Genomic DNA, 72,089 nt, shown 5'->3' on the forward strand with positions numbered 1-72,089 from the left:
GATGTATCTCCGTTCTCCATGGTATTCGGACGACAACTTCGGCTGCCACTTCCAGTTCCTCTGACTGTTCCTTCCCCAGCGGCACAGTTATTTATTATTTATTTATTTATAGATTTTTCTATACCGGGGTACGTAAATAACATCACCTCGGTTTACATTCAAACAGTAATTCAGCATTGCGCTTTACAATATAACATGGTAACTGAACGAATACAATATAGTATATAACTTTGTATTAATAGAATATAAGCAATATATGAGAGATTGTGGCAGTTAGGAAGAGTAGTTGAGGATTCAGATCATTGATAGTAGGCTTTTTTAAATAGCCAGGTTTTAAGGTTTTGTTTAAATTTTTTGTGACAGAGTTCCTGGCGTAATTCAGAGGGCATGGTGTTCCATATTGTTGATCCAGCAATGATGAAAGATCGTTCTTTTGTACTAGAAAGTTTAGTCAGATTGGGTGCTGGGATATTTAGTTTGGCTAAATTCTGGAATCTCGTTGGGCGGGAAGACGTTTTGAATTGTAGTTGATCTGTGAACCAGTGCATTTCTCTGTTTTGAATGGCTTTGTGTATCAGCGACATAGATTTATAAATTATCCTGTAAGCCACGGGTAGCCAGTGCAAAGACTGAAGAGCTGGAGTGATGTGATCATGGCGGCTTGTGTCGGTGATAATGCGGGCAGCTGCATTTTGCAGCATTTGCAAAGGTTGAATGGTGGCCCACACCATTCGCCAGGTGTGGAATCAAGTCAAAGAACGCCTTACCCAGGCCGCTGAACACTCCAAGCGTACTTCTGATGCCCACAGGTATCCCGTTCCACTCTTCCATCCTGGTCAGAAGGTGTGGTTAAGTACCCAACACATAAGGTTGAGACTTCCTTCTCATTGCCTGGCTCCCAAGTGCATCGGTCCATTTACGATGCTTCGAAGAGTAGGAGCAGTGACGTATCAGCTACAGCTACCATGTGCCTTGGGCATCCATAACACGTTCCATGTCTCTCCTTTGAAGCCTTTGATCCTCTCCTGGCCCTCTCATAGAGATCCTTCACCTCCACGGATCTCTACTGAACCATACTCATCTCTTCAGGTAAGAGAGGTCCTCGGCATCCGTTGGCGTCGAGGTAATACCTCCTAGCCTGGGAGGGTTATGGGGCCGAGGAGAATTCATGGGAACCCTCCCACAACATTCTCGACAAAGAACTTCTTAAAGCCTTCCATAGAACTCATCCTGACAAGCCACAGCCGCGTAGAGGGAGGCCTAGGAAGAGGGGGGGTACTATTACGTGCCCCATCTGCGTCCGGCCCACGCACAGGCCTGCTCACCTTGCTAGCTTCTCTGCAGGTCACGGGGTCAGCCTCCCCAGTGGCAGCCGTGAGCTCCTCTAGGCCTCGGCGTCCCGCGGCGGCGGTCGCCGGGCCTTCTACTGCGTACCAGGCCTCTCGCCGGAGTTCGGCGTCCCCAGTGCACGTGGACCGCCAGGCCTCTTGTAGGGCCAGGGGCGGGTCCTAGCTCCACGGCGCGCCCTGATTGATGGAAGGATATTGTTGCGTTCATGCCTGTTCTCGCCCTCGCTTCACCCTCTCTACCTTAGTGGCAACTCCCTTTGGGTCTGACGGACAGATGCTGTTGCAGCTTCTCCTCGCCGTACTTCCTGGAATCCCTGGGCTGGCCTGACGCTGCGGATCTGCCATGTTTCTGATGACATAAAGGCGCGCGTGCGCTCCTGAGTTTGTACTGGCAAAGGCGCGAACCTCGTGGGCGTCCCCCCGTAGTGACATCATGCGCTTCCACTTTAAAAGGTCTTTGCTTGCAACTATGAATCGAGTTAGCAAGGGAAATTCTTTCTCTACTGCTCTGCTTCCACCACCTTACCAGGGATACCCGCTCCTTAGGGGCCCCGCTCTCTCTTCTTGATTTCAGATTGCTATGACGTGATCCGGTACTCGCTCCTCGACGTCCCTGAATGCTCAGAAGACTCCTGACTACCTGGAAGCAATTGCAGATGAGAACACAGTGAGTTCTATTTCAGGTAGGAACCAGTACTCGCTCCACGAGGGCCTATGTTCCTAATCTCCAAGACTCTCTTCTGTCTAAGACGTTATTGCAGGTACAGAGATCGTGAGTCATTATTGTGGATTGCAGATAGGAACTGGTACTCGCTCCACGAGGGCCCATGTTCCTAAATCCCTTCTCAACTCTCTTCTATTTCAGAAGCTATTATATACCTATATCTTATGCATTACTATTATAGACTGCAGATAGGAACCGGTACTCGCTCCACGAGGGCCTATGTTCCTAAAACCCTCCAAAGACTCTCTTCTCTTCCATAAGCCATCTCATACACAGATAGTGTGAGTTCTCATTTCAGACTGCTTATAGGAACCAGCACTTGCCTACGGCTCCTGTTCCTGAATATACTGAAGACTCTGTTGCAGAGAAGCCACTACAGATCTCTACAATTGTGAGTGTATCATCTACTACTGGTTATGTAACCAGCATACCCTGTCTACTCACTACCTATAGTCTCTCTCTACAGCTCAGCAACCCAGAGTCCGCAATTCCAGTATCTGAGGGACTTCAGCCCTGCCAGGCACATCAGCTCACTACTGCCACCTCTGGTGGTTCTACTTCCTGTCTAAATACAGAACTATCTGTGTTTGTCTCCATACTCCAGCCTAACTGGTGGTCCCTCTCAGGATATCCTCCTGGGGGCGCTGTCATCTGCCATCGGCCCAGGGATTCACCAATTTACCTCAAGTGTTCATTCCTTACACTACTAGAGCGGTAATATACGACTGCCACTCTGTGGGAAACCAACCCACTACAGATCATTAACTCCGCCTACGGAGTATTACAATTGTTAGCTCTTCCCCTTGGCAGGGTGATCCATAATCGATTGCTAACTCCCTGGCGGACTTATAACAGATTGCTATCCATAGCAGCAGGGACTGATAACAGATTGTTAACTCCTCTCTCTCCAGGAGGAGATCCATATCAGACTGCTAACTCCTCCCCCTACAGGAGGAGCTCGATAATAGATAGCTAACTCCGAGCAGCAGAATTATAATAGATTGCCAACTCCTCCTCTCTGAAGAAGCAGATCTACAACAGATTGCTAACTCTGCAGTCTAATCCACAACAGCGTGCTAACTCCTCCCATCTTGAGGAGTAGATCATACCAGATTACTAACTCCTCCCTTCTTGAGGAGTCAAGCCTAACAGATATAAGGAAGTCCCTGCCTGCACTTCCTTGCCTTGGCAATCGGGTCGGCACTGTAAGTGTACTAGTTAGCCTCTGTGTTCACAGTCTTGTTCCAGTCTTGTTTCAGCGTCTTTCTGTCCATCCTCCTAGGTAGTACCCTCGGACTGTCTCTCTGGTACTGACCTCGGCCTGTTCCTTGACCTTCCGCTGCCTTCATCCTGACCTCTGCCTACCTTGTGACCTCGTCTGACCTCCGGAACCTGACCTCTGCCTCATTGACTACTCCTCAGACTGATCCTCGGATTCTGACCTCGGCTACCATTGACCACGTCTTCTGATTCTGGCTCTGTCCCTTGCCTTGTCATCACCTACGCTGTTTGGGCCTTCCTTGCCTCTCCAGGCCAACAGCGTGAAGTCCGATCGCACTCCCTTGCTGATCGTGGGCACGCCTCTCTACTACCTCTCCAGGAGACCCTGCGAGGCCCACCTAAGTCCAAGCGGCCCGGGTCCCTACGGGCTCCATCCGGGGGGACCTCGGGCCTCCAGTGATGAAGCATCCTAGCCTTTGTCTCCTCCTGTGCTCTGCCCCCTGGGGGCAGCTGCTTCCTGGTCCCTACCAGGGAGCCGTTCTCCACTGCTCTAGGACAAGGGTCCACCTCCAAGCGCAACACTTTCTGTGCTCTTCCTTTGGAACTTGGAGAGAAGAGAAGGGAAATGAATGTAATGGTCACCTATATGTTTCTCTGAAGTTTTTGCATTTCTTATATTTATTTATTTAACGTCTCTTATATACCGATAGCCGTTCGCACATCGTATCTGTTCACAAAGAACAAAAAACTTATGGGCAGCGCCCTTACAAATAACAGATGACAATACCAATAACCGGGGAAGGAGGCAATGCAACTTAATAGGTCAATAAATAGGGAGAAACTATAAATATAACATGCATAAAACTATATACAAAGCATCAGTCGTCGTCAAAAACGTCAAGGCATAAATCGGTGGTCGTGGGCATTCTTGGTCGAGGTCGTGGAGCATACTTAATCGTAGGTTGCTGAATAATTATGAATTGGATGGTGTCAGGGGATAGGCTTGCTGGAAAAGCCAGGTTTTCAATTTTTTTTTGAACTTGGGGGTGTAGGACTCCATGCGTATGTCATAGGGCAATGAGTTCCATATTGAGGGTCCGGCAAGGGAGAAGGCTCTGCTTATGGTGGAGGATAGTTTGAGAGATTTGATGGGTTGTGTGCGTAAGGTTCCTTGCAGGGCAGGGCGGGTGGGTCTGTTGGAGGTACGTGGGAGGAGGGGGGGGGTTGATCCAACTGAGATTGGAGTGTAGCAGACTTTTGTGTATGAGGGAGAGTACTTTATAAAGTATTCTTGAGCGAATTGGGAGCCAGTGTAATTGGATGAGGGTGGGAGTAATATGGTCTCTTTTTTTGGACTTTGACAGTATCCGGGCGGCGGCGTTTTGTAGCAGCTGTAACGGCTTGATGTGGGGATGCCAAGGAGGAGTGCATTACAGTAGTCTATTTTTGACAGTATAATAGACTGGAGCACAGTACGAAAATCCGAGAAGTGTAGAAGGGGTCTAAGTTTTTTTATCGTTTGCAGTTTAAAGTAGCATTCCTTCAAGACAGATTTGATGAATGGTTTTAAAGTAAGATGACTATCAATAAGGACACCTAAATTGCGAATGTGCGTGGGGAAAATCGTGGATGAGTATGTGGGGGGGATGGCAGGGAATGGTTGCCTATTGGAGATGATAAGTAGTTCAGTTTTGTTGGGATTTAGTGCGAGGTGCATATCGGTGAGTAGTTGGTTGATTGAGGAGAGACAGGATTCCCAATTTCGTAGCGCAGTCTGGAGGGAGTCAGAGAAGGGGAATATGATTTGCACATCGTCAGCATAAATGAAGTGCTTGATGTGGAGTTTGGTGAGGAGGGTGGTAAGGGGTAACATGTAGATATTAAAAAGGGTGGAGGAGAGGGAAGAACCTTGGGGTACACCTTGAGGGAGACTGATCGGGTCAGATTCATTGTTATCCACTAAGACGGTATAAAATCGGTTCTGGAGATACGATTGTATCCAGGCCAGTGCATTGCCAGTGATTCCAATACTCCTGAGGATGTTGAGGAGGGTATCATGATTAACTGTGTCGAACGCAGCAGATATGTCAAGCATGGCAATCAGATACGAGCAACCTGCGTCTGTTCCACTGATGAGTGTGTCGTGGAGGGAGAGTAATAATGTTTCAGTACTTAAATGCTTCCTGAAACCATGTTGGGTGGACGGGAGAATATTGTTTTGTTCAAGATGATCGGAAAGGCGAGCATTCACTAATTTTTCAAGGACCTTAGCTAGGAGAGGTAAGTTGGAAACGGGTCTGTAATTTGATAAGGTGGAGGGGTCCAGATTGGGTTTTTTAAGTAGCGGTTTCACTACCGCTCGCTTGAGAAAGTTGGGAACAGTGCCATGCTCGAGGGAGCAGTTAAGAATGTTTGATAGGGGTTTGGCGATCACTTTAGGTATAGATAGAAGGAGTTTAGAGGGGATAGTTTCAGAAGGATGGGATGAGGGTTTCATTTTTTTTAGGATGTTCTCTACTTCCAGGGAGGAAGAGGGGTCAAAAAAGGATAGGGAGACTGCAGAGTTGAAAGTAGGAATAGGAAGGTTGAAAATATTATGAGAGAACTGTGCTGTAATGGAGGCGACTTTATTTTCAAAGAAATGTGCTAAATCATTGGAGCGATTTTTAGATGAAATAGCTGGTTGTTGTATGGGGGAGGGAGAGGTAAGGTCAGCAACCAAGGAGAAGAGGGCCTTAGGGTTATATTGGAGGCCATGTATTTTTTTGGCATAGTATTCACGTTTGGTTTGTAAGATAGAGTTTCTATATTCGTGCATGTGTTGGTAATAAATAGTTTTGGTTATAAAGGATTAAGGGACCTATTTATGTAAATGTTATCGCCTACTTACTAACAACATGCATTAGTGCGCATTAGCCCATTTCTGTAAATAGCCCCTTAAATGATGAAATGTTAATTTGACTTTTTTCTCATCCCCTTGCCCCACACCCACCCAACCCTCTCCAAATAGCAGGTGCAAATGTACATGGGTGCTTTTAGTATGTGTACATTCTCAGCAAATTTCAAAGGGAAACTCCTACTACTATCTAAATAGTGCTACAAGATGCACATAGTGCTGTACAGACACAGTCCCTGTTTTACGGAGCTTACATTCTAGTCAAGAATGCACACAAAACAGATAAGAGGCTTTTGCTTTAAAAATCCACAAGAGGATTGCTGGAAAGAACAGAGCAAGGCGGCTTGCTGGGAATAGTTAACTGAGGACAGCTGCAGCAAATCAGATCTCCACCTTCTCAAAACTGATTTTCAAATCTTTATTTGAGCGGGGTACCAATAGGGGAGGGGTGTAATATAGCGCTCATGCATTTGAAAGTGAAATGTACATGCGCAGCTTCATTCCCCTGACCTAAGCACATCCACATGAAGGCTGTTTTATACTGCAGCTAGGGGCACTGGGCACTGTGAAACCCTTTTATAATTCGCCTTGGGGGGGGGGATTTTCAGCCATACCAAGTTAACTGGCAAATGGCTTTGAAAATTGCTCTTGATATCGCATTAGTTCATCGACAAAGTTGTTTCATTGAAAGAACTTAAAACCGATATAAGGAAATGTACCTTTGATTCGTTATTCACAAAAGGCTTACTTCTCAAGAACAGGCTAGTGGATAGCCTAACCTAATTTAGATTTATATGGCATGGAGACTCTGCAGATGTTACAAAATTCAATCGCGCAGCCAACAGTGACAGTCCTGGCCTAGGCCTGCCTTCCTATCCCCTGGGCCACAAGCCCAACAACAGCACACCACCACTAGCATCACATCATTATCCAGGTCACAGTTTTATTTACAGGAAGCAAAACCACAATGTGTGCACCCAAGCAAAACCAGTGTGCACCCAAGCAGTAAACCTTCATAGTGGACAGGCTGTCATGGGACCGGCTGAGGCTTCTCTGCTGCCCACTGCCATGCACATGGATCACCCTTCCTGATCCCGAGACCCACCCCATACTCTTGATTTCCCCCCTCTGACATGTCCAGCTCTCTACATTCATTTTCCTGTGCAGGGCTCGAGCCGCACTGAGCGGGGGACAGGGAGAAACCTTCAGGGGAAGGAGCCGGGGGATGATGGGAGCCCGGCACCTTGTTGGGGGCAATTCCTGTGTACCATGGCTCACCGCCTTTCGCTACTCCTTTTGTGCAAGCGCTGTTAAAGAGTGTTTTGTGTAACAGAGACAGATCTTTAATAAGCAATATAAGTTACACTACAGCTCTTTACCAGCAAAGTGTTTTCCTACAACTCATTAGTGCTAAGTAACTGCAGTCTCCTCGGCCACTGAAGCAATCATGGCTTACTTCAGAGGTCTGTCAAGAGTGCCTAGAATAAAGTATCAGGAAACAGAGAGCGAAAGCCTGTGCTGCCTGGGTCTCTTTTTTTCCATGACCCGGGAGGGCTCTGTGTTCTGATCTGTAGCACTTTCTTTGTACTCAGTATCTTTCCTCTCAGTCATGCTGATCTTTTGCTGGCTCGGATACTGTTGATTGCATGTTTTTCTAACAGAAGAAACATCCAAAGTGACAGTGGCTGCCTGCCTGCCTGCCTGCCAGTCTGTGTACAGGGATGGAATGGCACACTGTGTGCCCGAGCAAACGTTTCAAGTCAAAATGTTCTGTTTTTGTTCAACCAAAAGTAGAGAAGTGAAGCGGGGGGGTGTTTAAAGGTCCCTGTACCCGTCGCACTTATTTATTTATTTATTTAGCATTTTTATATACCGACTTTCCAATAACAGAATTACTGATCAATTCGGTTTACATTTTAACAGAACAATAACTTGACAAGTAAATGTCTTACAAAGAACAGGTCGATATAACTTGGATAAGTAAATATGGGGTTAACCAGTAAAGATACATTGCCTAATGTAGGTATAAGTAAAAGATACAGTGCCTAATGTAGGTTAAATAAACAGTTGCTAATTATAAGACTAGGTTATGATCTTCGACTTGTGAGAGAACTGACCCGAGCTCCCTGAAATCCTACTTCAGAGTAACTGCATTACTGGCACTAAGGAGGAACAGATCTTTAAAAAAAAAACAAAAAACGTTTAATTCAAAATCTACAGATTTGCCATAAAATTTGAAAAAACTTAAAGTAGATATTTAAAATCCTTGGACTGAAATGGAGGAATTTGTATACCTATTTTTTCCAATGAAACTGCTTCCCAAGGCTTTGAGTTAAGCCCCCTAAATCAGCCAGATTCGGGTAAGTGGTTCTTTAGCTGCCAGAAAGTATGCCTGTACTTTCACAATGCATGTATATAAGGGGGGAGGTGGGGGTGCACAATTCAGAGCCATGTTTGCAAATGACACTCGTCCATCTCACTCTTTAAAAGTGTAGACGCGTAATAGGTGTGCGACTAATGCGCGCACTTTGTGCCACCATTCAACACCATGTAAGGGTACGCGTGTACTTTTAGCCAAAGAACCAGCCGATCTTCAAAGACAGCGCACGCAGGTACCTGCCATTTCTAAAAGCGGCCGGATTTGTGCAGGCTGAAAAGTCCCGTGTACGTTGCCAGATAGCCTCCTTATTGATAATGCCCCCTGCTGAAACCACCTTCTCGACAATGGCTGCCTGATTAATAAGACCATCTATGGGATGCAGCAAATTATTTATCAGCACTCACTGGGTGCTCTTTACGTGAGATCCATCAAATAAGAACACTGGTCCATAGAAAAGAGAAACGTTTGGTAGAATTATGAACGCGACAGAAAGTTTGCCCGCTATTACTGCTGTGATACATTCTGGTCGCTCATGAGACGTAGACGTTGCTACAACTGATAGCCCTCTGTGAAGCTCAGCAGAGAGCATTATTAATATAAGGGTCATGATCTGTGCTGATGGTTTCAGTGTTCTGAGCTGTACGCAGATCATCACTGCCGCCTCTGCTGTCCCCTCTGGGGGGCTGCACCATCTGTGATGGACGTCGTGACTCCATTAACACTTCAACAGCATCACCTAGGTTCAATCTTGCTTTTCGGAGCTGTGCCAAACTAAGCATCAAAAAGGTATGCAAGATTGCATGTAAAAAAAAAAATAAATAAATCAGTAAAAATATTAAATAAACAGTACAATAATCGCAGTCACCATCATGCTTATAAATGTGAATAGGTATCTTTCACATTCACTGTTCTACACCCTCTTTAAAAGCTTGATTAGAAAGCCACGTTTTCAATGATTTTCTAATGCGTTTAAGATTTGTCTCCAATCTTAATTCTTGAGGCATCGTATTCCAGAGCTTGGGCCCAGCTAAGGATATGGCTCTTTCTGATTTTTAATATATTTTGCTAGTTTAATATATTTTGCTAGTTTTTAGATAATTTTAGTTTACCTTCATCTTTGATGAAGTTTTTATAATAATCTTAAGCAACACATATCAGTGAAAGTTAGGGAAGGTTATGCCAAACTTATGGTGCTTAGAAGGCTAAAACCCCTATTAACCCAAGCGAACTTTAGAACCGTTCTTCAAGCACTTATATTCGCGAGCACAGACTATTGTAACACACTCTTCCTTGGATTACCATATACAACACTAAGACCACTACAAATCCTACAGAACTCTGCAGCCAGAATTCTAACTGGAAAAAGCAGAAGAGATCACATCACTCAAACACTCGCTGAATTACACTGGCTGCCAATTGAACAAAGAGTGCAATTTAAAACACTATGCACAATCCACAAACTAATCTATGAGGAAAATACTGACTGGCTAAACACTGCACTACGACTACATGTCCCCCAGAGAAATCTAAGATCAGCCAATAAAGCTCTACTAACCATTCCCTCTGTAAAGACAGCAAAACTGACACAAGTAAGAGAGAGAGCTCTATCCCTAGCCGGTCCAATATTATGGAAAACACTACCACTCGAAATAAGATTAATGAAAGATCTAAAACTCTTTAAAAAAAAGTTTAAAAACATGGCTCTTCAAAAAAGCTTTTCACAATGAGAGTGGGGAGTAAGGAATACTAGCGGACAAGAAAGAGAACTCCACACACTGTTAAAAGTCAACAAATAGCAGTTATCCCTCCTTTATTATTTTTTCTCATACCTAAAGATTAATTTAAGAGTACAGTATTCTCATATGGATATCCTATTATTCATATAAATGGAATTTCCAATCCACAATCCAAATAGCGTATATTATTTGATTCATGTAACCGAAACTTTATTGGCACCTACTAGCTAATTTATAATCCTAACCAGACTTATTTATGTGCCTATCTGTAAACCGTTGTGATGAGATATATATATATATAAATAAATAAATTTAATAAAAAAACTATTTGTATTGTAAGGATTGTCTTAACGTATTTTTATGTATGAATGCTGTAGAGATTGTAAATCGATGTGAAGGTCCTGGTTCCAAACACCGGTATAGAAAAGTCTCTAAATAAAATAAATAAATAAATGTAAACTGTTAGAAGATGAAGAAGGAAGCCTATGGTGTTTACTGGACTGAATAATCCTTTATGACTACAGCAAACTTCAGCAGGTTAAGCAGCAATGTATAGCAACAGGACAGCAAAGAGGCACAGGAGCTTCAAGGGCAATGTTGTGGAAATTTCCAGCAATGGCAGAGTCCATGGGAGAAGAGGGTTTGGTAAGTGATTGCCATGGTCCATCCCAAAAGGGGAGGGGAGGGGGTGGGGTGTCTGTGTCCAAAAGGGAAAAGCACAGGACTGCTCCTATGGCCAAGTCCTAAAAGAAATGAAGAAAGAGTGCATGGGAGTAACTTGCTGGTGTGGCGATTGCTACCCTTAGCCAATAAGCCTGGATACTTTTGATGCAACTCCAACTTTTGCTCTCTGCTTCAACGGCAGGGGAAAGGGGGAACCGGATTTCGACTTTTACGGTCTGTGGAACTGATGAGCATGGGGGTAACCTGCACAGTGAAGCGGTTACTACCCTTAATAGAAGCATAGGATTACTAACCAATAGGCCTTGATGCTTTTGATGCAACTGCAACATTGTCCTCTGCTTCAAAGGAGGGGGTGGGGGGGTGAAAGGAAAGAGGAATTTGGATTCAGGGATAACCAACACGAGCCATGACCTTTTTTGCAGTCTCGGGTTCTGATGTGCAGACATTAAGAAAATAAAAACCAGGACCACTTCTACTGTCAAGTCCCTAAGCAAAGCACATCAAGCAGCACTGACTGATACATGGGGGTGACCTGCACAGCGCGGCAGATACTACCATGGGAAGCTTGAAGGGTAGACTGGATGGACCATCTGTCCTTTTCTGCCATAATTTCTATGTCTCTATGTTTCCATGTTATACATATGTCTCCACGAGGCACTGGGGAAAGTCAACATCCTGGAGGAGTTCAGATAGATAGCAAGGGAGCTGGCATGCGCTCTGGAGAGGTTTCACCTTCATTTTTCCAGTGGGAAGTCCACTTGTTTCCCATATTTCTATGTTGAGATCATTGAAGAGTTTCTCCTTTGTTCTCATAGAGAGAAAAAAAGCACAGCATTCTGCAAATCCTTTTGTGAGAAAGCATCTCTAGTGAAGGGCTACAAATCCACAGCTGTTAGCTATATTCTGTTTGTGTGAAGGAAAGGTTGGTGCAGATTCTGTGGGTGCATCTCAAAGAGAAGGGAGTGGAGCCATTGCTGAGGGACTGCAGTGCTTACCAGGTACAGAGCCTGCACTAATTTTGGGAAAGTCTTGGAGGGAAGTGTTGGTATTTGAGGTAGTTGTGGTTGGATCCTTGAGCCGGTGGCAGATGACCACGCCCCCGGGGGAAGATCCCGAGAGGGACCACTGGTCAGGCTCAGAGTATGGAGACAGACACACACTAGTTCTTTTATTAAACAGTATATTGAACCGCCAGAGGTGGCATTAGTGAGCTGGACGTGCCCGGCAGGGCTGTAGTCCCTCAGGTACTGGAACAGCGATCCTGAATAACTGAGCTGTAGAGAAACTGAATATAGTGAGTAGGCAGGGTATGCAGACCTCAGGAACAGAACCTTGATGGTAACACTCACACAATAGTCTCTAGAAGTAGTCCAGGTGTTGGAATGAGTTAGGCCCTCGAGGAGCGAGTACCTGGTTCCAGGGAAAGCTCTGAGAGAGAGAGAGAATAATTCATTGGTGTGGTAGGCAGCGATGACTTCCAGGCAGAATAAGTATTCAGCAACCAATCCAGGAACATGGGCCCTCGAGGAACGAGTGCCAGTTCCTGACTGTGACCTGAAAAACAAAGAGAGAGCGAGGCCCCCGAGGAGCCCCCTGGTAAGTCCGAGGAGGCAGAGCAGCTTAGGTAGTGTAACCCCTTGTACCATAACCTTTGCTAACTCGATTAGTTAGCGATTTCTAAGACCTTATATATCCGGTACTGCTGACGTCATCTCAGGGGAACGCCCCTGAGGTTCGCGCCACTGCTGGTACATCAGTCGGGGCCGCGCCGCGTGCGCACCCTTAGGCCCTTGTGAAACATGGCGGATTGCAGCGTCGAGCCACTCCGGAGACGCCAGAGGAAGACGGCAGAATAATGCCACGGCAGCCAAGCTTCCACTTGAGCAAGTGGGAATCACCAAGGAGGTGAGGAGGGCGGAGTGGAGACGTCGAGCAGCGACGGTCGCAACAGGAAGACAAGCTAGAAGGGACACTTGAGATCTACCCTACTGCTCTGTTTTGTGTAATTTTGTGTAACATTAATAAAAATGGCTAGTCCATTGGCTTACTGACAATGCTGATTGCCATGCAGAGGCCCTGGATTTGATTGATTTCCAGGTCTCGCACCTGCTTCTAGGGCAGGTAGGGGTTGTGAATGTTGCCAAGGCAGAATTTATAGCCCAGATAGAGGTGGAGTCTCAGCCATTGCTCAATGGTGACACCTGGTGGCCAATCTCAGGGTCCAAGTTGCAGTATTCCAAAGGGAGCCATGGTTTGTGCCATTTGGCTGAGGACTTTTATTGCCATGGCTGGAGGTAAATAGTTTGAGAGGGGGATATAAAAATAAGACGAAAAAATGTGCAGTTATTTCTTCATGACTGCTGAAGACACCATAGCCCTACAGAGCTTTTGTTTACTTTAATAAAATTTGATATATTGCCTTTCAATAATTACCAAAGCAGTTTTCAATATATAATCAACATAGATCATCTCATTAAAAACACACAGATAAGTTAAAAAATGAATAATAAAACACTAAAACTAAATCATGCCGGGTTTGGTTAAAAATCGACCCTCCATAAAAAGCTTGGTTAAAGATCCATTCCTAAAAGTACTGCATGACACTGCCACACCATGAGGAGGGGGTGCACAGTACCTCAGGAAGAAGCAGAACACTAGAAATTCCCGAGAGGGAGAAATGCAGGCTGCACCTAAACTAGATTTCAGATTTTAGCCCTGGTCTCTAAATAAATCAGTTTGGTGAGGGCTGCATTTCAGTTCTGGGCAGGACCGGATTTAAGATTTTGGCACCCTAGGTGGAACTGAAGGATGAGGGCAGGGGTATTTCCATGGATCTTAGAGAAAAGGGGGGTTTTACCCCTGGAGATTACACAGCAGGGGAGGGGTTGCTGGGCGACAGTGCTATAGTGGTGCCTTTTTGAAGTGGCATTGGTGCCCGGTTCTAAAGCAAGGGGGAGAAGGCTAGTTTTCAGCCCTCAAAATTTAGCACCCTAAGCAGTTGCCAATAACATTAGTAAGAGAAAACAGAAAAAGACCCAAGAGGTCCATCCAGTCTGCCCAGCAAGTTGCCTAGGGTAGCAACTGCTGCTCCATGCAGGTTAACCCAGGTTACCCCTTTTCTTCATTCCCATCCTTTGGCCACAAGGGATCCCCTGTGCTTGTCCCATGCCGTTTTGAACAGCACTATCATGCTTGTCTTTACCACCTCTTCCGGGAGGACATTCCAGGCATCCTGTACCTTTTCTGCAAAGAAGTATTTCCTGGCGTTGTTCCTGAGTCTTCCCCCTTGGAGCTTCATATTACAGTATGTCTCTAGTTCTAAAGCTTTCTTTCCATTGGAAAAGGTTTGATTCTTGTGCGTCATTTATACTCTTCAGGAATTTAAAAGTCTGTATCATATCTCCCCTGTCCCTCCTCTGTTTCTAAGGTATGCCTATTTAGGTCCTTCAGCCTCATCTCATAAGTCTTCCGGAGTCCGGTTCCAATTACACTGGAAGCCCTGCACCCCTCCCCCATCCAAATAAATAAATAAATAAATAAAAAAAAGAATGAGGAAACTGCCGAGTCAATAAAAATATACTACTTTTGGGTCATATTTTGATCCAAAGGATAGAAAGAATAGAAAATATCATTAATGGCAAATGTTAACCCAGATAAAGGGTCTTACCCACAACTTGTTTGTTACCCTTCACTCGGGCCGATACAGTAAAATCGCCGGAGAGCGGGCAAGCGTCCGCTCTCCTGTGCGCGCGATACAGTATTTAAATTTATTTAAATTAGGTCCGGCGGTAAAAAGAGGCGCTAGGGACACTAGCGTGCCCCTAGAGCCTCTTTTTTGATAGAAGCGGTGGCTGTCAGCGGGTTTGACAGCCGACGCTCAATTTTGCCGGTGTCTGTTCTCGAGCCCACTGACAGCCACGGGTTTGGAAACCGGACGCCGGCAAAATTGAGCGTCCGGTTTTCGATCCGCCAGCCACGGGCCCATTTTAAAATGTATTTTTTTTTTTTTTTACTTTTTAAACTTTCGGGACCTCCGACTTAATATCGTCATGATATTAAGTCAGAGGGTGCACAGAAAAGCAGTAAAAAACACTTTTTCTCCAGTGCCTGGAGAAATTAGCACCTACCTTTGGGTAGGCGCTAATTTCTGAAAGTAAAATATGCGGCTTGGCTGCACATTTTGCTTTCTGAATCGCGCGGGAATACCTAATAGGGCCATCAACATGCATTTGCATGTTGCGGGTGCTATTAGGTTCAGGGGGGTTGGACACGCGTTTTGGACACGCTATTACCCCTTACTGAATAAGGGGTAAAGCTAGCGCATCCAAAACACGCGTCCAAATGCCGGCTAACAGTGCGCTCCATCACTGTACTGTATCGGCCTGACTTTTAGGTATCTAAGTGCACTAACACAAAAAACAACTACACTACTTTCGTCAATAATGGTGTAAATGGAGAACAGACATAGGAGCAGCTGTGGACAGCTGCATCGTATCAAATTCAGGGATATGCTGCTGTGCATGTCATTCATTTACAACCACTCAGACCGGATACTGCTCTGCAGCCACAGAAAATATTCCCTCTTTCAAAGATTTATTCTCATGAGAATATGGTTTCCCTTCTCCAAAAAGCCGAGCATGAAGGAAGAGATGGGAAGGTAGAGTAAGTTTCCGAGTCTTGGAGAAGGGATTATTGTTTTAGTGTTACAGCCCTGTCGGTCTACAGGTACGCTATGGGCTGAGTGGTTGACCTGACTCCCCACCCGCTGACATCCATCCCAGGGCAATATCCTGAACAAAACAGCTGCATGGGGCATGACGAGGTCCCAGAAAAGGAAATGAGCCTGGCAGACACCTAGGTAAAAGGAGTTATTCCATGTGAATTTTGCATTCCTTGGCTGAAAGCCTTACTTTACACATATACCACTGCCTAAAAGTTTTTAAAGCTGTACCAGACAATACAGGCACGATTTTACCAGCTGGATTCATTACCTCAGAATGGATGTGCCTGTTTCTAGTCTCCCTCTACTGGCTTGCCTTTTTTTTTTTTTTTACTTTATTTTTACTGACTTTAAACATGTTTGGCATCAGAATTCTTTCCAGTTATTAAGGAACAAAGGGTGCCATAGACAAAGGAAAAGATTTTACAATTAATATAACAAACCATCAGTTCTAGTATAAGCCCTTGCATAGGCAGTTGGCTCTCTTCTCAAACACATTTTATTCTTATGGTTTTACTTTATTTGAGTGTTTCCATGTGAGAATCACTAGATCTTAACGGTGCACAGGTTTAACACTCACAGGCAAAGGATGAGTTATAAAGGCAGGCACACATACAGGTAAACATTCCGAATGTAAGGGTGCACTTCAAAGAGACATATAAGATGCATTGGTAATCGTTATGGGGGGGGGGGGAAGAATGAGAGTATGGGGTAATGTGCAGGACATAGTTGGTTAGGGGTAATTGGTTATACCAGTCAGAGCTGCAAAAAGTGTACCCCTGCTCTTGTTATCCCCTCAGCTTCCCGAGTTTTCCTCTGTCTTTTCACTGCTGGTCGGCTTGCTTTCTATTTAGCTGTGTCAGGATGGGGGTTGGCACTGGTTTCTGACAGACTAGAGCCGCACTGCACCTTGCTTCAGCATTCAGAGCCTCTGGGTGCTTCTTTCTAGGCAGGAATGAAACGTTTTACAAAAACAATAAAAGGAGGGGGGGGTAGTTGTCTGTAAGGTAAGACAGTACTAACATAAAGATGTCATCAAATGAATTTAATTCCCCCCATGGACGGAGATTTCAATCGCATTCTACGCTTCTGTTCAGCTGGCATGCAGAGTCTTGTGCCTCAGCATCCAAGGAAAGGTCATTTCATTTGCCTTTTAATTGTGCAGGCAGCTCTAAATAGGCAGTGGATGTGTGTCCTGCTCCAAGTGAAAGAGTGGGCCAGATTCTAGGACCTTTGTGAATAAACTCAAAGACAGCGGTGATATCACAAATCAACAAAGTGGCCTGCTCCCTGTTAAGACTGGAAAATAGACTTAGACTAAGAAGTTCCAAGCAGAACTAATGGAGCTTTCCATGATGCATGCATTTGCAGGTATACGTGGATCCCCAAACATATCCTTGTCTGGATCCCCTTGCACCCCCCCTGACATGTCCTGACAATTCGGTATGGAGAGGACCCCAAATGGCCTTTTTCCTTTCAAAAAGTAGGCAAAACATGGGGAGTAGCTTAATTTAATTGCACACTGTGACGTTGTTGAGTCTTACATTACACAAATGATGCTAACCGGAGGCAGGGACAGTTCGGCAATACTTTTAAGTTGCCATTTCCAGTTTCGCTCTTTAAAAATCACAGAACATCTTTCTGTTGCCTAATTGAATAAAGTTATGTGGTTACTAGTTAGTTCACTTGGATGCACAAAAATCTAAGCCACGAGCCACCCAAAACCTCATCTCTCTCATCTCCAGCAGGCTGGTGATGGCTTGCCATCAGCTATATGACAATATTAATATGCTAATTTATTTATTTAAAATATTTATTTCACGTTTTTATTGCCAAACTCTAAGTGAAGTACAACCTCCAAAACAGAAAACATAAAATCATAACATCAAATATATGAAAACTAAAATTAGAAACAGAAAGCCAATTACGACCAACTCTCAATAATACTGCCTCAATAACTAACATATATACCTAACAAAATATAAATAATATTACAGCAAATATTCAAATAAAATATAATAAAGCTCAAAATTCCAAACCAAACAAAGTGGACATCATATCAGTCAATAAAAAATTTCCCCAGGTTAACAGATCCCCAAAAGTTTATACAAACTGCCTTAAAGCAGTCGACAGTCTATAAATGGCTGGCATTACCTGACATACAACAGATATGTATTTGATTTTCTTTCTGCTACTGTGATACTGAATGTAGATCGTGACTTCAGTTTCTAGTTCAGCTACTCGGTTCGTAAATGCCTTGCGTAATGAACCAGTTCAAACAATTATGGAATTGATCCTTTTAATTCCAATGGATCCGATGCTATTTAAACGATGGCAATATAGTCAGAACTGCTCCTTTGTGTTACTCACAACCTATCTAAATAACCACTTTGTAAATTTTGTATTTTTTATGGATAAAGTTTATTTTGTTTATAAAAAGAACTTTACAGTTTTTTACAGCCTTGAAAAAAAACAGGCACTACGATTGTAATCCAAGCTGCAACTTGCGTGCACATTTTGCCATCACCATCCTTAGCCCATTCTCCACTAACCTGATGAAGGGAGCAGAGCTCTCCATAAACTACAAATGTAAAAAGGTCTCACCGGTAACTCGTTTGTAGACCTTTATTTCTGTTCCCTAACTGGACGCTGTTTGGAAAAGACTAATCCTGCGGTTTGGGCATTAGGGACAGGCATAAGCTGCCTGCTTTCGGCAGCCCCCACATTAATGGAGAAGAGAAAGCAGAGAGCAGGAAAGGAATTCCAGCGAATCAGAAGGAACATTTCAGCAGCCAATCAGGAGCAGCCTTGCCTGGCGCAACCAATCGGGAAGCAGCAGCCGGCCGGGTTTTGAGATGAAGCGGCTTGCAAGTGCGAGTTGTACTCCTGCTAGGAAACGTTTATTATTGTGCTTATCTGTGGCTGAGCGCACACGGCGCTTTCTATGGCTCAGGAGGGATCCCTGGCTGCAGCTTCTGCTCCAAAGTCAAGTAATAAAAAAAAAAAAAAGGAACGGGACAAAGAAGCCCAAAGAAAAGTAAGTACATTGATGCATTTAGCTTCCATGCTCCCGCTGCTAAGAAATCTTGGAGCTACCATTCCATGCTATCCATACTCAGAGCCAGCCGTAAAAAAAAGTTTCCCCGACTTTTTTAAGCTATTGCTAACCGACCGGAATCCTCCTAATCACAGGAAGCATCCTTCTCTTAGGTCAAGGAAAGCGGGGGCTTTAACTTTGTAGATGGGAGACATATTTTAGTATTTTAATCACGCTGTTTCTTTGACAACACATGGAAAATCGTCATGCCAATAAACTTATCAGAATGCGAACCTGTTTCAGAGATCTGTAAAGCGACTAGCTCAGCAGAACCAGTTTAACTAACACTCTGCAGGCAACTGAGATTCGGTGGTGTTAAAGACCGCAGACCCTAAGTGGAATTTTCGTCATTCAGACTCCAAAAGGTTACACGAAACTTTGCACAGGATACTCCTGTTTCTAAAGTGGGCTTTTACAAACAGATCTGGTCATTAAATTCTGGCTTTTGCCAGGAAAAATTGTATTTAATAAAAAAAAAAAAAAAGGGGGGGGGGTTGTCGGTTTTCAAGCTGTAGGAATATTTTTTTAATACATATATATTTAAATTTGTATTGGATTAATTCTGAGATTGATGAAACCTTATTTTCAAGGTGATTCCATCACCTTCCCCTCCCCCCAGTACTAAAAGGAGCTACATCACAGCTCATCTGCATGCAATGCCAGTAAGGAAACCACTGCAGGTTTAAAAAAAAAAAACAACACAATCGCCTATGTGTATTTTATATGAAGCAATGATTATAAATCCTGAGCTGCATGCATATATACCAGCAGGGTTCAGAAAGGCTGTGGGGGACAGTGCTAGCAATGGAAAATGTATATTCAACCAACTATATATTGTGGGATATCAAGACGGATAGAAATGTAATACTAATATATATTAAAAAAAAAATAATAAGAGGCTGCCATCATGCACCTTGTAACTTAATAGCAGCTCTGTAAGCAGGTTGGATCATGTAACACTTCCTCACAGTCGGAACGGTTTTTATATTTTGCCTTCCCCTCTCATCATCCCTATTCGTGTGAAAAGAGAATCTGTTTTCCCCTCAGGCGGGTTCAGTCTTGCGCTGCTCGGACCCCCTACAGCTGTGATCTTCGGCTGGCGGCGCGGTCGGCAGCCGGGGTCACGCGCAAAGACCCCGAAGGCTTCGCAGTGCAGCCCCAGATGAGACTTTTTGGGAAGAGGAAGATGCTAGGTGGAGGCGGTGCATGACCTAAAGGGAGCTCTGACTTTAGTTCTGCCTATTAAAGTTTGCTTCACTTCCTTGAAACATTTCCTCCACATTTTCATCATCTTCTAAAGGGTTAATACGAAGAGAGGTGCTGTGGATGTCCGGGATCCAGAGTGAAAGCTCCTTCCCCTGCGCTGATGTGATTAATCCTCTCTCTAGCTTTGCAGAACTTTGTCTGAGCCTGTTCTCCATCCTTTAATCCTTTACCGTTGCAGAGTACATCCCTCTCCTCTTAGACAGCTGCGGTTAATCTTACTTTTTTCTCCTCTGCTGGATTCGTTTTAGTTTTTCTGTTCCCTTCCCTTGATTTATACAACAGGATTTCATTTTCTATGGTTTTTCCTTGTCCTTTTCTGCCTGCTACAGTTTGATTCTACATTTTTGTATAGTTTAATTTTTCTCCACAATCTATTTTTTTTTTATCCATTTGAATGTCTTCTTTTTTACTGGTTTTTTTTTCCTTCAAGTTTTGTCCTTTTGTATTTAGATATATATTGCTTGGATCCTCCGATTAGCATTGTGAATTAATGGCTTTCTGTGTTTGCGTCATTTTGAAGAGGAGTTTTATTAAAACTGTTATCAGTGACTCAAATACAGTCAGAGCTTTCATGTTAAACCTCATACAATTTAGACAGTGTTTGCACACCTGATTTAAAATAGCTGTACTGTCATGTCTTTAAATTCATGAGGCTGTTAAACAAATTCATGGTGTGGCCCCATTTTCATTCTGATTTCTATTTAATTGTTCAGATGATGTTAAATGCTTGTAAGCATCCATCCATTATAACTCCAAATGAAGTGGAGGATTGCTCTGCTGATTCTTATCAGAACCCCAGGCAAGCATCCCACTCAAGGAAACATAGTAAGACTATGGGGAATAGCCGAATAATAAATAAAGAGCTGGAATGGGGGGGGGAAAGGGGATCAGAGATCATAACATAAAAATAAGATGCATTCCTTTTTATTCCTTCCCAAGCTAGTAAGACTATAAGAAGTAAAACAAGACAAAAATGTGACTAGACCTGGAAATAAGATCAAGAGAAAGCATTAACCCCAAGAAGGAGGCAAGTTGGTATTTTGCAGATAGCATCCTTACTTGATATTTTGCAGTCTCCTGTCCAATCATATCATTTACATTTTGTATCTAGACTTCTTCTTAGGCCTTAGTAATGCTTTACTACTGTGCTTAATTATTTACAGAGGAGGAGAATGACTCTAGCTGTTAAATTTAGTAGCTATATCTAGCAATGACATAAGCATTAGAACTGTTTGTTGGCAGAGACAGCAGGTACAGGAGGACATAAGCCCCCTACAATGAAAGTGGAAAAGAATTTTCCTTAGTATGTAAATCTCTGGGCTGTCATAACATAGAATTAGTGTAACACTGACCAGACCTAGAGAAGCAGAATTTTGGGCACATCATTTTCTTTTCACAGGAAACCATCTGTTAACCAAATTTGAAAGATACAATGATATATTAACTTTTTGTGTCTTCTGCGAGTGTGTCTGAAAGGTCACAACAGAGTCCCCCAAAAAAGGCATGGAAAATACAAAACTGATGTTTTCTCGCTTCAAAGATACGGGCAAGATCAGCATGCAAGTTAATGTTTTAAAAATCTTAAGAATTGTATCTTTCCCATCATAAAGGTCTCTCTTCTAGAAAATTTGTAGATGAGCAAAAAAAAAAAAAAATGTTTAATGGGTCAGAGTTGAATAATCTCTGAGATGGTCCAAACATCTTTCTCGCAACTTGGGAATAAAATGCACAGACATTTGTGGCCATCTTACCAGGCTCAAGAATTTAGAGGTTGACGTGAAGGGGTGCACTCTTGTCTAGCCAAGGACATCCAGTTCAGTTTACAAAGTATCCTGACATGTAAAGTGCTCTTTGAGCAACACACAGAAGACATTCCATCTACAAACTGACCTGCAAAGTAACCTAAAAAAAACAGCTTCAAGAAAAAGAAAAGAAGAAACTTGCTATTAACAGTGAATTTAATGCTGCAATTGAAAGCACTGCTCAAACATTACCAGCCCTGGCTTAAAAAATGTGAGATGCACATTTTATAGGGCCTAGAGTGAATCCCCCAGTTTCTCCACGCACAGATGAGAATCATTCCCTATATCATTGTTATAATAAGAAATTTTGTACAGTGGCAAACCACATGCACAATTTAGCCAATTGTAGATATAACACCTTTGAAAATAGGGAATTGCAAATGTTTTACAGAAACCTACAATACACATCTCTTTTCTTTTATGCTAGTTAGAAACAACCAACTGCAAAAAAAAAAAAAACTGCTACAGGGCAGACTTACGAGGCTTCCCAGTCAAAAAATTCAGAATCATCTTTGTTATACTCCTAAAGTATACTGAAAGCATGTAAGATCCTGCAGACTGATGCACGGACAGCTAGTCCCTAGCAATACAGGCTTGACCAAGACTAAAAAAGTAACCTTTAATTCTGAAAGCCTGTGTGAACAGGTTGTTAGCAAATTCTGAAATCGGCAGAAACATGCTTTATTGGAAAGTCTTGTTTAGCAGGTCTTTAAGTCTGTCAAGGAGCCCAGTTTGCAAAAGGGGACACAGATATTACTTTCACAATTGACTGCGCTGTGCATTTATCTTGTCCATTTGTGCTAAACCGTGTACTATGAACAAGGGCAAGAGCTGGAGCTATAGTACTTGATATCAGTGCCAGATTACAGTTAAATCAGTACCCCCCTCCCCCCCTTTAGGTGTTGCATTGCAAAGGTCACCTGCCTGCAGCAAATCACCACAGCACTTAGAGATTTAGCACTCCATCAGTGGATGGAGCAGCAGGATAATAACATTGGTGTCACTGCACAGAATATAAGTGAAAAATACAGAACCTGGACACCAATTAAAGGAACTTCCCAAGTACACCTTGACATGTTGCCTATACATATTACATTTATTTATTTAGACATTTTATATACAGTCATTCTCTATGAAGATCATGATGGTTTACAAGGTGACATTCATAATTATAACTCAACCAACAAACATAGACTGGTTACAGAGGAGTTCTTTTTTTTACTAATTATTAATAATCCCCCTTCATTTCATTTGGATCTTGGAAAGTGATATATATCATAGTTATCATTTGATATTTGGTTTAATAGCACATTATCTTTGTCTTTCAGCCAGGTTTCAGTTAGGTAACAAATTGAGGGATTTAAGTCCTCTAGCAGGTCATTAGTTAGTTAGAGGGATTTTTTTTTTTTTTTATAGAGATTGAGCATTCAATAGGAGCAGAGTAAACATAAAGCAGGAAGAGACTTTCTTATGAACTCCAGAAGGAAGCTCTTTTTGGCACAATGCATGTACTAAGGTGAGCACTGGCAGCAAACTGGAGAGATTGAGATCGCGTTTGACATACCCTGGCTTATGAGTGAGGTTCATTCTCATTGTGATCTTCGCACAACAAACCCATTTGGGGGCACTATGCTGAATATGAGACCTTGCTCATCCCAGGCCCCTCCAGAGAAAATATCTAAAAAAGGTTTCTCCTTCTGTTGCACTTTTTAAATATATCGTTTTCTGCAGGGATCAAGTTTGACTGTGAAAAACCGAGACAGATAAGCTTTACTCTGTCCTAAATCCTTGTGGCACCAGCAGGCAGTCTGCAGGAATAGCTACTGTATGATGCAAGTGATGATTTGTTTAATGGCTGTGGCACTGCAGCAAAATCTATGGTCAAGCTGATCTGCAAAGTGGAAGCCTTTTTTCTTAACGCAGTCAGATGCCTGCCAAGGAGAGCTTCAAACACGGAGGCAGCAGAAGAAACTTGGGCCAAACTCTCACAATTTTTATCAAGCCTTGACTCCTGCAGCTAAGTGTGGTGCTGGGCGCGTTTCATCAGCTGCAAACACTTAATGGCACTCCAGCATGGCTGATATGCAAAGCCAGCAGACTTGTAAAGCTTCTAGATAGTGTATACGATTAAAATGTAGCACTACACGCCTCTAAAGAATGATTTAGGTATATCAATTCATAACACTACTTGCCTTCAAAAAGAGAACACATCTGTTCAGTTAAGTTCTTTTCTTCATGACTAGAAGTTGTGTGCATGTCAGAAAGGTCTTTGTTCCTTCCCTCCTGGAGATCCAAGATATTGCGGAAAAGAAGCAAATTTCTTCAAATTAGGTTCATCAAAGATTTTGACAAAGGTTTGTGGAACTTGTTCACTGAACCTTTTGGAAGATATTTAATGTAGATTTTTTTTTTTTATTTACTTTATCATATTCGCTTCAGATTTTGTCGACTTGATGGATGTGCTTAGGATTTTCAAATATCCATAGCAATTTTTTTTTTAATCACCCTCATATTTTTCAAATTTCTTTCCAATTTTTCTTAAATTCATGGGAGAAAATTGGACAATTTCATCAGACCGGATGAAATTTGCCCAGTTTGACTTTGCAAGTCTCTAGTTGCGTGCTGCTGCTGAGCTTATAAGGGTCACTACCAATACCTGCCAGGTCTGACACTGTCCATGTTTAATGCTCTGCCCAGCTGGAGAGCAGAGCCACTAACCTGCTTCTTCATGAGTGTATACTGGCATAAGACACACTACACAGGAACTAGCAACATTTTAACCTTGTTTCCTATAGGAAAACTGGCCTTATAAAATCATCATGTCTGTCTGCCCCTTCCTCTCCCACCCCCATCGATAGAAATGTTTGAGCCATTCATCCAATTTCATAAGTTTTGCCAGAGAAAGGAGAGCATCCAATGATCCTGGCTCACACTTTTCACATGCCTTTGAATCCTACACTTATATAACCCTCCCAATACAAAAGGAGGCATATCTGGGAGCTGCTGGACCATTTTGCAACCCATGAGACTCTCTGGGGTTCCTCCAGCAGGGGGGAATTTTGCTTCATGGCACTTAGGGTTATTGAGAGCATCCTACAATCCAGAAATAATGGACACTCCACAGCAGACTGTGTTGTTCCAAAATGAACAGAGTTTATGGTGTAATTGTCTGAATAGCGATAATTTGACCAAAAAAAATTTTCTTCTGGCAATATCCATAAAGCAAGTTCAAACAGGTCACGTAAGCAGTTCAAAACTTGCAGGGACCTCAGTGGGTCTTCTGGCTTCTTCAGACGTTTGACTCTTTTGGATTACTCGTTTGTACCTGAATCTCCTTGATTCCCAGCTGTTAATTCTGCTCCTCTCGCTTAAAATGCTATAAAGTAGTTCTGGCTCCTTTCTCTTTTCCTCTATCATGTAACACCACCTAGAGAAGGTCCTGCTGCACTCTTTCTCTTGGCTGCCGACCTTTCGCAGGTTTTCCAGACAAACTGGACCCTCTAGATCCCTTGTATCACTTTAGCTTCCACCAAACACTGGAAGAACAAATCTCAGCAGAGCAAAGATTCTTCTATTTTCCCTCTCTCCAGATTCTTTCTGAACTGTTTCCTCTAGAAACCCAGAGGCTCCCTCCCGGAGCCCTGCATCCACTTTACAGAACCCCCAGAACATCAGTTTCTCAGGTACCCAGTACCTGCCCTCTCACTAGAACCAGGACAGCAGAAAAAGACCATTCGGCCTATCTAGCCTACCCATCCACACCGACTATTCAGCTTTGCAATCCCTAGAATTCCCGCAGAGATCTCCTGTGCTTATCCCAAGCTTTCTTGAATTCGGATACCACTCTTGTCTCCACTACCCCCACTGGGAGGCCATTCCATGCATGCACCATCCTCTCTGTGAAGAAATATTTTCTTAGATTACTCCTGAGTCAGTCTACCCCCTTTCACCCTCATCCTATGACCCCCCCCCCCCCTCATTCTAGAGCCTCCTTTCTGTTGAAAAAGGCCTGCCTTCTGTGCAATTGGTTAGTAGTTTGTTTATTCATTTCCTTAATTAATCACATCTTATTTCATTGGTAAAACAGAGCAATGCACAATAAAATTCATAATGCTAACATCAACTTCATAATCATGTGCACACTTCTGTCTAGAAGGAAGTTAGGCATCATGTAATGTTCACACTTCTTGGTTTTTTAGATTCATAATTCACACTGTAATTTTCAGGTAAGGGCTTATTAGAAAAATAATTTTCCTCTGTTCCTTCCCAACACTGACTCCTGATGGGCTATCCAAGTACTGTACTTTTGACAGAAACTATTTGACACACAGTAGCAGATGCTCTCACAGCAAATAGCACTGCATTTAGACCACACTCAAAACACTAGACATAAGAATATAAGAATTTGCCATACTGGGTCAGACCAAGGGTCCATCAAGCCCAATATCCTGTTTCCAACAGTAGCCAAACAGTAAATAGATCCCATGCTGCTAATGCCCAGAGATAAGCAGTGTCTTTCCCCCAAGTCTATCTGATTAATAACAGTTTATGGACTTCTCCTGCAGGAACTTGTCCAAACTAGCTACACTAACTGCCTTTACCATATCCTCCAGCAATAAATTCCAGAGCTTAATTGTGCATTGAATGAAAAAGAATGTTCTCAGATTTATTTTAAATGTGCTACTTACTAACTTCATGGAACGTCCCCTAGTTTTCATATTTTTTTTTAAAGAATAAATAACTGATTCACATTTATCCTTTCTATTCCACAAATGAATTTATAGACTGCTATCATATCCCATTCAGCAATCTCTTCTCCAAGCTGAACAGCCTTAACCTCTTTAGCCTTTTCTCACAGAAGAGGCATTTCATCCCCTTTATCATTTTGGTTGCCCTTCTCTGTACCTCTTCCAGTTTAACTGTCTTTTTTGAGATGCGGTGATCAGAATTGCACACAGTACCCTACATGTGTTCTCACCATGGAGCAATACAAAAAGATTATGACATTCTCCGTTTTATTCTCCATTTCTTTCCTAATAATTCCTAACATTCTGTTTGCTCTTTTAAACCGCCACTGCACACCGATCAGAAGATTTCAAGGTATTCTTCACTATGACGCCCAGATACTTTTCCTGGGAGACATCTCCTAATAAGGAACTAATTCCATGTAACTACAATGCAGGTTACTTTTCCCCATGTTTCCGCTGATTATAATCCATGTTTTTTGTATTATTAATTTATTGTTTTATGTTAATTTATAGTTTGTAATTTTGTTAACTTATTGTTCAATTACTTAATTCTGTCCTATCTTCCGACATCCATGTTTTTACTCTCCCTGTTTTAATGTAACTTCTCTTTTCCACTTATACGTTAATTGATTTTTCCCCTTGTTCTAATGTAAACCGGTACGATAAGACCTGGTCTTGAGTGTCGGTATAGTAAAAGAAGTTAAATAAATAAATAAATAAAATGTGCATAACTTTGCATTTGTCCACATTAAATTTCATCTACAATCTGGATGCCCAGTCTTCCAGTCTCGCAAGGTTCTCCTGCAATGTCTCATGATCTGTTACAGAAGGGGAGCACTGGGAGAGCGATCCCATCTTGTGGGGATTGTGTGCCCTTGGGCCTCGGCACGACTCCAGAGAACTCCAAGGCAGCACCGAGGGTTGGCAAGGTGTGTCCCAGCATGGGTGGAGACGGACGGTCTGACCCTCTGCCGGACATGCATGTTTCTGGAGCCAACATATGGTGTTGGTTATTGAACAGTCTTCCGACCATTCCAGCCCTTTCGGACCTGCCACAAGGAATGACAAGAAGCAGCAGGCCGGACTACAGACGAGGGCAGACGAAGGCTCTGGAACATAGAGACTCTGGACGTAGATGAGGAACTTGGAGGTGCAGATGAAGACTTGTGCAAGGACCTTGGACGAAGGTTTAGAAGCAAGGTACTGCAAGCAAAGGTACTCAGGAGCAAGATCAAGTACTGGGTTGCGACTGCAACGCAGCACGCCCTACACAGCCACCATAGGGCGGACCCTCAGGATTGTTCGCAGACCACGCCTGAATGCGAAGCAGGCTCTAGACGAGGTGTGGAATAGATGAAACCTAGTGAAGGAAACTTCACTACACACTACACATAGCTTATAATATTTTGAATCATGTATCTGAACAACTTTGGCACCCTCAATTTAAAATAAAATCTATTCCAAATTTATTTATGTGCCTATTTGTAAACCGTTGTGATGGTATATCACTTAACGATGGTATAGAAAAGTTTTTAAATAAATAAATAAACATGACGAAGATTTGGTAGAAGCCTGTACCAAGGTGCGCCCTACACAGCCCATCCTAGGCTGGTCGCAGACCATGCTGGAATGGCACAGGTTCAGTCAGAGCCTTTGGCATGGACAGACACAATGCAAGGAACTCCCCAAAGACCGGGATGGAAGCAAGCAAGGATTCAAAGACAACTCAGGACTGAAGCAGAAGTCTTCCTGAGGCTTGTACTTGCACAGGTGAAGATGGCCTTGTACCATAAGCGCCCTACACAGCCACTACCCATGGGCTGGTCACGGAATGCCAGGAAAGGAGGCGACGAGGAACCTGGGGTACAGGACATCAGGAACAGGCGAGGAACATCAGGACGGGATTACTGACATCAAGACGAGACATGGAGCTCCAACGAAGAACAAAGGCCTGACAGAGCGCTGGAAGGCGAGTCATCCAGGAGCAAGTAACTCCAAGGCAAAGCAGAAGTGAAAGAGAAGTCCTTTTATAGTGCAGGAAGCAAGCAACTCCCTGGGAGGAGTTTAGATGAGCCACACCCAGCTGGCCCTATAACTAGAGAGAAGAGCTGCGGGCCGGCCCCTTAGGAAGAAGGGGCGAGGCCCACACCAGAAAGTCCAGGAGGAAGCAGAGCAGGCCTCAGGCAGGCCTAGATGGCAAGGAAGGCCTCCCAGGCCATGGAGCAAAACCGGGATAGACTGTCCAGGCAAGGCCCCGGCTTCGGTGCGGCCTCCAGAGAAAAGGTGAGAGGCCTCCTGTGGCACAGCTATAGGAGGAATCTTAACATGATCTGCTTGCGATTTAACAACTTGGAAGAATTTTGTGTCATCTGCAAATTTGATCATCTCATTTGTCATACCCTTTTCCAGATCATTTATAAATATATTAAGAAGCACCAGTCTGGGGCACTCTCGCATGTGAATTGCATTGACCCAACTTAATCCTTCCTAATAAGCACCATCCCACCCCCTTCTTGCATTCTACTGATTCTAATTACTTGCACTTTGTGATGGGAACTTGGAGAAAGTGGAATATGGGTGGAAAGTTTGGACAGATAACTATTATAGTCTGGAGACCTGGAAGATCAAGGTACCACTTATATGAATAATATGGTGGAAGGCAAGACATCAACCCCGAAGGATTTAGACCTGCAGTCTGCTCAAGTTTTAAAAGACATTCGTGCGATGCAAGATGATCTGTCTAAAGGCTTGCAATCTCTTAATAATTAGATATCAGAAGTGAGAGTGATGAAATTGTTAAGCTCTCCCCTGAGGGTTGAAGAACTTGAGCATCTGATCTCGAGGACTGGGAGTTGGGCGCCGCTACCTCCATTGCTGAGTTACACAAACAAGTGACAGATCTAAAAGGCAAAGAGGTGAACGTTGAAGACAACAGAGTGCAGTCATGATGCGACGCAGAGCAGCATTTGCTGAGGTGAAATGCCCATTGCATGAAAGAGGCCTGAGATTCTGGCTATTATATCCGGCTAAATTAACAGTGCAATCTGAAGGAGAATGGAAAGTTTTGCATCCCCTGCTGAAGTTAAAGCATGCTTACTTGTCCAGTCAGCTCCTCTTTCTGATGGATTGGTAGCTGCAATGATGAGATCACGTGCAACCTCCTTTGCATTCATGCGTTCCAGTGCTAATGCGAGTAAAGCCAAGTGAGATGCTGGAGGCAGGAGAGATGTCTCCTCAAAGCAGCTTGAAGGAGAATTGATTTCTGCGTCGTTCGCGTTGGGGACCAGGCCCCTAATTTTGGCAGTGGACACGATTTGAATGACAGTGAGAAAGTTCAATTTTGCTGTAGGAAAAACTTTTGGTTTTCAGGATATCCACAATGAATGAGATGATATGCATGTACTGCTTCCATTGTTTGCAAATCTATCTCATGCACATTCATTATGGATATCCTGAAAAACTGGCCTGTTTGTGGCTCTTGATGATAGGTCACACCTGTACTATGGGATCCTCAAGAGTCATGACACAATAGTCATTGGAAGTTGAATGAGTCCCAATTGTTGGATAAGGACATTTGTCAGGCCAATGGTGATGGTTAGGATGAATATCTTAGGCTTAATGATTTATCTGGGTTGATATCAAAACATTATCTGAGGCAGGGAAGACGACCTTGAGGGAGAAGCTTATTTCAATAGCTGCCTATAAGAAAAAAATGAGGGAAATTAAATTATAAGAGTTAATCAAAGATACTGAAATTAAGGAGACTGAACATAAAAATACAGGGCAGAATTCTGTTTTTGAAGAATTAGATATCCTCCAGGCTCAACAGAATAGTTTATTGAATGAGTGAATTGGATGAAACGTAATCAGGCTACTTATTTTGAGAACAGTAGTAAATCTGGGAGACTTCTGGTTCGACAGCTTAGAGGGAGGAGGGTTCTAACTCTTGTTCAAGGTATTAAATGTGATGGGAAGATACATGATTTGCCAAGAGTAATTGTAGAAGCCTTTAAAAATTTCTATCAGAAATTAGATAAGGCCCAAATGATTAATTTTTTTTTAGAATCTGTTCAGTGGCCAAAGCTTAGCAAGGCAGATAGTGACCAGGTGGATGGGCCTATCACAAGAGAGAAGGTACTGGAGGCAATTAAGGCCCTAAGTAGTGGTAAGGTCTGAGGTAAGGATAGGTTTGGGAGAGATTTATAAGAAATTTGGAGAGAGGTTATCTCCCGTTTTAGTCCAGGTTTTTCAAAATGTGTTAGAAGGGATTTTTTCCCAAGTCAAGTATGAAGCTAAAATTACTATGATTTACAAGGAAGGGAACCCAAGAGTTGATTGTGCCTTTTATCAGCCCATTTCACTATTAAATGTGGATATGAACATTTTTGCTAAAATACGTGCCATGAAATTGGATAAGTATATGAGATGACTCATAAACAGAGATCAAGCAGGTTTCATATCCGGGAGATAATCTAATGATGCCAATGTGATGACGACACTTAGCCATAACTGACTCTGAAGCAGAGGAAGGGAGGCATTCTGCCATATCATTAGAAGCAGAAAAAACTTTTGACAGGGTGGAGTGGTATTTTTGGTGTTTTTTTCATAAAGAACCATGGGTGAATCTGATTTTGGGTTTGGGGCTAATTTTAGAAAATGGGTTAAAGCTCTTTGTTTTGCCTAAGGTTGAAGTGAGAGTTAATGGTGTGTCATCTGCAAGTTTTCCTTGCACAGAGGAACTGGCAGGGATGTCCCCTTCCACCCTTGCTGTTTGCTCTGGTTATAGAGCTGCTAGCAGAATTAATTTGCAAATCAGCTAAAATTAAAGGGATTTTGTTGCATGGGCAAGAGCACAAAGTAATGTTATACGTTAATGAAGTGTTGGTTTGCATTGTTATTTCCATTCCAGGACTGCTTGACACATTAAGGGTTTATGAAGAGGTTTATGGATATAAAAAGAAATATTCACAAATATGAGCTTAGGCCTTTGGGTGTCCTTCAGCCTGGTAATTTTCAGGGAGAAACCCACTCTCCTTTTAGATGGACTATGACTGGTGTAAAATATTTGGGAGTCTATATTTCCGCCAACGTGCGAAATCTCTATGAGCTGAACTTCAGGCCTTTCATGCTAGATTATAGGAGGATGCACTGAAGTGGAAGAGATTACCTATGAGCTGGTTGAGCAGAGTGAATGCTATTTGCATGAAACTGGTTGTCTAGAATTCTGTATTTTTGTTATTGCGCCTATAGCATTGCCTTCCAGTTCTTTTCAGGCCATGAATAAAATAGTTTTGAATTTGTTATGGGCAGGTAAATCCGCCCATATTGGTTTGAAGGTTTTGCAGAGGGCTAAGGCAGATGGGGGAATACTTTTCCCTGATTTTACTGCTTACTATAGAGCTGCTTTATTCAACATTTTAGCTCAGTGGAATGCCCCAGTTCCCAATCAGCACTGAACTGGACTGAAGCTGAGCTGAGGACTGGGGAGATGGGGGGGAGGATATTTGGTTCTAGAGTGGCTACTGAGAAGTGGTGAGAATACACAAAACGGGGGGATGGACAATCACTTTTAGGGGTTATCCCTAATTTAGGATGTGGGGAGCTGGTTAAACTCTGGGCCTCTCAGTTGTGCAATAAGATTTGCAGGTCAACCTTTATGACCCTGTCTCAACTTTTTTAAGCAGGGTGCTTTCGATATTTGGGAGGATTTTCAAGATCTGTTCCATCTGGGCTCTTTTTGTTTGCATTTCTGCAGTTAAGAGATGTGGAATATAAATCCAGGGGGTGCGTGAGGCAGTGACCAGAGCTCCAACAATGGTGAAAAGGATAGTTTGCCTTAATAAAACTCCAAAAGGTAGTTGAAGTAAAATTTGCAGGGCTTTGCAGTGGGCTAAGGATTGTTGTTCTCGTAGAGGGATTAAAGCTGGGGAGAAGGAATTCTATTGAAGAATGGGAACTCATTTGGCTTGACTTGTGGACGTGTTCCTGTTCTCGTGATGTAATAGAACAGCAGTATATAATTCTCATGCAGGCTAAATCTGATCTACATTGGAGGGTATGCGGCAGAGAGGCATTCTCTTCCATATTGTGTACGCTTCTCCGGTTTTTAAGGCTTTTTGGGACTATATTCACCAGGCAATAATATCTGTGCTTGTGATGGTAATATCTGATGATCCTAGTATTTATTTCTCTATTGGTCCCTTGAATTACAGGAGGGGGAGTATGTCTGAATGGCTATGAGGTAATTTGCTATTAGGAGAAGAGCTACTTCTTCGGTTTTGAGGTAAAATTACTCCTCCTACATTTTAGGGTGAGAGTAAATGCATAGAGGTTGAACTTCTCTTAGCAAAAGTTAGAGGGAAGTACCAAATGGTTTGGAAGTTTTGGGAACCTGTGGTTTTTCTTTTTGCACCGAAACTGTGATTTATTTACTGAATGAAGTTTTACTCTCTGTTCTTTCTTTTTTTTTGGCTCTAGTTTTCCTATGCTTATGGGTTGGGGGGATGTAACAAGGTAATGACTGGAGAAAGACCAAATAGTCCATCCAGTCTGCCCAGCAAGTTTCTTAAGCTAGTAACTGCTGCTCCGTGCAGTTTACCCCCAAGCCTTATGTTAGGGATAGTAATATTTACAATCAAAACTAAACAACTGACAAACCCATAACAAAACTACTGCTAGCAATATTTCTATGGGCTGAGCAGCCTTCTTGATGATTCAGACAAAGCTTCTTGAATATGTTTTGCTTTTGGACTTGGCCACAGAAGCAGTCCTGTGCTTATTTTATTTATTTTCAGCAATTTCTTACCCAACCAATTACCAGACACCTGTTCCGGGCGGCTTTCAATTTCACATACACAAATCAGAAACTAACTCGTTCAAGTGTGGTGCACTTTAATCATAGGTCCAAAATGTGAAAACTTCTAATTTTATGAATTTTTATATATTTTTAACTTTAAGCTTTTAAAAGACGAGAGACTTCCCCCATCTGGCATAGCCCGACATGATACTACGTTTCATATACCCTGCCTCAGGGGCTGCCGATGTAAATTCTTCAGTCGGCGGAAAGTAACTTGTATCTCAGGGTTTTTTACGGATAAACAATCCTCTGTAATAAAATAACAATTTTAATTGAGATAATAGCACACTTTTGGGACATATACTTAAAAGCACTTCTCAAATATGCATCAGAGACCATCTGTAACATATATTCACAATATGCAATGTACTGATTGACTTTGACGCGCTAGGAACTGGTTTGAAAACGATGTCAGGAAGACTTGAGTGAGGTACTGAGCATGTGCGTTTTTTTAAAGGTATACTCACGTATTGCGTCATTGGTACGTCAGCTGTCAAAAAGATGTGGGCAACAATTTGAGCAAACCATTTAACAAAAGGCGAGCTAGATTATAAAAATGCTGTCTATTCTACTTCCGATTTAAACCAGGGGGAATGACAGTTTGAATTTGAAAAATCCATTGCTGTTCTCGCTGCTATAATTTTCTAACACAATTACCTCCACACCAATAAGATGGAAGAAACTCCAAAATAGTCCATGTTTTGGACCTATGATTAAAGTGCACCCCGAGCAGTGAAAAAACTGAAAGCTACAAAATACTGGTTTCAGTATCCGCGGAGTAGTGAATTGGTCCTTTATATAAGTTAATTGCAATAAGTTTTTCTCTGAGTATTAACTTTGTGAAAGAAATTGCAGAAATGTCTACTAGTAGCAATGTTAAAGACTAAAGCATCCCTGTTACGGTTCTGGCCGCTGCGCAGCCTCCCCTCCACCAAAGGACCCCAGTGGGCTTGGCTTCAAACTACCAGCATGTAATGATCTCTGGCCTCCGCCTGTCCTACAGCCACTGCGCCACCAAAGGACCTCCATGAGCTCTCTCCCCTGGCTTGCCAAGCCTCTCTCTTCTGACTGCACCACACCTAGACTCCTGCCCTACTTAATCCTGCCTCTCCCATGCCTCAATGCTTTGGCATCGAGTTCCCTTGGGTTCCTTGCTCTAGCCACCCGTGCCTTGAGGCTTTCCCAGGCCTGTCTCTATTTCCTCTTGGCCTTCGAACTTTTTGACTTGTTTCCTTGAGCCTTCTCTTTGGACTTGGGCCTTCTGTTTCCTGGTTCCCTTGCCTGTGCTGTGGCCCCCGGTCTTCTGTCCTGTCAGGCCTAGCTTTGAGACTCCTAGGTCTCTCCCTGTTCCTAGGCCTCTCTCTGCTTGCCCCTCAGGGCTTTCCTTGCTTACGCTGCTTTCGGGCATTCTATGTTCCATGCTCTATGTAGTCCTTGTCTTGGTTTATCCTGTCTTGTCCTAGCCTGTCTTGCCCCTGTCCGAGCTGCAGGGTTCCAGTTCCATGCTTAACATCACTCTATTCCAGTTCCACTCTTACCAGCCCTCAGCTCCAGTCTGTTCCAGTGCACTCCTACCTGCATTCAGTTCCACTCTTACCTGTGTTCTAGTCCATGCTTACCTGCATGCAGTTCCAGTGCTTGAGCCCCATCTCAACCCACACCTTGTTCCAGAGCACCATAAAGCTTCACTTCATCCCAGAGCTCCAGCACAGCCTGTGCTTGTTCCTATTGAAGCCTCACTGGGCCACCCACGCTCAGTTCCAGCCTTACCCTCCTGTGCCACTCCTGGAGATGGTGTGCACTTGCTACAGCCCAAACCCACAACAATCCCTAATGAGTAGGGCCTTGATATCTTCTCCCTCTCCCCTCCATATAGAGGTCAGAGAACGGGGGACACATGGAGGTGGCACCATACACAAAAATAATGATCCTCACCAACACCAGGAAGAAAACCTTTTCAGGTTTAGTCCCAGCACTGTGGAACTCCCAACCACCTCACATCAGACTCACCCCACATCTCCTATCCTTCAGGAAATTGGTAAAAACCAAGCTTTCAAGCAGCATTTTGTGCCAATCAATGACAAAAACCCTACTAAACACTGTATATAGCCCCATTAACTGTATTATACTATTTATACCTAGAGTGTTGCACTATTTATATGATGTACCTTGTTTCAGCAATGTTGTTATTTAACTACTGTGATCTACTGTACTGTTTATCTATATTTCATGAGTATGTTGTATTATAATTTACTATTTGTACTATATCAACAGTTCTATCCATAACGTGCTGTGAACTCCCTGGAAGGAAAGGCATGTTATAAATAAATGATGATAAAAATATAATTTTCAGTCTGCATTCTATCCTTCTAGCTCATTTTACCTCTTATTTTATGGTTAAGCTTTTCCAAATTGCCCCCGTTCTTGCATTTTATTAAGGCACACAACCAAAGTTGCAGAGATCTCCTGGATCCAGTATAGAGCCATGTAAGATCTATCTACAGAACATGCTTAGGGCAGATGCAAAGGGACTACAGTGGCAGGAAGACAGAGGGAGAAAAGCACATATCAAGTAAGACTTGTGCCAGCACAGTAGACAAGCACAAATGGGCAGACTAGGTAGACCCTGATTTACTAACATCTTCTGTGTTTCTAATTTGATTTTAAGTGTAGCTGATTGTTTTTTATATCCTCTAAATCTGAAGTCATTCATTGGTTTTAGGAGGCAATTTTGAAAACACCAGGTAGTTTGAAGGTCTACGGGTACTGTCTTTTCCATTTGCTCAATTAAACCAACATGGATGCCCACATGATTTGCTTTCATAATGCAAAGTGCAGCCAAGTGTTTACAGATGCCCAGTCTAATTGGAAATTAATGTCTTCAGTTGCCCCCATCAAATACTAAATCTGTGTAACAATACACCCATATTTTCTCTCTTACAGGATATTACCAGCCCATCAAAGTGATGTGAAGTTCTGTGACCAAGATGACTCTTTTAGGAGAAAATTCTGACTATGATTACAGTGCCCTGAGCTGTGCCTCAGAGACCTCCTTCAACCACACCTACTTTCCTGACTCAGAGACTCTCAAGGGAGTATTCTACCAAAGGGCCAAGTTAGTTCAGCCTGAGGAGGACCTCTACACGAGAGCTCACCCCGAGGACCGGAAACACCACGTCATCATCAATGTTGGAGGCATCAAATACTTACTTCCCTGGACCACGCTAGATGAGTTCCCTTTAACACGACTAGGGCAGCTAAGGTTCTGCAGTAATTTTGACGAAATTCTGAGCATTTGCGATGACTATGACGTGACATGCAATGAATTTTTTTTTGACCGCAATCCGGGAGCCTTTAGAACTATCCTAACTTTTCTGCGAGTAGGAAAACTAAGACTCTTACGGGAGATGTGCACGTTGTCCTTTCAGGAGGAGCTTCTCTACTGGGGTATTGAGGAGGACAACCTGGAGTGGTGCTGCAAGAGAAGGTACCTTCAGAAAATTGAGGAGTTTGCAGAGCTGAACGCCAGGGAAGATGAGTTAATAGAAAACGAAAATCCAGGTGAACCGGTAGACGAGACCCGAGCTAGTGCATGCATGAGAAAACTACGGGATATGGTAGAGAAACCTCAGTCTGGACTTCCCGGAAAAGTGTTTGCATGCTTGTCTGTGTTATTTGTGACAATCACAGCTGTGAATCTCTCAATCAGCACCATGCCGGACTTAAGAGAAGAGGAGGAAACAGTAAGTTAGTTTATAGTGGGAAACATTGTTAGATTTAAAATGTCCTTGAAGAGACAAAGGGGAGACAGCGTATACCGATTTTTACCAATCACTTACTGCACAGAGACAGTGGCATATAAAGCTCAAACAGTCAATTAGTGGATTTCTAGCATCAGCTAATTGATCAGTACCAAAGAAAATCCTTAATTTTGGACTGTTTCTCCCGTGCAGTGATGAAGTGTGTAAAAAAAAAAAAAGTATTTTTAACCATTTTAAGCAGTAAACCAAATACAAGTGTGCTGGAAACCACAGGTCCGCCAGGCACCAGTAATCCAAAGATCTAACTGCTATAGGACAATTATTATCAACTGGATCCTTTGCCGGTTGTCATACCTTTTATCAGACCAGTGTAAGAATAATCTAGAGGTGGTGTTGAAACCTCATGTACCTCCTCCTCTTTGGATAGTTATAACTGTAAATTGGCCCAGTAAAAGATAAAGAATGAAACAGAATTCAGATTTTTTTATTTTTTTTTTTAAATCAGTAGAGAAATTTTGCAGTAGCAAGAGGACCCATTTTCAAAATCATTTACTCAGGTGAACAGTAATTACTGAGGTAAGTGGCTTGCCTGAACACCACCCTCCTTTAATCCTGCTAAAAGTACAAGCAGGGTTCCACAAAGTGCCTGGGGGACATTAAAAAAAAATAACGTGTAAATTTGATTTTCTAATCTACGTGCATTATTTTCCATTTTAAAAAAATTCTAACCTCCACAGAAAAAGCACGTGCAGGAGACCATGGGTACTTTGTACCTGTAGCGCAATTTTGTAAGGAGAAAGAATGTGCGGACTTTCCCTTTGAAATTTGGTGCAAAGTCTGCAAGGAAAACATTTCCTGTGGACTTTGCACTAAAGTGGACAGTCCCCCCACCACCACCACGCACAGCTTAAATAACAAAGGTTATATACACAGGATGTACACATCATTTTTATTCATTTCAACTTTAAGCTGCTTTTTGCATATAACCTTGCAGAGCAAACTGACAAGCAAGCAGTATTCCAAAACGCTAGAGGCAGCTCAGAACAAGACCAGCGATCAGTACAGTGAATGGGATGGCAAAACCACAAAGCAACAGGACCGAGAGGTGCAAGCAAAATAGATTCTAAGCAATAGAGACGCTAAGCATCTCCTTCTATAAAGCACTACCTCATATTCAATCAATCACACTTCTCCACTGGCTGAATATTTCATGTCCTCTTATCGGCACGTATATTTTGTAGGCTTCTTGAACCCTTTGCAAGAGATGATTCTTTTCATTTCATGCCAGAAGGCCTTCAGGATCGTGAAGCAAACCTGAGCTGTCCTGCCTGCGCCATTTAGTTTTTTTTGTCACATAAGAGATGCCAGCAGCAATGCCTGAAACCTATAAGCAGGCCTTATTCTGATTTATGGTGACAAAGCTTAAAACTGTGGGTAGATAAAAGGATTTAAGGATCAGATTTTAACATGACCTTTTCCCCATAGCCAGAGAGTAGAAGAAACTCATTCTGAGTTTCTGACTGTTAAAATGATACACCTGTTAGCCATGCGATGCACTGATGACTCTCCATTTTCCTCCTAGGGTGAATGCTCCCAAATGTGCTACAACATCTTCATAGTGGAATCTGTCTGTGTGGCTTGGTTTTCCTTGGAGTTCCTCTTGAGATTCATCCAGGCACCCAGCAAGTTTGCATTTTTGAGGAGGCCATTAAACCTCATTGATATTGTTGCCATTCTGCCATATTACATCACGCTGGTGGTAGACTCCTCTTCCTTGGGACACAAAAAGCCAAGCTCTGGCAACAGCTACCTGGACAAAGTGGGCCTGGTGCTGCGCATCCTGCGGGCCTTGAGAATTCTGTACGTCATGCGCCTCGCTAGGCACTCCCTGGGCCTGCAGACCCTGGGGCTCACCGCCCGGCGGTGCACGCGAGAGTTCGGACTTCTGCTGCTGTTCCTCTGCGTGGCCATCGCCCTCTTCGCCCCTCTTTTGTACCTGATTGAAAACGAAATGTCAGACTCAAAGGAATTTACGAGTATTCCTGCCTGCTACTGGTGGGCGGTCATCACCATGACCACGGTGGGCTACGGGGACATGGTCCCCAGGAGCATTCCGGGCCAGGTGGTGGCCCTAAGCAGCATCCTCAGTGGTATTCTTCTCATGGCCTTTCCTGTAACCTCCATCTTTCACACTTTTTCACGTTCATACCTCGAATTAAAGCAGGAACAGGAAAGAATTATGTGCCGAAGAGCCCAGTTCTTGATGAAAACGAAGTCTCAGTTAAGTAATATTTCACAAGGCAGTGACATTTTATTTGAAAGCAGCTCCTCTGAGACAAAGGAATGAGGGGGGGGGGAGAAAAAAGGCTTTTACTATCCCACATGTGCAGTCTTTTTCACTAATGAATCTCTTTCTGCCATATGCATTACAAGCACTTAATAATTATGTCTTCATCCTTGTAACCAGACAATGTGACAATTATAAAAGCTAAGACATAACCTGCTATCTTATGTTTTTATTTGTTGTATTTTTGTTTTAGAACCAAGACAAAAATGTGTGCTTTTGGATGAAGGGGTTTTTTTGGGGTTTTTTTTTTTGCAAATGAATTGTTGGATGCTTGGCAGTTTTTAAGAATCGGTGGCAAAAAAATGCAGTCACGCATTTGGGATGCAGAAATCCAAATGAAGCATGATGTGATAGGCGCGAGAGGCTGATGTGCACGGACTGAGAGAGAGACCTCGGAGTGATAGTGTCTGATCTGAAAGTAAGAAAGCAATATGACAAGGCAGTGATTAGGGTCAGAGGGATGCTGAACCAGCGGGGAAAAGATGGTGATGATGATGCCCCTGTATAGGTCATTGGTGAGCTCTCATCTGGAGTACGCTCTTCAATTCTGGAAGCCCTATCTCAAAAAAAGTTCAGAGGTGGAATATAAGCAGTCCAGAGAACGTGAACCAGGCTGCTGCAGGGTCTGCCCAAAAGATACAAGTCTTGAGAACCTAAATATGTATACCTTAGAGAAGAGGAAGAACAGGGGTGGGATATGGGGCAGAATTTTTTATTTATTTTTTTTTTTTTAATACCTGAGGGGTATTACAAATGCACAAGAAATAAACTTTTTTCCAATAGAAAGGAAGCTGTTGAACTAGGGCTCATGATCTGCAAGGGGAAAGAATAAGAAACAATAGCCAGGAAGTATTTTTTTTTCACGGAGAGGGTGTGTCAGGTGCCTGGAATGTCCTCCCGAAGGAACTGATGAAGATAATGATGGTGAAGGTAACAGAAGGATAGAAATAAAGGGCCGAGGTAACCTGGGGGTAATCTGCACAGAGAGGCAGTTAACAACCCTGAACACCTTGCCCATTCACACACACACACACACCCACCCACCCACCAGAATATTCCAGCTAAAAGCTATGCTATTCATAACAGCTGTGAAAGGTGGAATAGAAATATTAAATATATACATATTTTCCAGACAAAACAGAAGTGATAAATAAGTGATGAAATTTGTTTTATATAAATATTATTCATATATAAGGTATCGGTATCCATAAGGAGGATTTAGTGAGATCCAGTATTTGGTGGGACTGCTTTAAAGAGACATTTAAATTTATTTATTTATTTACTTTAAATCTTTTCTATACCGTCGTTTGGAGGAGACCGTCACAACGGTTTACATCAAGGCACATAAAATTAATGACACTGTGATTTGCACATTTACAAGAGTGCCATAAGGTTCAGTAACATAGTTAGTGATCAATAATGTTAAATGTAATTAATCATGTCCATGTCTCTATCTCTGTTTTTATTACAAAATTAACTTTAAAATTGTGACTTGTCCTTTAAAGACTACACACTTACAGATCGATATTGTAACGTGCGGTTGAAGATTTCCCGTCCGTAACACGCTGTGGGCGCACAATTCGGACGCGTAAGGCGATCCTGCGATACAGTCTCCAGTTTCACGCGTCCTTAGCACTTCTTAAAACAGACGCATAACCCTTTCCACACCCAGCATGTATATGATATGTAAATGAACAAATTAGCTGTTTAATGAAGGAATTAGCTATTCCCCTCCGATACTGTGACGCGCGCTCAGATTATCTCCTTAGTAACCCGCTATTTTGCCGCGGCCTTAACCTGTTAGTTTATCGCCTACCCTCTACTAGGTGTTAGTGTGGTGTTCGAACAGCTACATAGCGGAATGTACCATGGACGACTTATATATATATGCAGCGTAAAGTGTAAAAAAACAAAAATATGTATAAATACCTGTCACTTTCCGAATCCCCCAGGCGTGCGGTCATCCAGGCGGCGGGAGCCGGCGGGCGGGTGGGCGCCCGTTCATCCAGGCGGCGGCGGGAGCCGGGGGCGGGTGGGCGCGCGTTCGATCAAGGCGGCGGTGGGAGCCGGCGGGCGGGTGGGCGCGCGTTCGATCCAGGCCGTGGGCGGGTGGGCACCCATTCATCCGGGCGGCGGCAGGAGCCGGGGGGCGGGTGGGCGCACGTTGGTTTCAGGCGGCCGGCGGGCGGGTGGGCGCGTGTTCGATCCAGGCCGCAGCCAGGTGGGCGTGCATTCATCCAGGCAGAGGGAGCTGGCGGCGAAAGCAGCCGCTTTCGCCGCCAGCTCCCTCTGCCTGGATGAATGCACGGCCCCCGCCGGCAGTGAATGAATGCCCGTGCGATTTCGGCGCTCAAGGCGTGACGTCATGACGCTTGACGTCACGGCATGTGACTGCCTTGAGCCGGCGGCGAAAGCGGCCTCCGGAGGCCGCTTTCGCCGCCGGCTCCCTCTGCCTGGATGAATGCACGCCCACCCGGCCGTGGCCTGGATCGAACATGCGCCCACCCGCCCGCCGGCCGCCTGAAACCAACGTGCGCCCACCCGCCCCCCGGCTCCCGCCGCCGCCCGGATGAACGGGCGCCCACCCGCCCGCGGCCTGGATCGAACACGCGCCCACCCGCCCGGCTCACACCGCCACCTTGATCGAACGCGCGCCCACCCGCCCCCGGCTCCCGCCGCCGCCTGGATGAACGGGCGCCCACCCGCCCGCCGGCTCCCGCCGCTGCCTGGATGACCGCAAGCCTGGGGGATTCGGAAAGTGACAGGAAAGTGACAGGTATTTATACATATTTTTGGTTTTTTACACGGCGGCGAAAGCGGTCTCCGGAGGCCGCTTTTGCCGCCGGCTCCCTCTGCCTGGATGAATGCACAGCCCACCCGGCCGCGGCCTGGATTGAATACGCGCCCACCCGCCCGCCGGCTCCCGCCGCCGCCTCGATGACCGCACGCCTGGGGGATTCGGAAAGTGACAGGAAAGTGACAGGTATTTATACATATATATAAACAACTTACGCTGCAATGTTAATATGGAGGTCATCCATGGTTTTTTACACTTTATTCCCGTTTTAATTTTCGCCCTGCGCCTTGCTTCGGGAGGGGGGGGGGGGAACCATCCACTTCCTGGTGCCTGTCATTTCAAATGTCATTTGAAATGACAGGTACCAGCGCACCCAGGATACTGTATAGGCGCTGTATTAGCGCCTATACAGTAAAATGGGTTGCGCGGGCCTAACGCTTCGCAGCCGCGGCTTGCATTTGCATGCAATTTGAAGAGTATCGAGCGGTAGGTGAAGAGAACTGTGCGTGCGGGGAACGAGGGTACGCCCGGCATTGCCGCACTGTTTCTACCGTGGCCTTAGAGTATCGATCTGTTAGTGAATACATATACAGTGAATACAGCAGTATGTGTAGATGTTATATTGATCGTGCAACACTAGCTAGATTCTTCAAAATATCAATTTGCCTGGTTTTATTTGGAGGGGAGACAAGGAGATTTTTCTTAGGCCTCCTTTATTGCATGCTTCTGTTGCTCAAGCCATATTTGCACTTTGCAGAAGTTGCCCCTCTTCTAGTTTTAAGCTGAGAATCCGGGGGTCACACTCAGTCCCAGCGTTAAGTGCTTTTCTGGGTGGATTCTCTGATAATGGGGGGAGGGGAAGGATATACCTCCATGGCCCACGGCATAGGGGCTGAACCTCTTCTGTGGATGTAAATCTGAGTAAAGGCAGTGTAGATGGATGTATGAGCCAAAAATAACCAGACTGGACACTCTCTGGGTGCATGCTCCAACTTAAAAACTTTACCACTGTAGATCTTCAATACAAGTCATGTGGCACTGTACATATTTAATTCTGGTTACATCCATGGCCCAGATTTGTTCTCCAAATACCTCTCTCTGTGAATCTGACCCTCGGTATCCTGAAATGTTCTCACCCACCAGAGGTTGGAAGGGTAAGTATCCCAGGTGGGCCAGGGGGGTCTCCTAGATGTAATAGATTCCCTTTCCAAACATTATCTGAGATACTTCAGATTCTCTAAACTCCCAATCATCTTCTCTGTTCCTGGGGTAGAGACTCCGGTGGAGGTATCCAGATTAACAAACTACTTCTTATTCACAGTTCTCTCCAGCTAATTGCAGATTTTTTTTTTTTGGGTGAAAGGTCCGCAGCAGCAGGGAAAAACTCATTTCTTTATCCCACTCACGGGCAGGAAGAGTGACAGTAAAATTCCTCCCAAAACAGAAAAATCTTCACCACAATACTCAGTCACTCATGCAAGCGTCCCACTCTCCATCACTGGATACGAGATAGAACAGCCTATTCTCTCATTCCAATTCTTCCCAGAGGCAAGGGGTTTTGTTTTTTTGGTTTGTTTTTTTTTAACTTCTTAAGCAAAGAGCAGGGGATCCAAAAAAAGACCAGAAAGTAAAAATCCAAAATCCTTTACATGAACTGCAAAAACAACCTCCTTCCTATCCTGGGACACCAGGCCGTGAGGCCTAGCCCACCCAGGGATAGGAAAACAAAGAGAGCTGCAACTCTTTTTCCTTGGTCTACCAACTCAAAAATGCCACAGTGATCTCCCACTCTGCCTGCCTTTCATCAGGACAGGAGCTCACCACCCCAGCAACCTCAAAGGGATGCAGTTAAGAAAATGCTACACTCCTCTCCTAAGACTTTTACCCCTCTCTCTAAATCTAAGCCCTAGACCCCTAGTGGAGATCCCAAGGGAGTCTCTACATATATATCAGGGTGATGTCTGGGCAAGCTTAAGGTAAGAACAAAAATGCCTAATTTATTTAGACTTATACAGATGGAAGTGGCTGAGGAGAAGGAACATTCAAAATACTTAAAGCATTGATATCTCACTCCCTAAATATGCAAACCAATCCATTTTATTTACCACCTACCCTTTTAATTTAAAAAATGTTTTGAGGTGAGGTACACTTGTAATAGTCATAATGATCACATTAAAAAACCAAGTCACTCAAGGCAAAATATAAATGTAACAAAAAGGAGAAAATGCCATCATAAAATTAAAGATAAAATAATCCCAACATAAAATAAATAAAATCCATCATCATCATATAAATTTAATAAAAGCAACAAAGACTCTTTCAAGACAGAACTTAGAAAGCGTATTTCCTTAATATAACAAACTTCTCAGTGAAGGCCTGTTGGAAGGAACTTCATAAATAGGGACCCATACATGAAAAAGGCCTTGCCCTGCACTCCTGCTAATCTCAAAGGACAGAGAGGGCACTTCCTTTGCAGAAAGGAAATGAGTAAGGTCTTTCAGATATGATGGACCTAATCCCCTAAAGATCTTAAAAATTAACAATAATATTTTAACTAGATGCACTGAACAATCAGGAGCTGAGGTAACTCCTTTAAAATTGAAGAAATCCTGTCAGAAAACTTTGAGCCAGTTAATAAATGGACAGCATCATTCTGGACTAACTGTAATCTTCTTAAAAGTTTTCTGAAGATGACAGATATACAAGGAGTTACAATAATCTAAATGGTACATTACTAGCAAATGAAGAAACCCTGTGAGGAAGTCAGTTGGACCATTAGATGATCAAGGGATAAAAGGGGCACTTAGGGAAGACAAGGTCATAGCGGAAAGACTAAATTAATTCTTTGCTTCAGTCTTTACTGCCGAAGATATAAGGGAGATGCCCATGCCAGAATTGATAGTTAAAGGTGACGATTACAGGAACTGAAACAAATTTCAGTGAACCTGGAAGACATAATAAGGCAACTGACAAACTAAATAGTAGCAAATCACCTGGATCAGATGGTATACATCCCAGCGTGTTGAAAGAACTGAAAAATGAAATTGCAGACATATTAGTAATTTGTAAACTATCTTTAGAATCATCTATGGTATCTAGAGAATTGCCAACGTAAGGCCAGTTTTTACAAAGGGATCAAGGGGTGATGCAGGAAATTACAGACCAGTGAGTCTGATATCTGTGCCAGGCAAAACGGTAGAAACTATCAAAAAGAACAAAATTGCAGAACATATAGATAAGCAAAGTTTAATGGGACAAAGCCAATATGGATTTAGCCAAGGGAAAATCTTGCCTCACATATTTGCTACATTTTTTTGAGGGCATAAATACATATGAGGATAAAGGTGAGCTAGTTGATATAGTTTATTTGGATTTCCAGAAAGCATTTGACAAAGTATCTCAGGGGAGAGTAGGAATTTAAAAAGTCATGGGTTGGGGCAGTGTCCTATTGTGGATTGCCAACTAGTTAAAAGATAGAAAACAGAGAGTAGGACTAAAAGGTAAATTTTCCCAATGGAAAAAGGTGAATAGTGGAGTGCCCCAGGGATCTGTTCTGGGACCACTGCTTTTTAATATATTTACAATCTGGAAATGGGAACATCAAGTGGGGTGATCAAATTTGCAGATGACACTAAATTATTCAAAGTTGTTAATTTACAAGAAGATTGTGAGATATTGCAAGACTGGGCATCCAAAAGGCAGATGACATTTAATGTGGACAAGTGCAAAATGATGCACCTACGGAAGAACAATCTCTAAACTATAGCTACACATTGCAAGGTTTCACGTTAACAGCTACCACTCAGGAAAATGATTTAGGCGCCATTGTTGATAATACATTGAAATCTTCTGTTCAGATTGAGGCAGCAGCAGCCAAAAAATAGAATGCCAGCAATTATTAGGAAAGGAATAGAGAATAAAAATATCACAATGCCTCTGTATTGCTCCATGGTGCAACCACATCTTGAGTATTGTGTGCAATTGTGGTCACCGCATCTCAAAAAAGATATAGCGAAATTAGAAAAGGTAGAAAAGGGCAACCAAAATGATAAAAGGGATGGAACAATTCCCCTATAAGGCTGAATTGATTGTTTACTCTTTCAAAAAGTACAAGGACTAGGGGACATTCAATGACATTACTAAGTAGTGCATTTAAAACAAATAGGAGAAAATATTTTTTACTAAACACAAAATTAAACTCTGGAATTTATTGCCAGAGGATGTGGTAAAAGCTGTTAGTGTAGCTGGTTTTAAAAAAGGGTTGGACAAGTTCCTGGAGGGGAAAGTCCATAAACCATTATTAAGGTGGACTTGGGAAAATTCACTGCTTATCATTGAACTAAGCATCATGAAATCTATGAAGCTTTTGGGATCCTGCCAGGTGCTTGTGACCTGGATTGGCCATTGTTGGAAAAAGGATACTGGGCTTGATGGACCTTTGCTCTGACCTAGTATGGCAAGTCTTATGTTCCAGCTGTAGCAAAGGCAGAATTTTTTATTTTGTAAAGAAAAAAAAAAAAGGACTTGCAAAGCATAGCTTCTGTGAGTGAAATAAAGATGTCTTTGCAACTGCAGAAATATGTGGTTCCATGGATAGAACAGAATCTAAAATGAGACCAAGGTTGTGTACCTGGGTCTTAGCAAGTAGAATTATGCCATCAAGAATAAGATCATGAATACACAGTTATCCACTCATAAAACTTCTGCCTCAATCTGTTCATCTTCAGCCAACATGTCACCTTCTCAAGACAGATACTCAGTGTCCACAGGGCGGGGAACAATACACCTGACTCAGAATGGAACCCAATGCACAGTGCTGCCACTGCACCAACAGGCCATTTAATTTTAATTATTTCAACTGCCAACGGATATATATATATATATATATATATATATTCCACACTTTTTTTTCTAATTTGCCTGCATTGATACCTTAAAGTCTGTTCTTCTGCTGTGGGTTAATTTTGTCATGAGCCACACTGGTGTGAAGACTGCAAGTACTTTTTACCCGCAAATTTTACACTAATTTTCAGAGGGGAAACTAGGCACCCATGCTCTGGATGAAAATTATCCCACAAAAACGCCCCACACACATTTACAGTTGCTAATGAATGTGTGTGGTTTAAAAGTATTCTCTGCTCACCACAAATAAACGCGAGCGCATACAGGTCCCAAGAGTGCAAGTTTACCCGCATGCAGTGTATGCAATTTTTAAAAAAAAATGCATTTTTCAGCACAGTTTTACCCGTAGAAATTGATTTTTTTTTAAAAGTTACCCGCTCCACGTAATTCTGCCCAGGGCTGGATTTATATATTGCGCGCCCATAAGCAGCGGGGGAGTGGTACCCCCACCTCAAAATCAACAGCAGCACGGGCGGTTGTAAAGGAGGGGGGGGCGAGACCCCCCCCCCGATTGCCATTTCCTCTCCACGTTGGTCCTTCCCCTTACCTCCGAGCTGCCACAGCACTCAGCTCCAGCAGTGGCAGTAAAACAAACTTTAAAAAGAAAAACTGCAACGCGGGGGCCTCCGGCCGCCGCCCTCTGGAGGCCCCGCAGCGTCCCTCCCTCCCTCATGAACTTCCTGTTACCGTGGAAACGCGTGCGAGGATGGCGCGAGCGTGCCCCCCCCCCCCCCGGCAGCTGGAGGGCCTGCGCGGAATTGTCTTTTCAAAGCGGTCTTCCTGCCACTGCCGCGGCTCGGAGGCAGGCCCGGATAGAGGCAGAGGAGCAGTGGCCGCGCTCCGGTGCCCATCGACGTTTGGCGCTGGAGGCAGTCGCCTGTGCCTAAATCCGGGCCTTCTTCTGCCTCACCGTGAAGCCAATCCAAAAGACAGAGCAGACAAGCTCCTGATCGGTTCCTAAGGGGAACGCACTTAAATTTTATATCTATAAATGCAGAGGTAAAAAAAAAAATAAATATGCACGTGGAAAATTCCAGTTTCCAGTTATGTGGCTCCTATTACACAAAATCGTTATATTGGCAGATAAAGCAAGTGAATTTAGAAACCTTAACCTAAATATCCCCTTTGCTCTGTGATCCCTACCCTGCCAAGGCAAACCGTGAGCTCAGAGAGCTGCTCTGCAAATTATTCCATTACAGCCACAGACCCGTGTCGCTGTTAGGGCCGCTTGAATCACCACTGCAAAATTACTTTGAAGGAATGAAGAAATTATGAATGTCCCTTTGAAGAACACACGTGCTTTAAGTTACAGAGCACTTCTCAGATACTCTGTCAGTTTACAAATTTGTCTCCAGTGCGCTAGGAGTGCCTCGAATACTAAACAACAGATGCAGGTAAACCTACAAGGTGAGAATGAGTCGATGCTTATTTTGATTTATCGTTATTTTGCTCTGCTTTTAGCAGAAATATTGTAGTTGCCTTGTTAATCCGCGTAGAATTAAAGGTCAATAAATGAGTTCCGGTGAGACCTTTTTATTGGACTAATTGAATACATCCTTGAATAGCTTTTTATTTAATTTATATTCTGCTTTTTGGCACTTTCAGAGTGGATTCCATTCAGGTGCTGTAGATATTTCCTTATCCCCAGAAGGCTCACAATCTAAGGGCCTGATTTTAAAAATCACATGCACCCTTAAAATTGGGTTTTACACATGTAAATGCAGTTTACCTGTGTAAGTGAGCTTTTGAAAATTGCTACAGCATATGCCACTGAATTGAATTGCATAAGTACACTTGAGTAAATGGCTTTTGAAAATTGCACATATAGCTCCTTTGAAAATTACCTAAATTTGTACCTGAGGCAGTGGGATTTGAACCCTGGTTTCCCACTCACTGCTCTAACCACTAGGCTTCTCCTCCACTCCTTTTATCCTCTCACCTTGATGAAGAGAGTGTATGTTAGTTTTAGAACACCCTTTCATGAAATATTTGCTTGTGCTTCAAAAAAAAACAAAAAACAGCCTTAGAAGAGTCATTCGTGGTACAAGGGTGACATCCAGTGGACTGTGCAACACGTTCCCAGTGTGAATTTCCAGTACCTAAATACAGAAACTTCAGAAGTTTTCCTTTTAAAACTTGTAGGGGCTGCAAGCTACTCAGCAACCACTAAGAGGTGTCAACTGGAAACTGTTAAACCGAATATCCCATAATATATACGGAGAGTAAAATAAATATACGTAACTGCTGATAAATTTCATGCTTGCACAAGCAGCAGCGCGCAAAGGCCTGGGACTACCTGTCCCATACACTGAGCAATAAGAAACCACAACGCATCCACAGAAAAAATGAGAAGACACTAGGACCAGCTCAGTCCGTCCCTTCTGAAATGAAGGCTATATGATCTCCCTAACTTGGTCTTCTGCCAACAGCAACCACATAAAGCTGTAACAGTAAAATTTTTAATTATCTGCTAGCAATAAAACATCAAGACCCCTTTTTTATTCACCCTGTGTTAGGATTCGTGATTCACAGAAAGGCCTTGCAAGCCACTGGACTCACGCCCAGATGCTGCTGGACCCTGCTTTCGCAGCAGGATGCCACCGAACTCCTCCCTGCAGCAGGACGCTGCCCCCATCTGGCCCTCCTTGGGTGCAAGCGCGCCCAATCTCTTTCCATTTAAAGGGCACATGGCGGGAAAAGCCCGAGACACTCACTGACAATTCCAGCAGCCTCTTCTCCCAGGACTTCCCCACCTCGCTTCAGCAATGGGTCTCCTGCCCAGCAGCGTGTGTGGCTCCACAACATTCCTAGCTTCATCCAGCCTAGCCTTACCTTCCTTGTTGCTTCTTCCAGTAAGAATATAAGAACATGCCATACTGGGTCAGACCAAGGGTCCATCAAGCCCAGCATCCTGTTTCCAACAGAGGCCAAACCAGGCCCTAAGGACCTGGCAAGTACCCAAAACTAAGTCTATCCCATGCTACTGCTGCTAGTAATAGCAGTGGCTATTTTCTAAGTCAACTTAATTAATAGCAGGTAATGGACTTCTCCTCCAAGAACTTATCAAATCCTTTTTTAAACACAGCTACACTAACTGCACTAACCACATCCTCTGGCAACAAATTCCAGAGTTTAATTGTGCGTTGAGTGAAAAAGAACTTTCTCCGATTAGTTTTAAATGTGCCCCATGCTAACTTCATGGAGTGCCCCTAGTCCTTCTATTATCCGAAAGAGTAAATAACTGATTCACATTAACCCGTTCTAGACCTCTCCTGATTTTAAACACCTCTATCATATCCCCTCAGCCATCTCTTCTCCAAGCTGAACAGCCCTAACCTCTTTAGCTTTTCCTCATAGGGGAGCTGTTCCATTCCCCTTATCATTTTGGTCGCCCTTCTCTGTACCTTCTTTATTGCAACTATATATATTTTGAGATGCGGCGACCAGAATTGTACATAGTATTCAAGGTGCGGTCTTACCATGGAGCGATACAGAGACATTATGACATTTTCCATTTTATTAACCATTCCCTTCCTAATAATTCCCAACATTCTGTTTGCTTTTTTGACTGCCGCAGCACACTGAACCGACGATTTCAATGTGTTATCCACTATGACGCCTAGATCAGTTTCCTGGGTGGTAGCTCCTAATATGGAACCTAACATTGTGTAACTATAGCATGGGTTATTTTTCCCTATATGCATCACCTTGCACTTGTCCACATTCAATTTCAACTGCCATTTGGATGCCCAATTTTCCAGTCTCACAAGGTCTTCCTGGAATTTTTTCACAATCTGCTTGTGATTTAACTACTCTGAACAATTTTGTATCATCTGCAAATTTTGATTACCTCACTCGTCGTATTCCTTTCCAGATGATTTATAAATATATTGAAAAGTAAGGGTCCCAATACAGATCCCTGAGGCACTCCACTGCCCACTCCCTTCCACTGAGAAAATTGTCCATTTAATCCTACTCTCTGTTTCCTGTCTTTTAACCAGTTTGTAATCCAGGAAAGGACATTGCCACCTTTCCCATGACTTTTTACTTTTCCTAGAAGCCTCTCATGAGGAACTTTGTCAAACGCCTTCTGAAAATCCAAGTATACTATATCTACCGGTTCACCTTTATCCACATGTTTATTAACTTCTTCAATAAAGTGAAGCAGATTTGTGAGGCAAGACTTACCCTGGGTAAAGCCATGCTGACTTTGTTCCATTAAACCATGTCTTTCTATATGTTCTGTGATTTTGATCTTTAGAACACTTTCCACTAATTGTGTCTTCTTTGTGTCCACGTCCATCCTTGGCTTGTCACTGGATCTTGACCTCTTGCGTGGACCTGACCCTTGCCTGGACCCAACAATTCTTGCCCACTGTCTGCCCCGACCTTGGCCCATTTCTGACTCTATTAAGCCTGCTGCCGCATTTGCCTCTGGACTCTAGCTGTGCTCTCTGTCCCAGGGCCCCGCCTAAGTCCTGCCGGCTGCCAGAAGCCAAGGGCTCAACCCAAGGAGGGGAGGTGTCTGGTGCAGGTGAAGCTCCAGTCTGGCCCGTTAATCGGGTTTGCTTGCCAGCTGCCAGCATAGGCATCGTGGGTCCTCGTACGAGGCTGCGTCAATTATGCCGCAGCACTAAGGGCTCACACCCCCACCTCTCTTTATACCCTGCACTTAATTTCTCAGAACAAATATGTATTTGAAGTTTCCAACAGGGTCCCTTTCACATCAATTACTTCCAGCAGGAGAAGTCCCAAGTGAATGAATGGGGCACCAATATGGTGACCCTCATTGAAGGCAGCACCCTGAAATAGTTCCTCGGGGGAAGGAAACAGGAAAAGCAAGAGGAGGCTAAAATAGCCAGGCTTTTTATTTATCACAAAAAAATGATATAAAAGATAAGAAAAAAGCAGACCTAGGAATGAGACAGAAAAACGAGAATCAGAGCCAGAAATAGGTCTGCAGCTATGCTGAAGAAGCTAGCTAGCACTTCTTTGATCTTCTTTGGAAAAGATGCTTATTTGCTGAGAGGTAATTTCGCTTTTTTTTTTTTGTTCCTTACATTTATGGGCCGCTGCTTAAAGAAGGTGCTCCTTCTGTGAGTGCCAACACCTCTCCCACTCAGAAACTGAAAGGGCAAAGCAAATCCCGGAACACGCAACAAATAAAATATGCTTTGTCAGAAACTTAATAGAATCCAGGCACCAATGAAACCCACCTCAATAATATCAAAAGCTTTTGTGGAAAAAAAAACTGCTTATTAAATTTAAATATCTAATAGGTGAACAATGGTAGTTTCATATAGTCACTATTTTAAGATACTTTATTTGTACCCCGAAAATGATCTTTAAATCAAAAGCACGTACACCAAGCCGCTTCTACCCGTACCTTCTGTTTTACAGGTTTTAGATCCTCTCTTTTTTTCTTCATGTTAAGAATCTTACAATACATATCAGAAAACAAAGCTTGAACAGAAACAAGTTAACATCCAGCATGAAGGAAAGGTAACAATCCAAAGGGAAAAATAACAAAAAAACTGAGAATCTTCTTTTAAATTATATTCTGCCTTTTGCGGCATTTCAAGGCAGATTGCATTCAGGTACATCTCGCTATCCCCAGAGGGATTACAATCTAAGGAATACATCTTCAAAGGGGCTCTGTGCGGAAGAATAGCATATACGTGCGCAAGTAGCATGTATTTATGTAAACGCTATTTTACAAACATCGAAAATACACACGTAGGTTCGGTTCCGCATGCACATTTTACTGGGTTCTACAGGCTTCCTGAAGCAGACTCAAGACATACATGCAGTAATTGCTATTTTATGAGAGAGATAAACATACAAATTATCCAACTTATTCATACATTTTTACTCCTGCTAATGGACTAGTGCGAGTGAAATCAAACTTGTCTCTTGGCTGCAATTTTTGGATGGGAGGTCGGGGTGAACTGGTTGAGGGGGGGGGGGTATTCAGAATGGCATGCTTGGTCAACTGGTGGAGGTATTGGCGAACCCTTGAGTTCAAGTAAGTGCGCACGTATTCTGCGGAAGTGCCTACTTTATTAAAAACCTGCCTCTGTGTATAAATCGGGGTTATTACACTTGCATGTTATACTTTTTTTGTGCCTAAATTATACGTACTTATGTTTCTAAAATAGGTAGAGGAAGTAGGCACTTTCTTGCATTGGAAATATTTGCAAGCACTTTCAGAGCAGAACTATGTGGTATTTTATGAACGGTGCAGCTCTTGAGACAATGGAGGGTAAAGTGACTTGCCCAAGTTCACGAGCAGGCCAATAATCAGGCCGATACAGTAAAAATCACAGGAGAGCGGGCTTTCTCCTGTGCACACGATTCAGTAAATAAAATTATTCAAATTAGGGCCCGTGGTAAAAAGAAGCGCTAGGGACGCCCGCTCTCCCGGCATGCACAAAGGCCACTCTCCTGTGCGCGCGATTCTGTATTTAAATGAGAGCCCACGGCAAAAAGAGGCACTAGAGACACTAGTGCGTCCCTAGCGCCTCTTTTTGGACAGGAGCAGCAGCTGTCAGCGGGTTTGACAGCCGACGCTCAATTTTGCCGGCATCGGTTCTCAAACCCGCTGACAGCCACAGGTTCGGAAACCGGACGCCAGCAAAATTGAGTGTCCGGTTTTCAACCCGCGGGCCGATTTAAAATTTATTTTTTTTTATTTTTGATTATTTTTAACTTTTGGGACCTCCGACTTAATATCGCCATGATATTAAGTCGGAGGGTGTACAGAAAAGCAGTTTTTACTGCTTTTCTGTACACCCTCCCGGTGCCAAGAGAAATTAACGCCTTCCTTTGGGTAGGCGCTAATTTCTGAGAGTAAAATGTGCGGCTTGGTTGCACATTTTACTTTCTGTATCGCGCAGGAATAACTAATAGGGCCATCAACATGCATCAACATGCATCAACATGCATTTGCATGTAGCGGGCGCTATTAGTTTCAGGGGGGTTGGACGCGAGTTTTCGACCCCTTACTGAATAAGGGGTAAAGCTAGCGCGTTGAAAACGCACGTCCATATGCGGGTTAACAGTCGGAGCGCACTGTACTGTATCGACCTGACTGTAAATTGCGCTCAGCTGAGCACACTGTTTGACTTGCGTCCACCATACTGTTTTTTTGTACATCCTCCGACTTAATGTCCAAGTGATATTGTCGGAGGAAGCAAAAAGTAAAAAAAAAATTTTTTTAATTTAAAATAAAATATGCCCGCAGGTCAGGTTGGGAAACCGGACGCTCAGTTTTACTAGTGTCCATTTTCCTAACCCATGGCTGTCAGCGGGTTCGGAAAACGGACGCTCGTAAAATTGAGCCTCTGTTTTCTGAACCCGCTGACAGCCACCTCTCCTGGGTTTCCGCTGCTAAGGAGGCGCTAGGGACGTGTTATTGTCCCAAGCGCCTCCTTTTTAGTGCGACCCCCTCATTTAAATACAGGATCGCGCGCCCAGGAGAGGTGGCTGGGCGCGCGTTGGGAAAGCAGGCGCTCGACACTGAGCGCCCGTTTTCCCGCGCAGCTTACAGTATCGGCCTGAAAGAGGATCAGTGGGATTTGAACCCTGGCTCCCAGCTTGCTGCTTGGACCACTAAGCTACTCCTCCACTCACACCCATCATTATTACTCAGTCACATCCTCAAATATAGGAGTGATTCGAGTCAAAGAAAAGTGAGCGTGATAAGCGGCATGGAAACGAGCCCTTAACGCTGTGGCATAGTTGATGCAGCCTCATAGGCGACCCTACGAGACCTACGCCAACAACTGGCGAACACGCTCTGAAGCGGGACAGGCTGGAGCTTCACCTATACCAGCTGCCTCCTCCCACAGGTTAAGCCGGCAGGACTTAGGTGGGTCCCTAGGGTCCTCTGCCTGTTCTGACCCCGGGCACGCCGGGGTCAGAACAGGCAGAGGACCGAAGATACCGGAGACAGACCAAAGCCGAGGCAAGTGGCAAGCAAGAGGTAAGGTCCAGGAGATCGGGCCGGGAAGGGACGAAGACACATGAAGGGGCACTGAACGAGACATGGTGAGGGGGACGAGGCAAGGCTGGATGAAGCAAGACTGGAACCAGGAAGCCGCAGGAACAACAAGAACGAAGGATAATCAGGAGAACCCATTGCTGAGGCACTGGAATGTCCGTGGAGCCAAAGTGACATCATCAAAAGGGGCCGCCACGATGTTTCCTGCCGCGGAGCCCATAAGGGTCTGGGAACCTGTGCACGTGCACGCCCAGGAGGCAGCAAAAAAAAAAAAGGGAGGAGATGCGATGCTGGCGTTCCTGCCACAAAGGAGTCACTGGTGTAAGAGCAGGTCGGAGGCGTCCGAGGTGAGTGCAGCGGCCCATCGTAACACTGAGAAGAGATAATCAAGCGTACAAAGAAAAAAAAGCAATATGGCTAACCTGGTGGAGAGTTCATTTACATCCGTGATACACGGGGGATAATTGGGATTGCAGGAGACTATGCTGCAGAGGTTTCACTTTCAAAAAAATCATTAACTGATCGAGCATTAAAAAAAAAAACCCCACATACTGATTTCCAGGGAAATGTATACATCCTCTCTTATTAGCCACTCAGCTTGAGTGTTCCTGTTTAGGATAATCACATGACAAATGCTAAGGGGGAGATATTCCTCTGTCCCGGGAAGATTTATTCCTGTGAGGAATCAAGGCCTATGTGCTTGCAATGTTTACTGGATGAAAACATATGCAGGCAAGGCAACTACGCTAGTCACGTGTGCGCACTCAGACATCCAAATAAATGGAAGGTTACCCAGGTCTGAAGGGCGTTGTTTTCTAGTATGAATACGACGCACCTACATTTGGAAAATGGACGCCAGCAAAATTGAGCGTCTGTTTTCCAACCCATGGGCCGTGGGCAGATTTTTTACATTTTTTTATTTTGGGGGCCTCCGACTTAATATCGCTATGATATTAAGTTGGAGGGTACAGAAAAGCATTTTTTTCTGCTTTTCTGTACACTTTCCCAGTGCCGGCCGAAATTAACTCCTGCCTTTGAGCAGGCATTAATTTCTGAGAGTAAAATGTGCGGCTTGGCTGCACATTTTACTTTCTGTATCTCGCAGGACTAACTAATAGGCTCATCAACATGCATTTGCATGTTGAGGGCGCTATTAGTTTCATGGGGGTTGGACGCGTGTTTTCCACACGCTATTCCCCTTACTGTATAAGGGGTAATAATAGTGCATGGAAAACGCACGTCCAAACGGGGCCTAACGGTGCGCTCGGCCTGAGCGCACCATACTGAATTGGCCTGTTATGAAAGAAAATCAAGTGACAAAAAAATAATGTGTGCTTTCCGGCATTATTACATATTTTTATTTATAAATATGGATTATGAATGTTTTTATCTGAGAGAGAGAGAGAGAGAGAGAGAGAGAGAGAGAGAGAGACTTGCTATAGTATCACTTCCCTAGACAGGTATTTGTATCCCTATGAGAGGCTCACCTAGTAACTCGAGGTGGGGATTAGGTATGAGTGTAGGGGGTTGGGGGCCACTTTCACATTCAACATGAGACGTACGAACAGAACAGTGGTCTCTTGTGAAGATTTGATGGCCTTCGGAGTGAGGAAACTCACTCCAAGATGAGATTTGGGCAATGTTCTCTCAAACTAGCTTAAGGTGTGCGCTCTCTCTCTCTCAACACTGAAACAGGCTGGCCGGAAACATCGTGAACCGCGATATATACTCGCAATGTAGCCCAAATTGGGTTAATAGTGCAACTTGCACTAAGAGCATGTTGCAAGCTGTTATCGCAATTTGCGATACGCATGCTTATTAGCATAAGGTAACACCCCTTTTTGGTATCGCGTGCGATATTGGAAAATGAGGCCCTAAGTGACTAAAATATAGGGATACATTCTTAATTGGAAAACTAATAATAAACATATTTTACAAATGGCTGAATACATTAAAATATACCCTAGGGAGAACCCCCCCCCCCCCCCCCCCAGGAAATCACTCATTGCTGTTCAATAAAGCAGCTGTTGATTTTTGTCCTGTTAATTAGCAGGGGTGCTTTTTACCCTGTACTTCTTCTTATTTCAAAGACTGCACTAACAATATACAATTCATAAGTGTCTAAAACAGTCCTCACCTTGCTCCCATCAGATGCCAACTCAAACAAAGAGATGCTTTACAACGTGTGAAATACGGTGCACTGATGTGCATAAAATTGCTATTGCTCTAGCCAATTAGCACAGATGTAGCATAATGGGATGGGGAGTGATTTAATAGTGAATTTTGTTTGTGGTCCTGTCAGCAAAGAAAGCTGAACAAAAAGAATGAATTATCGAATGCCTTGGTGTTGATATCCTCTCCCTGCATCCAATCTCTCCCAGTCCGGTTTTGATCTGCTTTATGTGGCCCTTCTCTTAGTTCAGAGAAATAACCCGCTGGCAACTCTTTCAGGCCAGCAGTTCAGAGGCACAGCGCATCTTGTTTCATCCCGAGTACTGCACATAGCACAAGATTTGCAGCTGCCAAAAGGATTGGCCAATAGCGTTAGGACGAATAACGAAGGCACAAGAGAGGACGGAGGTAAATCTGTGAGGGATGAGGTGCTGGCTGGTGTCTCACTGGATGCCCCTCTTGTCAGCACAGATGCCAATCCAGAGTGAGATTTCATTTCCAGGAGCAAAAGTGATGCAGTCAACCAGTCCAACCTGAGCGGAGCGAAAAAGTGATGCAGGTGCACTCTTCCTACGCCTATTTCTTTCTTTCTTTCTTTCACATTCATATAAACCGATCTTCCAAACAATGCTTAGAGCGATGGACAAGATAAAGACATCAGCATAAAATAGTTATCCATGTGTAACCATCATAAATAAAACTATACATAAGCCTCAGTGCAAAGGAAGGGTAATTTCTAAAGGGACTTCTGTGGGTAAAGTAGCGCGTTATTCACAGAAATGGCCCTGTAGAAAACTGTGCGAGCAGTACACATGCAAAATTATGAGCATCCTCGCTACCCGTACGGGGAGAGGAGTTTCAGGGGATGGAGTCTGGGTGGGGTCGGACCTTACACACATGCCCTTCGGATTGCGCTGGCCGGGAAACTTCCTGCACGCACGCATTAGCAGATGCAATTTTCAAAATGGACTTCCCTGCGTTAAATTTGCTTTGAAAAGTGGTGTGCGTTGGGTGCATAACAGCCCAGCAATCTGTGAAGCCCGCTATGAAGTAACCCCAAAAAGCATTAAAAAGATTAAAACGGATTCCCCTCCCTCACCCAAAAAAAAAAAAGAATTAAAACCCAGGGACCACTGCAAACATCAACAGTTAAATGCCTGGCAAAACAGCCAAGTCTTCTCCACAGGCCTGAACCGCACAGAATCCTAACCGCGCCCCCCGTGGCAACGAATCTGAAAGCCGCAGGGCTGAACTTGAAGGCCTTCCCTCGTACCTCCACTAAGCTCGCTTCTGACAAGGCTTTTCTCAGTTTCAAGACCTTTTTTTTCTATTCATGCAGCGCCTTAGCTGCCATCATCAGAGGAGCAAACGGCGGCATCCTTTCTGCTAAGCAGGGTTAGCGGGTTGTCTTCCGGGTTCCATTGCAGGGAGATCCATGGCAGGGGTCACAGACGTTTCTTAGAAGACAGCTCCGGCCAGCACCTTTTCCTCTGCGGGTTAGGTATACACGAGGTCTGCGACATGTTTTAGTGTTTGAACATTTTGCCTCTGTGCCCACTCATACAGGATACCCGACTATTTTTCAGGTAAGACGCAAGTCTGGGAGACAAACTTGAAAAATCGTATGCTGCCACCTACAGTCCACACAAGGAAGTAACTGCCAGGGTCTTAGGACACCGATCTGAAGCGGGTCCTGATGATAACATAATCCAGATCAGTTTGGGAAGGAGTCCTCTGTTTGCCCAATTTGACGGACCAAGTGCACAGTTTGTGATTTTCTATCACATTAAATTTAACGCACACGAACAAACCAAAGGAGAAAAATGTTTCTAAATCTGACAAAGGGTTCTATTTTTAAAATACACATGATGCACAGTTATTTTTTAAGCAGACAACTGAACGATATACATAGCAATCCACCCACTACATTTATCTGAGGTCCTTACACACACTTTTAAAGCTATCATGCAGCATAGGTACAGTAGCATGCAGACAAAATAATTTTTAAATCACAAAACTTAGGTTTGCTTTGACATTTTCTCATCTTACATGGTAGGTGTGTTTCTTCTATGCTGAGAAACATAAGTGCCTACATTTTGTCCATTTTTCCCATCGTTGCTCACATTGCAAAGGTTTTTTTCAGTCAGTAGTTAGAAACGAGGACCAAGATACATGGCCAGTTCAGCCAATCACTTGGGCATTTCTCCAGTGCACATTTCAAAACAGAGAGCAATGAGTTTATTTGGAAAATTTTTAAAATATGGCAGCATGAATGACTACATAAGATCAATTTATAATGGTAAAAAAAATAAAACAAGAAAAAGTCCCACACTCAAATGTACATTTTGCAATTGCTTTTCACATTAGCAGTTTGTTTTTTTTTTGGGAGGGGGTAAGGTTGCTGGTATTTCAGGGGTGTTCTGCAAATTCAGTTTATATGTTTTCAACAATATCCATCTGCAAGAATTTTTACTAACTGTATCCTCTGTCTTTCCTTTCAGGGGTGGGTAAAACCTGGAACACAAGAAAGGAACGCAGAACAGTATCTCGGCACCTGCTCCTAGTGCACCGGAGCTGCTGCACGAGTGCCCAGAATAATCCCCCCATTCCCGGATCCAGGGCACGGGGACCTCCTCCAGCACCTGATAATCCCAACACCGAGCAAGCCCCTTTGATGCAAGAGAGTAACTTGTCCCCTTCTCACTCTCCCCTTCCAACCCGGATTTTAATGGCCAATTGTTTTAGTAATTGTTTCTGTAACTTTGGTTTTCTTCACTCTTATTTCTCTTCTGTTATGTCTTCCCCTTCCTGAAATATTTTCTGTGGGCACCCCTGCCTGGAAAGTGATCCGTCGCCGACTGCGGTTCTGCGAAAATGGCAACCGCTTTCTGTAAGCAGAAACCTCAAACGAGCCCAAGCTTTGGACTCGTTTTGCATGCCACCCGAGAACATTAATAGATTCACTAAACCGACAGTCTGCGCCTTACTAGGAAAGAAGGGGCTTGTTAAAGCAGGGATAAAATTAACCACGGCATTCCTTGCTAAACGCCTGCGGTTGCAAGCAGGTCGGGACACATCGAGGCCCACATCCAGCCGCTGTTCACCCAATAAACTTACTTTATCCAGATGTTCAGCCCAAAGCCAAGCCAGCTGAATATCTGATCTTAAGTTGCCCGGCCAGAGCTGCCCTGCTATTTACCCGTCGAACATCAGTGCTGCCAGTACAAAGTAAAACAGTGCCCCAGGAATGCCCCCCCCCCCGTGTCAATCTTTTTGTCTGGGCAAACTTTGTCCTGCCAACAACAGGGGGAGGGGAATTCCAGTTAATTCCAGGTCAGCCAGCCAAACCCTCTGATTGTGGACCTCCTTGGCTTTATTTTCTGCCTTCCTGCGCCACCTAATGGCCTTATTAAATAGCACAGTACCTGTTGATCATACTCTGTCCTCTCTTGGTCTCTCTGATACCCCCGTGCCACGTCATTGCCTAAATATCAGTAGCACCCCTCCAGTTCTGTCTAACAAGGGGTGGGAGGATAAATGTCCTCAGCGGGATAAAGGGAGGAGATATTGAAATGAGCGATCACGTGTCTGGACCCTGACAGCATGAATAGGGATTGCTAGCTCCATAAACCCTCCCTTGTATGAAAGTGCCAGGGTCTTGTTCTTGCCACACATCAGCTACGAGGTGAGCAGCAGCCTTCACAAACCTGAGGGGGAATGTCAGGTCCCATAAAGCTGAGTTTGTTACCCTTTACGCCCATGCTTTTAAGTGGACTAGCACGGTGACCGCCCTACAGATTCATAAGAATCTGCCATGGGCCACCATCCAAATGCTTTTGCTATAGGCTCCTGAGCTAGACCGAGATTACCAATTATTTCACATAAACCACTTTTTTACGTCCCTACCAACCTGGGCTGGATTTGAACTAGTGACCTAGATGTGGAAGTTCTGGAAGGCTATGTTAATTTCCTTCAGTCATCCAGGCCACTGTGCGCAGGCACAAGGCATGGCCTTTATTTTTTTTATTATTCACAGAGGCCGTGTATATCTCTACAGAATTATTACTTTTTTTAGAAACCTTTCTCTGGTATGAACGACAGGAGATCTATTATGTGCATCAATGTGTACATTCTTTGATAGTGAACTAGAAATACTCATAATGCTTATTACTTTTATTATCATACCTGAGCTTAATGGAAATGGCATCTCTATGTGAGAAAGACAAGTAAATAGAGTGCACAATACTTAAAATTGTAGAATCATGGGATTCACCTGGGGGGGAGGGGGGATCCAAGATGGGGGCGTACTGATGTTTGGCATCGGAGCTCCCTTCCTCGTTTCACTTTTTCTTCTTTGCTCTATGGCCAAGAGGAAGGGGAAGGCCCACACTTACCCGAGTGTATCGGGAGAACCAGCAACTAGTGGGCCGATGGATCATCATCTACTCCGACCGACAAGACTCTCAAGATGATTCCGGACTGAGGTCGTTGGGCGGCGAGCAGGTCGAAGGGTCACCGACTCCCACCCCAGACCTGGAAGCTATGCTTGCTCCGGAGCAGCGTCGAGCTTCTCAACAGCCGGGTATGAGCCCTTCTGTTTTTGTGGTTACATCGTTACAGCGCCCCGTAGAAGTGCTGGCTCTGCGGGAACCATTGCTGTCTGCTGCGGAGAAACCGGATGCACCTGGTGTTATAGGTGGTGAATTGTGCCCTTCATCTGAGGCTTCCCTTCTCCCTTCCTTGAGGTTGATGGAGCAGGTTTCTTCTGGTTAGACCACCTCAGGATCTCGTACGGGAGGCTCTGACCAAGCTCTCTTCTCAGTTGGGTCAGTTCGTAGGCCAATACCAAGGTTTGAATCTGGCAGTTTACCGGTTACAGGTACAGACTTCTATTACATCTCAAAACGTTCACACCCCAAAAATCAGGAATTACCTCACCTCGAGACTCTACAAGTTCTCTTGCTAATGATCATCTTTACCTTGTTAATAAACTTGAGAATTCGAGGACGTTGTTAGAAGAAGAAACATCAAGTTAATTCATTTTCCCAGGCAAAAAATGTTTTTTCCTATTGAAATGTTGCAATTGTATTTTCTTAAAGTGTTGAAAATACCTGAAAATCTAATACCTCCTATTTCTAAAGCTTATTATTTGCTGTCGAAAAACTTCTCTCAAGATTTGAATTTTCCGCAGGTTTCCCTGGATATAAATAATTTGATGGCAGAGTTGGGAAAAGTCTTTAGATGATTCTGTTTTACCTGCTACCTTGGTAGTGACTTTGGCTTTAAATTCTGACCGAGACTATATTTTCAAGCTTATCTTCCGTAACAGGGAGTCTTTATTTCAAGGTTTAAAGATTCATATTTACCCTGCTGTTTCCAAAGGAAGAGGTTTCTGTTGCTCCGTTCTGGTGTTTTGCAATTGGGAGCCTTGTTTTGGCAATTGTGTGATAAAATTTCAGGGGGTCAAATATGTTTTCTTTGACCCCTCTCAATTATCTTCCTTTCTATCTGAGAAACAACAGCACAGAGAGGGTTCTTCTCCTATTGGTTAATAGACGCCTTACGACATGAAAGTCTACCAGTACTTAGTCATCGTTTTCCTATTTAAACTATTGTTTATATTTCTTTTGATCTGCTGTTTTCGCCCCCCTCCGATTTGGGGTCTGATAAAGCATATGTTGTAATTTTTCTTCTGTACTTTTTTTTTTTTGTTCTTTTCCTTGTATTAACAAATGTCCACATATGCTGTTTCCTAACAAGTTGTGAACTTGGATTATTATTGTAAAACTGATATAAATAAAATATTTAAAATAAAAGTGTATAGAATCATAGAAAAAGCTGGAAAGGACCTCAAGAGGTCACCTATCCTCAGGGGATTTCCTCCCCCACCGCGGTCAGGTTTTCAAGATATTCACAGTGACTACCTTGAAAAACCCCATCCTGCCGTATCCGCATAGAACTGATACCGTGAGTGCCAATATAGCTCATGTATGCACTGCCAGCTCACTGCTGCCGCCCGCTGACACATGGCTGCTAGGGCCCAAAGAAGACAGGGCATGCTAGTTGAGAAGATAACCACTTTCTTGCGAGACCACAAAAACAGCGGAGAAGAGGCCATGGGGAAACCCGACTCTTGCAGTGGGGAAGGGCTCTCTGCCTTCTCCTAGAGTCACAGCTCCACATTTTGTGCAATAACAAACTGAACCTGGTGCAACAGAAATCAGTAGAGAAGAGGCAGTGGGAAAACCCTGCCCTTGCAGCACAGAAGGCTGAAATACATCAAAGCAAGGAGCAAACCCATGCCTTCCCTGCTGTGCTACGGCTTTCTTAACTTTCAATATTCCAAACTGAAGAACACATTTTCATAATAAAACTCGCCCGCCAAACCAAGCTAGCAACACAGAATTGGCAAAGTAAACCAGGAGCATACATAGTGTAACAGATCTTTTTGCTGGCTCCCAGGGGCCCATAGAAGGCACCCAATGCCTCTTTAATCTCTCTGCCTCTCCACAGATAGCATTTACATTCAGGGGGGACGAACAATAGTGCGTTTCTTGCAGTACACACTCTTCTCTGTCCTCTGTACACAGCACTGATAATTTTCACAGTCTTCTCATCTAAAAAAACACACTGAGAAGCAGGGTGGTTTCCAACTTCTTTTACTGATAGTTGGATTAGAAGACTGAAGAATATTTACACCTTCAATTCTGATTCCAATTATAGTCAATAAATAATAATAAGACACAAGAAGCGTAATAAACTCACGTCCTTACTTCTTTAGCAAAGTCTCTCAGTTCCTTGAACGCACCTTCTCAACACTTCAATTCTTTCTCTTCCCAGTTACTCCAGTTACTTAGATTGAAGGTAGTTCAATCCTCTTTTTTAGATTCCCAAATTATATCCCAGGACTTCCCACTGTAGGTGGATAGAATTCAGTTCCAGTGCTTTATCAGAACTTAGTCTCTGTATTCATCCTTTTACTAAATTCTTCTTAAATCCTTTAATTCCCAAGTTAGCAGTGACAAAGTTCTTGTTACCTTCAGTCTCCTTCCCTTTGTGCCACTAGCCGGGATCCTCTCCTCCAGATGAGCTCCTCCACACCTCCTGGTTCCTTCAGGATGAAAGACAGCACGCTCCCAGGGGTTTGGTTACTGAGTCCAGGGTACCAAGGGCCATTGGCTCCCAGTGAACCCAAAATGGGGGAAAAAAATCAAGCAAGAGACAGGAAGGGAGATAGTCCAAAAAAAAAGTTAATTCAAAGTTTAAACTCCTCTGCATTGGGTCACTGTCAGGTCTATCCTCTAAAGGAGAGATAGCGCTCTTCAGGCCTTCCCTACCGCATGATTCAGCCTTGAAAACAGGGACACCTCAATCCACTGCGACGAGAGAGACCAAGCTCTCACAGGGAATTCTACAAAAGTGGATTAAAAGAATAAAATGTAAGCAGAATTACATAGGCCAATGGGAAAATCCCCAAATTCTTTTCCAATAAATAAGGGAAAGATTGTACAGCAGAAGTAGCAAACTCCTGTCTGCAAGAAAGTCCAACTCAAAATCCACAGCAGGAGACAGAGGGCTCCTGTCTGCTTGTGAAGGTAACTAAAATCCACGAGGATTAATGGTCTTGGGGATTACATTTTTTTTTTTCTGAAAATGTGAATCAGATTATTTAGCTTTCACCCTAATTTCACCCGGATCCAGTGTCTGGAGTTTGACAGATTTGGGCAAAATCTGAAAATTCCTTTGAGCTCAAACCAGGCTGAAATTCTCCCGGCTAAGTTTGATTTCAGAATGTTTGCACTAGTTTAATAAAACAAGGGTTTGCATATGTCTGCAGATGGGCGAACGCTCATGTTCTAATAATCTCCCAATCAAAGATAGGACATTACCTGCTTAAAACCCTCTCACCAAGCACAGATTTCATCTTCTAGGAATGGCAGGATGGAACACCGTGCAAAGAGGCTTTAAACAGACCTAAAACAAAACTCAACAGGCCTTTATAAACAGCTCCCTTAGAAAATCCCCAGCATATATACGCCTCAGAGCACAGGGAGAAAAAAAATAAAGGGGTAGATTTTAAAAAATTGCGCGATCGCGTACTTTTGTTCACGCACCAGGCGCAAACAAAAGTACGCTGGATTTTATAAGATAGGCGCGTAGCCGCGCCTATCTTATAAAATCCGGGGTCGGCGCGCGCAAGGGGGTGCACATTTGTGCAACCTGCGCGCGCCGAGCCCAGCAGGCGCTGCCTGTTCCCTCTGAGGCTGCTCCGATTTCGGAGCGGCCTCGGAGGGAACTTTCCTTCGCCCTCCCCTCATTTTCCCCTCCCTTCCCCTACCTAACCCACCCCCCCCCCCCGGCCCTATCTAAACCCCCCCCCCTTACCTTTGTTGGCAGATTTACGCCTGCCAAAAGCAGACGTAAATCTGCGCGCGCCAGCGGGCTGCTGGCGCGCCATCACCCGACCCGGGGGCTGGTCCGGAGGCCTTGACCACGCCCCCGGGCCTTGACCACGCCCCCGAAACACCACGTCGTTTCAGGAACGCCCCCGACACGCCCCCTCCCTGCCCCTTTTACGAAGCCCTGGGACTTACGCGTGTCCCGGGGCTCTGCGCGCACCGGCGGCCTATGCAAAATAGGCGCGCCGGTGCGCGAGGGCCCTGCGCGCGTAAATCCATTCGGATTTACGCACGCAGGGCATTTAAAATCCGCCCCAAAGGTTAGAAAAGGATCAAGCAACTTTTATGAGGACAATCAGGGCCACTTTGTCCTATGGGCAAAAGGGCCAGCTGCTCTAGCAGGAGAGTCATTAGCCCTGGGCACATGGAACCCCTGCCCTGAGTCTCCTTTGGTGGCTGTCAGGCCACAAAGAAGGGAAGAAATGGCACAGCAAGCCACCATAGAGCCCATCCCGCATCAGCTGAAGAAGAGGCCCAGTAGGGCTGCTGCATATACCATCCCACAGTGGCTGAAGAAGAAGCTGAGTCGCAGAGTGAGTGTGTATTGGTGTGTGTGAGCGAGCCTGTGGGAATGAGAGCCTGTGTGTGTGTGAGCCTATAAGAATGAAAACCTGTGTGTGTAAGTGAGGGACACTGTGGAAGTGAATATGTGTGAGAGAGGGAGCATGTGAGGGAGTGACATCCTGTGTGTGAGAACATATATGTATTTGAGGCAGAGAGATCCTGTGTGTGAGTATGTATTTCTGTTATAATCTGTTATAATTGTTACATTTGTTACCATGTTATACTGTAAAATAGGGCTGATATCACCCTATTCTTTTAGTTATCTGGAAACCGATGTGATATCTCGATTGAATGTCGGTATATAAAATAAATAAATAAATAAAATAAATAAATGTATGTGTGAGACACAGAGTGTGTGTATGTATGCGAGAGAGAATGAATGTGTGTTATAGAATGTGAGTACAAGACAGAGAAAGGATAAACTTTGTGCGGCCCTCCCACCCCTACCCCAGTAATCCAGGACAATCTCAGCATGACTGAAAATGAAAAGGATTTTTATCCTTATGAGTTTTAATTATTAGGTGTTATTTGATGTGTCTGCTATTTTAAAATGTTTTACTGATGTTTGGTAAATTTTTTAAAAATTGTATATGAGTTTTTAATTATTGGATTTATTCTACTCATCAGCTGTTTTGTAATATTTATTCTTTTTATTAGTATGGTTTTACTATTATGATTGATGTTTTATATTTCTTGATTTTGTTTGATATTAAGAACGTAAGTCTTGCTATGCAGGGTCAGACCAAGATCCATTGAGCCCAGCATCCTGTCTCTGACATTGGCCAATCCAGGTCGCAAGTACCTGGCAGATCCCCTATAGTTTTATGAGGATTGGCGATATTTCTCTTTTTCTGTACTGCATGCAAAGTCTGGCTTCTTGCAGCTTCCAGTTCAGTTTTCCTGCATGTTTGTAATTCTGCTTATGGTCTCTTTATTCAGTATTTGGCGAGGGTCTTTCTGTGTTATGCATGTATGACTGAACTAAGGTATTCTGCTAGTTTGTATTTTCTATGTAGGGATCTATAGCAGCTTGGCCTGTTCTGTTTTACTAATAGGAGAAGTATTGGTGTTTTAGGTCTTGGTGTAATATTTGCAGTATTGCCTTTTCATAGGTAGGGTTGTTACTGTTTGAGTCTGGAAGTTAGTGTGTTATGGTATGGCAGGTTTCCTATAGGTTCAGAGTATATTTTTTTCAGGGTTTTGAATTAGTACACAACGCTCTTGATTGTGGAGAGAGTTTGTGTGCTGTTACTGAGATGCCACCTGAATCTGAATATTATTTTTCAATGGTGAAAGGTAAGGGGAAATATCCTTGTTCTGTATTGTAGATCCTGAGGTACAAGTCATGGGATAGGAGGCGATGTCCTTTTGTGGATTACAAACTGGTTAAAAGACAGGAAACAGAGAGTAGGATTAAATGGTCAGTTTTCACAGTTGAAAGGGTAAACAGTGGAGTGCCTCAGGGATCTGTACTTGGACCGGTGCTTTTCAATATATTTATAAATGATCTGGAAAGGAATACAATGAGTGAGGTAATCAAATTTACAGATGATACAAAATTATTCAGAGTAGTTAAATCACAAGCGGATTGTGATACATTACAGGAGGACCTTGCGAGACTGGAAGATTGGGCATCCAAATGGCAGATGAAATTGAATGTGGGCAAGTGTAAGGTGATGTATATAGGGAAAAATAACCCTTGCTGTAGTTACACGATGTTAGGTTCCATATTAAGAGCTACCACCCAGGAAAAAGATCTAGGCGTCATAGTGGATAATACATTGAAATCATCAGCTCAGAGTGCTGCGGCAGTCAAAAAAGCAAACAGAATTTTAGGAATTATTAGGAAGGGAATGGTAAATAAAACAGAAAATGTCATAGAACCTCTGTATCACTCCATGTTAACACCACACCTCGCATACTGTGTACAATTCTGGTCGCAGCATCTCAAAAAAGATAAATGCAATGGAGAAGGTACAGAGAAGGGCAACCAAAATGATAAAGGGGATGGAACAGCTCCCCTATGAGGAAAGGCTGAAGAGGTTATGGTTGTTCAGCTTGGAGAAGAGACGGCTGAGGTGGGATATGATAGAGGTCTTTAAAATCATAAAAGGTCTAGAACAGGTAAATATGAATTGATTATTTACTCTTACGGATAATAGAAGGACTAGAGGGCACTCCATGAAGTTAGCAAGTAGCACATTTAAAATTAATCAGAGAAAAATTTTTTTCAATCAACACACAATTAAGTTCTGGAATTTGTTGCTAGTGGATGTGGTTAGTGCAGTTAGGAAAGCTTTTGTAAGTTCTTGGCGATGAAGTCCATTAACTGCTATTGACTTAGGGAATAGCCACTTCAGAAGCATGCATTGTACTTGGTGTTTGGGTACTTGCCAGATATGTGTACCCTGGATTGGACACTGTTGGAAATAGGATGCTGGACTTGATGGCCCCGTGGTCTGAACCAGTATGGCAAATCTTATGTTTATATTGGGATTCTGTCCTATCCTTTCTAGACCCCAGATTTCACTCCCACAGAAAAGAAATTTGTTGATAGATGCTCTTGAATAATTTTGGTGGTAGTTTCTTAGATGGTTGAAATTGGCCAGGGGTTTCTTTATTTCTTACAAGATTCTTCTGTCTAGCGACACCGCTGACATACACACCCATCACCTTGCCTCAATGGTGCAGAATGTTTGTAGCAGTGGGGGTATCCTATCTCTGCATGTATGGAATTTGGTAAGAGGCGGGTGTAGAGGGAGCCATTGGACCTCTGCCAGGATCGAAGTGTCACAAGTCATATAGGATGACTCCCTGACAACAGCTGTATGGGAACATAAAATAGAGATCTTGCAGAGAGGGAAACAGCTGCTGATTGTGCTTGAGTTAATTATCAAAATCTCAAGGGGAGGCGGAGAAGAGGATGGGTTATGGGTTTGTGCCCCACATCTTTAGATACCTAGAAATGCCTCTAAGCCCCTGGATCACAAGGGGTCCAAATAATGCAACGTAACGCATAGAAGCATATAGAAACGCATAGAAGCATATAGCATAGAACGCATAGAAGCATATAGTAACGCATAGAAGCATATAGAAACATAAAAACATGATGGTAGAAAAAGACCAGATGGCCCATCCAGTCTGCCCATCTGTCCAATTAATTTAGCATTATAATTCTCATCACCTCCTTAGAGATCCCTGTACTTATCCCATGCTTTCTTTGAATTCAGATAGTGGTAGATTTTAAAAGAATGCACGCCCAGGTGCGTACATGTTATAAAATCAGGGGCCGGCGCACAAAAGGGGGTGCACACTTGTGCATCCTGCGCGCACCAACGCCCGTGGCCTTCCTCAGTTCCCTCCCAGTCCGCTCCAATTTCGGAGCGGACTGAGAGGAAACTTCCCAACCCCCTACACTAACCTCCCTTCCCCTTCCCCTAACCTACCCGCCCCCTAGCCCCCCCCCCCCCAAATCGTTATTTTACCTCTTGCGCCTGCCTTGGGGCAGGCGCAGGTTGCGCGCGCCGGCACTCTGCCGGCATGCAATCCCGCAGTACAGTGGCAAATGGCCGCTGTGCCGGGAGCCTCTAGCCCCGCCCCCTCCCTGCCCCTTTCCCTGAAGCCCCGGGATTACACGCATGGCCGGGCTTTTTAAAATCTGGACCATACTGTTTTTGCCTCCACCACTTCCACTGGGAGGCTGTTCCACACATCTACCACCCTCTCTGTAAAGAAATATTTCCTAAAATTACTCTTGAGACTACCCTCTTACAACCTCATCTCATGACCCTTCGTTCTAGGCAGAGGTGGCCAACTCCAGTCCTTGAGAGTCACAAACATGCCAAGTTTTCAGGATATCCACAATGAAGATGCATGAGATAGATTTGCATATAGTGGAGACAGTGTGAGCAAATCTATCTCATGCAACTTCATTATGGATAGCCTGAAAACATGGCCTGTTTGTGGCTCCTGAGGATCAAAGTTAACCATCCCTATTCTAATGCCTCCTTTCCAGTGGAAACCTTTAAGATATTTGGATGTGTCTACCATATCCTCCCTCGCTCACCTTTCCTCTAGGGTGCACATGTTTAGATCTTTAACACGATCCTCGTATGCTTTAGAACGAAGACCACTGACCATTTTAGTAGCCTCCCTCTGCAATAGCTTAAAAAAAAAATGCAGATGCAAACGTAACCAGTAACTCATGGTGGATTCCATACCCGTCTCTGGTTATGAGGGTTCTTGGAATAAGGTCAAGCAGATAATAGTGGACAAGGATCAGGGTATTCCCAAGATGAATTTCTTTACTGAACATCACCCTTGTGTGGTTGGACAGAGGCCCATAAATAAATGGCTTCCTCAGACCAGTAACAATTCAGTAGCAACCTCCACCTCAGGCAAAGCCAAACCCTGGAATACAGGTCAGTCCACACTTAGGATTAATGATTCCAGTATATCCCCAAATTTATTTGACAAAAATTAGTGTCATCAACAATTCAACATTCAAAGGCTTCCACAGTAAAAAAAACAACAAAAAAAACCCCCAAAACAATTCACACAGAGAGAAGCAAAGAGGTACAACAGCAAAATAAATCCCTTAGCACAAAGAATTCATTTCTGCCAAATCCAGCACAATTCCCCAGTAGCTACATCATTCACTTAGTTCAGATAACTGATTTGACTTCCATGAGGCCTGCTGTTCCTTCTGTTTCTTCCCAGGGGCTCTTCAGAAAGAAGGCAGCCCTAGGCCTAGAAGGAAATGCTATTAGTCGTGCCGTTAGCCAAAACAGAGTGCCTACTGCCTTTTGCACCAACAGACAAAGGTGATAGCACAAAGCCACAGCCAAAAGTAGATAGAAGCGGGCAAAAGAGCTGCACGTACTGCTAGCTCACCCTTAATACCCAGTAGATGTCATGCTGACGTCATCAAGGCTTAAAGGTATAAAGCTCCTATTCCAACTCCTGTATGAACAAAAATAGGCTATTGTTCTCTATCGGGCCAATACAGTAAAAGTCGCGGAAGAGCGGGCGTTCGCCTGCTCTCCCGGCATGCACACAGGCCACTCTCCTGTGCACGCGATTCTGTATTTAAATGAGAGCCCGCGGCAAAAAGAGGCGCTAAAGACACTAGCGAGTCCCTAGTGCCTCTTTTTTGACAGGAGTGGCGGCTGTCAGCCGCCACTCCTGTCAAAAAGCCGACGCTCAATTTTGCCGGCGTTGGTTCTCAAACCTGCTGACAGCCACAGGTTCGGAAACCGGGCACCGGGAAAGTGCTTTTCTGTGCACTTTCCCGGTGCCCGGAGAAATTGGCGCCTACCTTTGGGTAGGCGCTAATTTCTGAAAGTAAAATGTGCGGCTTGGCAGCACATTTTGCTTTCTGAATCACACGGGAATACCTAATAAGACCAGCAAGATGCATTTGCATGTTGTGGGCGCTATTAGGTTCGGGGGGGGGGGGGGGGTTGGACGCGCATTTTCGACTCGCTAACTTTACCCCTTATTCGCTGTTGTTTACAGTCGACAACAAAAGCCTTTATGCCAGAGGCGGAGATGCAAGATCTGCCAAACTGACCGGCTGCACATGGGTTTCAATTATTTGAACATTT

General features: G+C 43.8%; 1 protein-coding gene across 1 annotated transcript; it reads left to right on the forward strand.

Moving 5' to 3' along the window:
- Window positions 1-18,589: 18,589 nt before the first annotated feature.
- KCNG1 (potassium voltage-gated channel modifier subfamily G member 1) lies at window positions 18,590-39,738 on the forward strand. The gene is made up of 3 exons (XM_029614491.1): window positions 18,590-18,747; window positions 36,423-37,222; window positions 38,823-39,738. Exons 2-3 carry the CDS (start codon window positions 36,467-36,469, stop codon window positions 39,585-39,587), a joined length of 1,521 nt encoding a protein of 506 aa, XP_029470351.1. The 5' UTR covers window positions 18,590-18,747; window positions 36,423-36,466; the 3' UTR covers window positions 39,588-39,738.
- The last annotated feature ends 32,351 nt before the right edge of the window (window positions 39,739-72,089 follow it).

This window comes from Rhinatrema bivittatum, chromosome 8 (genome assembly GCF_901001135.1).
Source record: "Rhinatrema bivittatum chromosome 8, aRhiBiv1.1, whole genome shotgun sequence".
NCBI lineage: Eukaryota > Metazoa > Chordata > Amphibia > Gymnophiona > Rhinatrematidae > Rhinatrema > Rhinatrema bivittatum.

Coding starts and splice junctions, on each gene's coding strand:
- KCNG1 (XM_029614491.1), top strand. CDS start 36,467: ATGACTCTTTTAGGAGAAAATTCTGACTATGATTACAGTGCCCTGAGC. Junction 37,223..38,822: donor TAAGAGAAGAGGAGGAAACA/GTAAGTTAGTTT, acceptor TTTTCCTCCTAG/GGTGAATGCTCCCAAATGTG.